General features: G+C 33.5%; 2 protein-coding genes across 2 annotated transcripts; both read left to right on the forward strand.

Annotated features, from left to right (window-relative positions):
* The first annotated feature begins 17331 nt into the window (after positions 1-17331).
* On the forward strand, positions 17332-37450 carry LOC149546220 (TMV resistance protein N-like). The gene is made up of 3 exons (XM_089793909.1): positions 17332-17754; positions 36344-36652; positions 37052-37450. The coding sequence occupies exons 1-3, from the start codon at positions 17332-17334 to the stop codon at positions 37448-37450; spliced, it is 1131 nt and encodes a 376-aa protein (XP_089650035.1).
* On the forward strand, positions 37315-40148 carry LOC149546221 (uncharacterized). Its single transcript, XM_089791065.1, has 3 exons — positions 37315-37453; positions 37570-37893; positions 38129-40148. Exons 2-3 carry the CDS (start codon positions 37591-37593, stop codon positions 39926-39928), a joined length of 2103 nt encoding a protein of 700 aa, XP_089647191.1. The 5' UTR covers positions 37315-37453; positions 37570-37590; the 3' UTR covers positions 39929-40148.
* The last annotated feature ends 31941 nt before the right edge of the window (positions 40149-72089 follow it).

Here is a 72089-nt window from a genome sequence, read left to right on the forward strand (position 1 = left end):
GCTTTAGTCCTCTTTCATCCCATTCTGCTAGGGTTTTCTTTTGCAACTCATCCCGACCTAGGGTTTGGTGGTTTTGGCTTTGCTAAGAATAGGCAAACCCGTGATCTTATGAATCATCTTCTTGGTTATCAATACGGGTTGCTCCAACCAAAATTGACCATTGTGTACATGGCTTAGAACATATCTCACCCATTTAACTTGGAAATTCCTTGGTAAGTGCGGAATGTGGGTCAAGCCTTTTTCTTCTAAGTGTTTATGCTCAGGTTGTAGGGCTCTATCAACACATAATTGTCCTAGGGCATTGTCCATATCTAATGTACCAATTTCTTGAACAGTGCATTTGAAATGAGCACAAATATCATTAATAAGAAGTACCTTAGGTGGATTTTGTGATTGAGCTCTATGTGGGTCAAGTGATTCAGCAATTGCAGGCACTAGTTTGAATTTTGGGGCTTTCCATTCGACTCTTTTCATGAGCATTTCAAAACCTCTTTTCACCTTGCTGCTGTTGGTGCTTGCGGATGCCATTGCTGTTTGGTGGATGATAAATTCTTCAAATAAATTCTTCATAGGAAATTCGATTCAAATCGCTTGGAATCATTAGCACGCAACTAGAAATCTTTTAGCTCTAAGTATTCTTAAGTCATGAAAAATGAAATCAAATTCTGCCCTTTTGATGGAAATATTGTCATTAATTCTCGATACGAAGGTAGCTGAGATGACATAGTGCTTGCCAGTCTGTCATTGATTTACTTGGTAAAACCTTGCAACTCGGTGGTTGAACAAAATCTTTGATACTCCTGACCTAGCTCGATAAGGTCTTTAGCCAACCTTTCTTGGTAGATGCAACACGGTGAATGGTAACTTTTTTTTTATCCTTGTATCTGAAATATTGATTTTATCATTTGCATTCTTTCACTCTAGAACTACTTAAGATATGGCTAGAAGATGCAGTTCTTGATTCTTCTTAAATCTAATTGGAAATGGTGGAGTCATCCACTTCTTGAGTGACATGACCATTATTTGAACTATCTTTCTTGGTAGATTTAGGAATCCACTACTGTCTCATTTGTTTCTGAATGTTATCAGCTTTAGCTTTCCTTTCATCTTCAATTCTTCCAATATTCATGCAATTCTTGTCTATATGACCAAGTTCAGTACATGCGTAACATCTTATGGTTGTATCCTTCTTTCTTAGGTGATGTCTTGCACAGTTTATCCTAATGTGTCCATATTCTCCACAATAGTGACACCTACACCAAGTATTGTAGTCCCAACCAAATATTACTTTGATAATTTCTTTTGCTGGATTGAATTTTTTTATTTGCATTCAGATGCCTTGTGACCTTGTTTCTTGCATTTGTGACATTTGCCTTCAAATTTTGGTTTTTCTTTGCACTCATTAGCTTTGTGACCATGCTAATTGTAGTTGAAGCATTTACCATTGAATTTTTCCTTTCCATTACTCCAACATTTCTTTGATGTATGACCTATCTTGCCACAGTGATTGCAAGTGTGTCTTTAATTCCTTTGTGCACCTTGTTTGGAGGTTTCACCTTCTTCCTTATATCCAACACCAGCTCTACCTTTTTGTCTATGAAGATTCTGCTTATTTTGTTGATTCAATTGATTCATGTCTATTTGAGATTTCATCATCCTTTCATTGACTTGCTTTTCAAAATTTAGGTCATTTTCCAAACTTTGATTGATTTGTGTTTCAGATCTTAGATCAATTTGTAAGCTTGCATTGATTTTTCTTTCAGTGATTAAATCATTTCTCAAACTTTCATCCTCAGATCTTAGATTCATAATTTCTTCATTTGCATTAGACAGTTGACCTACAAGATCTTCATGCTAAAGGGATTGATTATTTCTTGCCTCTAAGTCTTTATTTGCCTTTTTTTTTTGTTCCAAAACTTCACATAGCCTGATTGATTGGATTTCTTGTTCTCTTTTAAGCTTTCTTACTTCTTCCTGCATAGAACCATTCTTTGCTAGGAGTTTCTTGATTGCTTCATTAGCTTCATTTGAATTGCTTGATGGTAAAATGTCTTCAATTTTTTCTTCAACATACTGATGATCATTCATTTGTCTTGCAAGTTACTTCCTTCTTTTTAGAGATTGAGAAAGATGCTCCTTTGCTTCTTTGAGTTGAGCCATGGCCATTTCCAGATCTAGCTTTTCATTTTCAATAGATTTGTCAAGTCTGAATATCTCCATAGTCCTTGATCTTTGCTCAAGATGTCAAACTTTATCCTGAGAACCACAAAGCTCTGATACCAATTGTTGGAAATATTCAGGATAAGATAGGTTACTGAGAGGGGAGGGTTGAATTAGGTAACATATAAAACTTTTAAACAATTTAGCATTTTAACCATTCATCATTCATTCATCTAATCTACTGCATAAATGAAAGATTAAACATTCATTGCACATGTACATAGAGATTTGGTGACCCAGAAACCTTCCAAATAGAAAGTAAAATTGGGGTGGGGATGATGCCCACAAAACTTCAATATTGCAGCATAAAGTTGTCATGTTAAGGCTTACAATGATCACTTCTAGTGATCTTCCCTATTAGGAGCAAGTAGGACTGCTAGATCCACCTTGTTAGAGGATTTACAAACATACAGTGAAGTATGCACTCTGTTAGGAGATTTAAAAAAAGACTGTTAAGTCTACCCTGTTAAAGGATTTATAAACTAATTCACCTGTTAGGATGAAGCAGTGGATCTACTTACAACTATTTGCTGATAAGATCCCTTCTGCATTGATCACCTGATGTGATAGATGTAACTTTTCTACTCCTATGTTGACCTTACTATATTCCTTTTACTCTGCTGCTGATTTGCTTTCACTTTTCTCAAAATACCTTCTTCACATGCCAACATCACTCCTTTTTTTTATATATCACTCATCATACTGCAAATGATATCATACATTACATATATACTATTCCAATATTTATAATTGCAACGTCGGCCAAAACACAAGTAAACAAAACATTAATGAGTCAGCCCAATAGTAAATAACTTAGGTTCACTAAACTAACTCGATGACCTTCTGATACTTGACATCCACTACATTACTCAGCATCATCATGCACTCAGTAGGAGTAGAGGCTCGATTCATACTAGCCACACAACATTGCTTGGAACTCGGTAACCATTGGTGACTCGAAAGATATAGCATTACTTGATAGAAACTAACTTCTTCATTTACCTTTCTTTACTCGATAAACATTGAGTCCTTCATTAACCTTTTTCACTCAGTAAACACTGAGTCCTTCATTTACCTTTTTCACTCGGTAAACATTGAGTCCTTTGTTTACCTTTTTCACTTGGTAAACACTGAGTCCTTTGTTTACCTTTTTCACTCGGTAAACACTGCTAAACTTCTCATTCACTTGGTATCATCCTCTGGAATACTTGGTGAGAACTATTTACCTGCTGAACTTATAAGGTAACCACTGAATGCTCAGTATACACTATAGACTAAGTGATAAGCTAGATAAGCATTTAGAATTGAATAAGTGTTTGCACTACTGACAAATATATCATAATTCCAACATGAACAAGCTATCTGAGCTAAAATGTGTGAAAGCCAAGAAGAATGGAGGACTGAAATAGAGATCTGTAATATGCAAATGGAGTTGTAAGTTGTTATCAGATCAAAGTCTTACTGTTGCTCTCTAATAATTGTTTCAGTCTGGGGTAAATCCTTTGGATTAATGTTGACCTAACATTCATTTGTAAATCCTTTAACTAGGTGAAATTCCAAGTGAATGGTCTAAAGTCCTCTAACAAGGCTCACTCCTAACAAGGTGATTGGAATCCTTTAACAGAGTCACATTTAATAGTGTGCATTATAACTTTTAACAAGGTTGGTCTTTGATAGGGCATCACTTTATAAGAGTGAAAAAGAGTAGGATGTTACTGGAGGTTTTTCCCAAATTCGGTTTCCATGTAAATCATTGTGTAAAATGTGTTGTTGAATCTGTTATGTTTCATGTTTTACATTTTTGCAAATTGATTTGATAGTAATCTACAAGTTTTTAAGTGAACGCACAATCTTATGGATGCATGCATGATGAAAAATGTTTTATGGGTTCACTAACCTATGAAAAGTTTTATTTATACAACTGGACCTTGGATAACTGATTCACCACCCTCCCCCCCTCTGTTATTCTAAAGAATTCCAATAGCTCCACTTGCACAAAGTTGAAATGCATAGTGAGATCTATAGGATTTTGTAGTTTTGTAAATGCGCTATAGAAAAAGGAAAATGTGCGACAAGCAAATTCATTGTAGAAAAGGTCAAATGCACTACAGAAATAGTTAAATGCAATAAATTACTAGGTAAATGTACTAAAAGACTACGTAAATGTGCTAAAAGACTAGGAAAATGCACTAAAACAACTATTAAATGTGCTAAAACAAGGATTTGGCCCTCTAGTGTAGACAAAAAGTTAAAATTGACAAACTCATCTGATGTGCCATAGAATATATCAAATGCGCTACACGATTAAACATATGTGCTCTAAGAATGATCAAATGTGTTATTACAACTTTCAAATACACTATTTAAGATGTTAAATGCATTTTTCTATCTTGTAAATGTGTTATTCTAATAAGTAAATGTGTTATTTAGACTGGTAGATGTGCTATGAAAGTGGTCTCTAAGCACTACAAGAAAGTGTAAATGTGACAAAAAAGTCACAAATGCATTGCAAGAAGTGGTATATGTACTAAAATGACAAAAAAAGGAAATCCACCAAAGCTATTTGAAGGGTTTTGAAGTAGTTTAAATTTTCTTGACATGGGCATCCATCTTCAAAGCATGTCTCCAAGCATGCACAAACAAAAAAAATACTCACAGAGCACTAAAAACCATCAAACATTAGATTGTTAGCTTGCAAGCCAAAAAAAAAATAATTGGATACATGAATGACCCATTTGTAGGGTCCCACTGAGTGTGCCAAAATGTAGAGCTATGGAAGTTAGCATGCAAAGAACATTAAACAAAAGTTGTAATATTCACAACAAAAAAAAACAAAACTCACATATAGAATAGATGAAAGGAAGTGTAAAAGGAAATGGAAACTGAAGGGAGAGCACCCAACAAGCCTCCTTGATTTTGAAGATGTGTCCAATGATGGGATAATTGATAGGAGCCTTCAAAGGGGTAAAACATGGTGTATGGGGTGAGTATGGATTCCTACATGGTAAGGGTGAGTTTTGATGAGTTGTTCTTCAAAGGGACGTTGTAAGCTTGCATGAGAGTTGATTATGAATTGTGAATGGAGAGGGCTTCATTTATAGGCCAAGGATGTGAGGATGGAGGGACAAAATTCAAGGATGGAGGAAGGATGAGGGAGGGCTAGGATGCAAGAAAAGTGGAGCACATTGATTGTGCTTCTTCAAATCCATAGCCTTGTGATAAGTGTCACAAGGGGATTGGATGTGAGGGAATGGTTAAAGTGAAGGGTCAAAGGGAGTTGAGAGAGATAAGGAGTGTGGAAGAGGCATGTAAGATGCCTTAAAGAGCTTTGAATTTTATTTTGTTTAGGACTTCTTAATCCTTGGTTAAGATTGTGCACATGCTAAGGGAAGGGATTAGGCTTATCTTAGGAGGGAATTAGGGTGCAAGCAGCATGTTAGAGGGATGCAAGTTGCTGCAGTAGCAGAGCGGAAAATATGATAAGTAATGTTTTACATTTTGTGTGTATTTTAAATTTAAATGTTTTTAATAATGTCCTACATGTGGTGGCATACCTAGAGTAGCAGTTCGATAAGCTCTCCAGATATAGCCACCTAGGACCAAGTGTGTGGATCTTAAATTAGAATAGTTTTTTTTAGTTCGTAGGTGGAGTGTTTAATGATTTTTAGAATCCAATAATAGGTAGTAGGCAGTTTCGGATTCTTATCCTTTTCTTGGATAGAAGACGAAAAAAATGTGGATATTTAAAATGTGGCCTACTGCATGATTGTCAGATTCCAATAATAAGTAGTAGGCAGTTTCGGATTCTTATCCTTTTCTTGGATAGAAGAAAAAAAACTGTTTCTCATCCTTTTATTAGAAAAGGAGAGTCAGTTTAATAAGTCGGTTGGTATGTAAGGGAGGCATATTCGAATTTGGGTAATAGAAAAAGTTTTAGTTTTTGCCTTAGAAAGGATATAGATAATCGACTATGGAGTTTGGCAGCAATTCGATCTTGGGTGATGTACGTGCCCCTTGAAGTAACTTAGTTGAGTGATTATTCCTCCTAAGCTTTCCAAGGTGTGGCTCTGCATCACAAGTGGGCTAGCACTTATGAGGTAGGTTAATTAGTTAGCTAAGTAGGGTTAGCATGAGTGAATGGGTTGGGTTTAGCTAATGATAGGGGTTTAGAGATAGGGTTGGGAATTTGATTTAAAATTATTTCTTAAATCAAAGAGGATTTTTGGGACTAAATTAAATAGATACTTGCATTTATTTAATTTAATTGATAATTAGGCTTTAGGCTTGTCATTTGATTTTACAAAAAGAGCTATAGTTGATTAAATGAATTAGTTAAGTAGGGAATGATATTGAATTAATTAAATATTAAATACTTAATCAATGATGTCTTAGGAGATAACTAAATAGGATTACTTAAATGATGTAATTAGAATTAGGTGTCTACACATAGAACCTCTTTTATATAGTTGTAATGCATATTATGAAAGGGCTTCATTAATTAATTACTTTATAAAGAGACTATGAGATATTATCTTTAAATGTAGACCTATAATCTTCTCAAAGCCTTGTTTCCCTTCTCTCTAAATATATGACCTTTCTTCATTGAAATTACAATCAATAACAAAAATTTATTTTCTTACTACAGCTTTTGTTTTTTAATTTGTTTCTAAATTTATATTAACTTGAAGAACTATTCTTGAGAAGATATTGTGTTTGATATCTAGAGATAGGTGTGGATTATTATAAAGTTTTCAAGGTAGGGAAAAGTGCTATGGACGATGATCTCAAGAAGGCATATTGTAATGCTCACCCATAGTTTGCTTTATATTATATATGTTGAACTCTTTTAGGCCTATTTCATATAGGTGTTAGTTTTAGAGATATATGATATGATTTTATTTCATTACTTAAAAATATCATTTATGATTACATAGTTGATTGTATTTCATGTGTTGTATAATGATTATGATTACTTACGTGTTAATGTTGCTTTAGTGATTCTTAGTTAGTAAATATGATTGTTTTCATAATGATGTCAGATGATATGTTGTTGATGATGTTTGTTTTACATTCATAGTAATGTATTGTTATATCTGAGGATTTAATGAGTTGACTCATGATTCATTATGGTACTTATTCCATACTTGTATGTGTATGGTGTGTGTGTCTATTTTACTTTTATGTCTGATGTGGTTAAGGGAGTGATTCGTAGTCACCTATTAGTCGAGATCTACATGATATACCACTCCTTGCCATTGTCTGTCTAGTTTAGTTATATATCTGCATATGTATATGCTCATCTTTTATGTAGGTTGTAGGAACAGGACATCGACTTCCTTGAATTGCCAGGATGAGCATGCCCTATCACAATACCTTGATGGTAAGAATGGGAAGGTAATGATTAGGTTTAATCCCAACCATAGTCTAAACACTTGTCCTACAAGGAGCACTCATATTTGACTCTACTCCTTTTTAAACCTCAAGTTTATCTTTGTGTGTGTTGTTTGAGTTTGGATTTTGAAGAGTTTTGCTTATGTGGATTTGACTATGTTATGTATTTGGTAAAAGGTTTTATTGTGATATTCAGATCAATCACATAATATTAGAATTAGAATTATTAAATATTATTTAAATTTAAAAAAGAATTATAATATCATGATATTTAATTAATTGGAAAATTAAATTAATTAAATATTTATTTCTATTTATTTAAATGACTTGATTTAAAAAGTCTAACTATGAAAGTTAGAAAAAAGAAGAAGGATAAATTAAAATATTAAAGACTAAATATTGATTTATCATGAATATTTAATCAATGATAATAAAATTAGAGTTGCACATAATTAATAGACTTTAATTAGTATTAATGATTAAACTAATTATATGCAATTTAAAAGCACATTAATTAATAAAATTAAAATAGGATTTTTGAGTGGGGAATAAATTATTTAATTTAAAATAAAGGATATTTATTTTGTTTACTATAAAAAGATAAATTTATTTTGTGAAAAGAAAGTAAATAAATAAAGAATATGTATATTTTTAATATTAAAAGAAAGGGGGGGAAAGTAGAAGTTATGTATTTATTTTATTAAAAAAAAAGTGATTTTTTTTTATTTTAAAAATATAAGAAAATAAAATAAACTATTATTTTATTTTAGTTGAGTTACTTTCTTTTGTAAGTTTATGTATTTTAGAAACCTTAGTATTATTAGTTTTATTTATTTATTATTTATTAAGAGATCATTCTAGTCTTTTTTGGGGGAGAAGATTTTTGGAGAAAAATAAAATAATTTAGAATAGAGATTTGAGGAGACAAGTTATAGGTTATGCATTTAGATTTTGATGTAAAAGATTTTTTTTTTTAAAGCTTGGGAGTAAAGTCTACAATTGAGTTTTCTTCTTCTTCTTCTTAACAAATCAACTTGTTGTTTGAAGGTAGGGTTTTTCAAATCTCTTTGCAATTTATGTTGTAAAGATTGTGTTCTTTGTGTTTTCTTGATTATGAATAAATTTGTTTGTAGTTACTTGTGTGTCAATTTGAGGGTTTGAAACATGTGATTTTTCTATGACTTTTATTTAATATATTTTATCAAAAATATAAATATACTTTTAGACATCCATTTGCATTTTATTTAACATATATAAAAATCATATATGATTATTTTGTACATAGTCAAAGATTGACTATCATGCTAAAACAAGGCCTATTTGAACTTGATTTTTCAATTAGAGACACACAAACAATTACTTATAAATTTTGCAAAATACATATTTAGAAAAATGTCTTCTTTGTTCTTGTAAATAAGTCTATTATGAATATTTTTCTTGATTTTCACAAAGATCCAACCATTCAAACAAAAGTTATGTTCTTTCTTCTAAACTGGTAACCTTCAAATCTGAATAGTGTTGATAGGAAGATTCATATTTTACATCATTCAAATGAACTTTTCCTTAGGACTAGTAATAACAAAGAATATGTGAAATTAAATTATCTTTCCATTGATATAGGTTGTAGATCTTTACCATCTCATATGAGATTATAACATTTAAAACACCAATGGATTTACATAGATAAAATGCATAAAAACTCAATGTTATGAACTTTGAAAATGTTTTATCTTTATTTTAAATATTATTGAATTATTAGATTATTAACAAACTAAATTTATCTAAACTTTTATAACCTTTATATAATCAAACAAAACTTTTGAATATAGTCTAATCTAAATCATTCAATAAGACCTTGTATTATTTGGTGTGTGTCTAATTGAGGTTTTGTGGTAGTTGTTTTGTGATGGGTTTTAGAAATTTTAATGTGGTGTTTTATTTTGTGATGAATTTCATGTGAACTATATAGCTAGAAAAACTAGGATGGTCACCAAAGGCGTGTTTTAAGAATTTCTTTTATGATGGTTATTTGACTAGATGTCAGGATGCACTTTATGATTCAAAATTGTGAGCTGATGTTTGTGAGATTTATTTGGTGAGCAAATGTGATGACTTGGGTTTTAAGAACCAAAATATATTTTTGAGTTCCCTATTAAGGAACCAAGTTCTATCATTATGTGTGTTATGGTTTGGGACACAATTATAGTTTATGTGGTTAGTAGAGGTTGTCTAGGTATGTGTCTTTGGGAGTGGCTTGTAATAGGGGTCTAGGACCCACCATGGTTAGTACTAGGGTAACCCATTGTAAGTTGTGTAATAAGTGATAACATAGTAATTAAAATATCTTGCCTAACCTTTTTTCCTTGAGATACATTAAGAAGATAAGTTAGAGATGTGCCTTGATCATGCCTTGAGTACTTGTATAAGCTAAGGATGGGAATGAGATGATAACTACTAAGAGGTATGACTAGTTTTCCTCATCTTCATGAGAGGTTATTTTGGTTTTGCATGTGTTGCAGTGAGGGTCTATGGTCCAAAGTGACCAGTCCAAGGTAACTCAACGCTTGAGGGTTCGAGGTCTAGTGATAGACTAGTCTAGGGTACCTCAAGTATTTTAAACATGTGATGACACTCCCTAGTATATAGCCTAAGTCTCCTACATAGATTGTATATTTGTCCCTAGTGGTGTAGTTATTGTGTTCTTATTGTTGGTGTTTACTTTCATTGATGATGATTAGTGATTCATGGTAATTGTGCTTTTGACATGTGTCTTTTGATTTGAGGTGCATATCTTTTGTGGAAATTTTCTCATGATTTTGGTACTCGATATATGCTTTCTATATGTATGTTGACTTGGTATGTGGTGCTAATATTCAATGAATGTTCTTTCAACTTTGATTATCTTCTCTTCTTGAGTAGTTTGTGTTACCATTGAGGTAGATTTGACTATTAGAATTCATTGCCTAGGAATGTTTTATGGTTTGATTAGTTGTGTGTGCATTGTTCATTATCTTCCCTTCACAATGGGAATGGAAGTCTGACTAGGTAACCACACGGTTGAGAGGTAGTGACTTCTTACCTTTTGGGTCCCCTTCATATTTACAGATGTTGGAAGTTCAATAATGTAGTTATACTTTTATCATTCTTATCCCTATCTTGGAGACTTCTATTTAGTTGATATAATTATATGTTATCATGTATCTTGTATTTTGATATACTTGGATCTATTCTTGCATAACCTACGACATGTGTAGTGGATGCTATCCATTGGATGTATTTCATTCTATCAATTGTATTAATGATTTTTCTTATGAGATTAATATGTTATATTTTTATGATAATGGACATTGTTCTTAGGACTTAAACAATTAATAAAAAGTTTTAAATTTGATTCAATGTGAAGGAACCTTTAAGGAATGAAATTTATATTGTAATTGCATGTGTAAATGTTGTGTTTGTGTATATTGCTTTCACATTATTACTTTGATGTTGTATAAAATTTAGAAAGAAAAAAAATAGTCTAGTAAAATTTGTAACATATTAGGATTATTTGTTTTGGGTTCCTGAGTGGGACATTACACGTACATAAAATTGGTAATGAAATGGCATCTTGACAAGAATCCAAATAATAAGAAGGAAGCTTAGGAAAAATTTTAAGAGATTTTTGAGGCTTATGAGGCATGAAACCTAGAACTTTGACATCTAAATTAATCATTATTTTGGGCTATATAAAAGAGGTTCTATGTAGATTCTAGTTTGCCTAGTACAAACCACTATCTACAACATGGATAATCCTGATGTGTTTTTTCCCCATTTCTCCTAAGCATATGTAAACATGATAGGTACAATTGTTATTTAAAGACATAAAATTTTAGAGTATTGGGGATATATATATTGATTGGTTTTAGTGGTTGAATGTTTGATCAAGGTATAAAAAATCAATCAATATATGATTTTTTCTATATGTTTTGTTAGCCCATAGTTCTTTACATGTAACAAGTCAAAAATTAGGTACAATTCATTAAAATGCCCTTTTAACTAACACATTTTGATGCAAGAGCATCCATAGTTGGCTTGCAATCCTGTAGGATGGTGTGGTTTGGCTTTGGAGTTTGGGAACTCAGTCAAAGAAGAAAGTGTGATTCAGTCGATATTGAGTTGATTTTATTGTTGTATTAACTAAGTGACTCAATTAATGATGACATTCGGCAAAGCTTGGGGCACTCAGTAGTTATTGGGAGCTCAATTTTCTCTAGGAGCTTGTAAGTAGTGTTTCCCAAGTCTGTTGGTAATTGAAGGGAGCTTGGAAGATACTTGGAGCTTGACATACACTATGGTACTCGACATGCTCTAGGAGCTTGGCAATGCTTGGAATTTACTAATGCTCGATCAAATATTTGTTCATGTTGGTGCCAAGTTATCTATGAGATGACCTTGGGTATTTAATTTGTGTTGTAGCCAACTTGTGGCTTAACATATATTTAATGTAAGGGATTTAATTTAATTTGTAATGAATTGGACCAACTTGTGGCTTAGTTGGGTATAAGTAGGGGATTTTAATGATCATTCAGCTTGGGGAAGAGGATGTGGAGGAGGGAACTTTGAGAAGGGCTAGTAGCTTAGGCTTAGAAAATAAGGAGATTGGTTGGTGGGCTTGCAAGCACAAGTTTAGATCTTCCTCAGAGGTTTCTATCAGAATGTAGATATGGACTAGTGAGTGTTTGGGTCGGATCTTGAGAGATCTTGCAAAATTATTATTTTAATTGCTATTGTATTTGGTCATAATGGGGAAGGCCTTATAGCCTGACATATTTCATGTAAATAGTTATTTATGAATAAAGAGTTGCATTTGGTATCAGATTGTGTATCTTATGTTGTGTTTCCACTATGTGGTTATTTTTTGTAGGATAGGATATCTCCTTTGGGGATTCTCATGCCTTGCACTACATCAAGTGGTATCATAGTGAGGTTTTCTTGAGTATGTTGACAAATTGCCAAAGTTGAGGCAGTTTGCAGTAGGACTTGGGTGAAGGTTGGAAGAGAATGTTGATTTTGTGGAGTTGATTGATCTTTTGAATTTGTGGATTTGTTGAAGAGGGTTTGTGAGAATTTTGGAAGATGACTTCAAGAATATTAGACCCTAAGGCAATTAATGATCTTAGTGATGCTATGGAAGAAAGGATCTCAGAGAAGATTAAAGCAAAATTTAGATTTGAGATTGCATTGATCAAGAGTGACATGATTGCTGAAATTGTGAGTTCTTTAGGTGTTATATCTAGGCATGTGGGTACTGAAGATGACTATGAGGAAGTTTTTGGAGACTTTGAAGTTATTGGATCTAGTGGTGAGGATAGAACTGATCATGTGGAGAGACCTATTGGAACTAAGGTTGGTCAATTTGTTAGACCTGGATCTCAGTTGAAGCTGAAGCATAAGATGGAGGTTTCTAATTTCTCAGGTACTTTGACTCCTAAAGACTTGGTTGATTTCATTGGTGAATTGGAAGACTACTTTGAGCTTGGGGATATTGAGGATCCACTGAGAGTGAGGTTGGCACAAACTAAGTTGAAAGGACATGCTGCTCTTTGGTGGAAAGAATTACAAAGAGACAGAGAAGAAGAAGGTGACATGAAGATCACTAGATGGAGGTTGATGGTGACTAAGTTGAAGGCTAAGTTCATTCCTGCTTCTTATGAACTTGATTTTTTTTAAAGGTTGCAGAATTTGAAACAAAAAGATATGACTATGAACGATTATACCGAGAAGTTCTACAAGTTGAGTATTTAGTTTGGACATACATAATTGTCAAAGGAGAAGGTAGCTTGATACATTAATGGTTTGAAATTCAATATTCAGGATGAGATTGGTATGCTGAATATTTCTTCAGTTAAGGATGCTTATTATATGCCTTGAAGGCAAAAGATAAATTGAAGAGAAAAAGTCAAAGTAATGCTAGAGGGAAGGAGAAGTAGGATAACTTGGCAAAGGCTAAACTAAGTGTTGAAGGTGAACCAAAACCTATTGATTAGAAGAGAAGGGTAAGTGCAGGTGGGTTTAGTGGTAATTATTTTAGATGTGGTGAAAAAGGGCATAGATCTTTTGAATGTCCTCATGGTAGGAAAGGTGTTGTGAATGAGGTTGCAGTCCAAGATAGTCAACCTGAGTAATGAGAGAGTTTTCTATCTCAACAAGTACTAGTTGGTCAGAAGACATTGGATTCTTGTCAAAGGACTAGTTTGTTCAAGACTTGTTGTAAGTCTAGTAATAAATTTGCAAGGTGATTGTGGATGGTGGGAGTATGAATAACCTTGTTGTTGAGGAGATGGTTTAGAAACTTGGTTTGAATAGAGTGAGACATCATAATCCTTATAGGATTGGCTGATTGCAAGGAGAGCAAGCTTTGGAAGTGAGGGAGCAATGCCTTGTTGATTTATAGACAAATTGGGCAGTACAAGGATCAAGTGTTATGTGATAATGTGGGCATGAATAGTTGTCATGTGTTGCTTGGTAGACCTTGGTAGTATGATTGTAGGGCTATGCATGATTGTGTCAAGAATGTGTTTACTATTGAGAAAGGTGGCAGGAAGTATTCCTTGATTCTTTTGCAAAATGAAGAGCTCTATAGGAAAAACTTGAGTATTGGTAGGTAAGTTGAGTTGAGGGATTCTGAGAAGGTTGGAGATCAGTATGGAAATCAGACTTGTAGCACACCAAGGATGGATATGAAGAAGAAGAAGAATGGAAAGAGTGTAGAAGTTGAAGACTTGGAGGATATGTATGTGAAGAACCAATTTGGGATTTATCTACTGAATTCTAGAAGATGTTATTCTAGCTATTAAGAACATCTTTTCAAACCTGGTGTATTTGATGCAGGAACGTCCTTGGTTGGCTTGCAATCCTACAGGATGGTGTGGTTTGGCTTTTGAGTTTGGGAGCTCAATCAAAGAAGGAAGTGTGACTCGGTCAATACTGAGTTGGTTTTTTGTTGTGTTAATTGAGTGACTTGGTTAATGAAGATGTTTGACAAAGCATGGGGTGCTCAACAGATATTGGGAGCTCGTTAGTAGTGTTGCTTGAGCCTACTTGGTCATTAAAGGGAGCTTGCAAGATACTTGGAGCTCAGCATAAACTATGGTGCTCAACATGCTCTAGGAGCTTGAAAATGCTTGGAATTACTGATGCTCGGTTTGGTCTTGTTGATGCTTAGTCAAGTCTTATTTTATGTTGGTGTTGAGTTTTTTTTGAGCTAACTTTGGTTATTTAATTTGTGTTGTAGCTGACTTATGGCTCAACATTTATTTAATGTAAGGGATTTAATTTAATTTGTAATGAACTAGGCCAACTTGTGGCTTAAGCGGATGTGGAGAATCAAACTTTGAGAAGGGCTAGTACTTGAAGCTTGGAAAATAAAAAAATTGCTTGGTGGGTTTGCGACCACAAGTTTAGATCTTCCTTGGAGATTTCTACCAAAGTGTAATTTGGACTAGCTAGTGTTTGGGTTGGATCTTGAAGGATCTTGTAGAACTTTTATTGTAATTTCTATTGTATTTGGCCATAATCAAGATGGCCTTAGAGCCCAAGACATTGCATGTAAACAATTATTTATGAATAAAGAGTTGCATTTGGTATCAGATTATGTATCTTGTGTAGTGTTTCCAATGTGTGGTTATTTGCTAGGGGCTAGGACATCTCCTTTGGGGATTCTCCTACCTTTCACTACATCAAATTTAAATGTCAAATAAAAAAACCATCAAAATTTCCCTTGATACTTCACACACAAACTCTCAATTCTACCCATATTAGTTCTTCAAGCACAATATTCCTAGTTCCTAAAACAAATTCTTCAATTAGTCCCCTAATTCTTCCCAAATTGAAATAAAACCCCTATAAAAAGGACAGGAAATGGGCCACAACAATCTCTCATCTACGGTAAATTTCTGAATTTTCTGTCACAATCAAGTAATCCATTGCTACAGATCCAAATATATAGAAAAGATCACTAATCCTATCTATATATTTATACCTAGGATTACTCTAGTTAGTATACTAATTGAAAGCAAAAGTAAATGGCCACAAATCCAAGAAATATATTTATTTTGGAAGATTGAGAATTCAAATGCTATCTTAATCATTCCTGTCAGTATCTAAATTAAGAAGAAAGAATCTGAATTTGGAAGAAAGAAGATCTTTTTAAAATTTAAAAAAGAAACATTAACTGAATCTTTTGGATGGAGTGCAAGAGACAATATAAGAGGTTTGCTTAAAAAAATTAATATCATAATTCCGAAAATCCCTTGAAATCTTGAGACATCCAACATGAAACAAAATCTAGAAATCAAAATCCTTCAAAACCTTCTAGACTTGTTCCAAAATGATGAAAATCATGGCAGTAAAGGCCCTTGCCATTTTTTCTTCATGTTAAAAGTTTTACATCATCTATCGAGCATCCATGATCATTAAGATCTTACAATCCACCATATTGGAAAAGATTTACAATCATCATGGCAAAATTTATACAAACAAATTCAAAAAAATGTTTCAAACTTTTTTCATTAACAAAAGTTTCATACTATATAGTTCCAAGGGATATCAAAATACAAGGAGAGTGCAAATGCTGGAGAGAATTGACACAAAGCCATAAAAGTTAATTAGCGAGCATGCTTAGCATTTAGTAATAAGAATGGGAGAATAAATGGAGCATGTTTAGCTATTACCTGGAAAGAACAACTATATTGTTGGCTTGAAGATAGAATGACTAGATGTTAGCTTCCTCTGTTGCTACTCCCACTTTCTATCTACATCAAAATATAATCATACTCAAGCTGAAAAGAAAGACCAAAAAGCCCTAATGATAGATGAACAAAATAAAATCCTTCTCAAGCTCAAACAAAAGATCAAAAAGGCTAATGATAGACCATCAATGAAAGACCAAAATTCTTGAATGACAAACCAAATGAGAGACCAAAAACTACTTGTGCAGAGCAATTAGATGTAGGAAAAATCAGAGGCGGGCAAAAGATCATTGAAAGCGAAATGTGCTACCAAGATTAATAACCAAGAATCGAGCGGGAAACAATATAGGTCATTCGTACCTCAAAAAAAATTGATTTTAGTTGTTGTGTAATGCTCATTTTGGGCAAAATAGAATTAAAATGAGAATTACACCAATTTCATTTATTTAGATGGAAGACGGAATCTAAGTTTTATGGGTTAAATGGGCATACAAGATTCTCATTTTTTTAATTCCAATTCCGATTGTGCACACTGAATTAGAACTTTTTGAGAATTCCAAATGCTAATTTCATTTTAATTCCTGCAACGAAATGGGCCCTGGTCCGTTTGGTTGCAGGCATAGGAATGGAAAATACGAATGCAATATTGGAATAGGAATGACTATTCCAATAACAGTTTTTTTTGGAATGGGTATAAGCTCATTTAAGAAGCAAAATGAGAATATATTCCTATTCCCTATTCCAATTGTTGAACTAAATAGAAAATAAAAAAATATTCCAAGTTTTCTATAGCAACCAAACGGGCCTTAGGGTAAATTCTTTCCGGTTTCCATTCCTACCTGTAATTGTCACCTTGATTACTATTTAATCGCTGGCTTTCTCTGCCCTTGAACCCAGCTCAGCATGTTTCCTTGGCCTGCTTGAACCAAGCCCTAACACATTTTCTTTCAGTGCATCTTTGTCTCTGTGTCTACCCCAGTCGGATTCCATGGCATCTACTTCCTCCCCCGCTAGTCAATCGAAGAATGAGACTACAAATGCTTTTGAGGAAATTGCCCCAGCACTTGCAACATCCTCGTCGTCAACATTGATGAAGAAGCTACCCTGCTCTGTATTTATCAATCATCGCGGACCGGATGTGAAAGAGACGGTGGCCAAATCTATCTATCATGCTCTCCATGTGAGGGGCATCGGAGTCTTTCTTGATTCAGAAGAACCCATGTTGGGAGACAACATCCCTGCATCGTTACAAAAGGAAATGAGCAGTGCTTCCCTTCACATAGCAATCTTCTCTCCCGGCTACGCAGACTCGGTCTGGTGCCTTGCGGAGCTATCCTTCATGTTCCAAACTGGCAAATTCCTGTTTTCTACCATGTTCAGCCCACCGATGGGTAGCTCAAGGAAAAGGAGCGTATGCAGGAGCCTTTGCTAGGCAGGAAGAAAAGGGTAGATACACTGAACAGAAGATCCAGGAGTGGAAGACTGCGCTGCACAACATTTCACTACACATGGGTGAAATCTTCATCGACAGCAACAAGCAAGCAACACCTACTTTCCTTGGTCCTTAATTTATTTTTAAAATTCTCCATTGTTACGCTGAAGGCTTATTAGATGAAAAGGATGAGTTGCTTTAAGGATCTGTTGATTTTGAATGAAAATTGGAAATTGGGGGAAAAAAAGTTAGACTAGCAAAAACAAAACAGAGAGGGAGACAGAGAAAGACAAGTGATTTAGAGTGGATCACTTTTTCAGGCTACATCTACTTTTTCAGTGGGATTCTCAGTTTTTATTAGTTTCTGTATTTTACATACAATCGGTCCTCTGTATTAACAGCAGCAATATGCAAGACATAAAAGCCCCAATATATAACTCCTCCCACTATCGAATAATAGCTAAAGAAGTCCAACCATCCGCAGTTTTCAAGAACCAGCAGTTACAAAGTGAAGAAGCCATATATTTGTGACAACGGTTACCAGAGTGCTTGGGCTGCACAACCCAACAGAATCAACAACCTAACGGAATCAAGGACGAGAACATTGCACCATCTACAACCATCCATTACTTCCCATCAGTCTTCTATAAGTAATAATGATATCCTGGTGTGCAATGGATATGCAGAATCATAATGAATGGTAAATAAGGAAACGTCTTTTATTTTTAATGAGTTATGGGTTGGACTAATAATAAGGACAATCGAAAATCTTGTAGCAAATAATGTCAGTCAAAAAAATAGATTGTATAAGAACAGAATATAAAAGTTGCTTTCACTTGCAATATTTAACCCATTTAAACCTTTGTAGAAATATTATTCTGATAAAATAAGACATAAAGTTTCGTTGCCACTATGCACTTAACAGATCAAAGGAACTTGGAAATTTCTGTATACTCTGTTTCTTTCGTTACCATTAGGCACTGAACAGAACAAAGGAACTTGAGATTTTTTAATTTTTGGAATGCTCTTTGTTTCTTTGAAGAGTGAGAACCATTGTAGGTAGATTATGCTTCAGAAACATATGCAGTTAGCAAGATTGTTATAGAGTTCTATTGATTAAACATGGCATAGTAGAGTTTGATTTTCAGATTTGAAGTATTACTTTTTAAGTTTGATTTTTTCGAGATGACTCTAAATGCAACCCTATAAGTATTCATTTGTGCCTGAATTTTGTTTCTACCATATTGCATCTAACTATTAGAATGTACTCATCAGTGCTTCATTAATTCCAAGATTTTTCAAATTTTCTTATTAAAACTAATATCACGCACATCTTGCAAATGGTATTTGTTTTGGAGTTTTCAAAAGCATCATAACTTTTTCCGTTTTAGAAACAACATGTTTTCGGGCATCCTGTCAAACTATTAACGTGCATACTTTACGATTCCACATTTGATTATTAAAATCATTACGTTCCATTCTTTCAAATTTCCTTTGAGTCAATCTGTTAAACAATTTGAATGCCTTGTCTTTTATATCCACAGTCTGCATACATTTCTTCCACCAGATCCGTTTTCATGCGTCTAAAGCATTCTCAACAAAACCCTTCTGTGCGAATTTGCAATCATGAGATCCCATGAAATGAAATTTCGTGGTAAAAGGTTAATATACTTTTTTCGATGTTTCCATATTTCGCATACATTCATTAACCTGAAAGTTCTTATATTCATTTTACCAAAATTATCTTCTACAAATCTTCTTTATCTGCTACAATTAGCAAGCAACCTGTCGGTTATCAAAATCGATGGTTAGAAACCTACGAGCCTTGCCTGCTCGATGCTCGGTATCTAACTGATTTTGGCCAATGTAACAGGATTAAAACCTCTGCGCTTTAGGCTCCGCTGAACCAAGGCCTGTTTACCCAAATCCCAAAACTTGGATGCAAAATGTATTATAGCGGATTGCAAAACAAATTCCTTCAACTGGCAAGCGTTAAGGAAAACTTATAGATATAACTTCAAACATGGATTGTTTATTAGGATTGTATTATGCTGAAAAAAAAATGTTAAAGTGATTGCTTAATAAAAAGTTTTTAAAGAAAGAAGATGAAAAATTGCCAGCACTCGATTTATGCAATTTTGAACAAATTTATGACCAGTGTCAAAAATTTCAATTGGGTAATAGAGTCAAATATATATATTTTTTACATACAACTTTATGATATTGATAATGTAAACTTTGCTTAAAAACTTACTAATTATGATGCCACAAATTGCTATATTTTAACGCATTTCAGACCTGTCTATTATGCTTTAACCTTTAATGGACACAATAAATACAAATAACAGGAAAGAAGTCAAATTCTGTGCAATTTGTATTTGTCAAATCTGAATAACAATAAACAATTTAGTGTACCTATCAAATTAGTAAATTATAAGCAAACAAACGATCAACACCATAAAGGATGAATTATATGTATTCCAACTCTAAAAACAATTAAAATCCTTACTGATTTTATTGCTGGACAAAATGTACTAAAGACACTCAACTTCCTGATGCTCTATTCAGCACAATTCGATCCATACAATGCCTGAATTGGTGCTCAAATAATTACAATCTTCTTGCTTAGTTCACAGATCCAACTTCTCCTTTAAAGAATAAATTTCAAATATGTATACTCAGCAATGAAAAAAGTCGCTTTCTCAAAAGGATAATAACTTCAGTGATATGTCTCTCAAATAGTGACAAGATTTTTCTTATTTTATATATCTCTCTCCCTACTTGACTTATACTTTACATATATATAGAATATGAGGAGTTATGATTCGAAGAGTTGTATCCTTCTGAAAAGTCGTAATTAAATGGCACAACTCTTCTTAACTAATATCTTCTTTAAAATATTCGAAACATGAACTTCCTCTAATAACCGGCTGCTATTTGGGATAGGCAAATCAGGCAAGAGTATTTCGAAGATGTTAACAAAACTCCAGAATTTGCTTGGGATCCTTAAAATTGATCGCAAGTCTCTGCCCCCGCGTGTAATATTGCATTCTTCTTTTGAATGTCATTTTCTCTGCTCGACTTAGACTCGTGGTTTATAATCCGCGTGGAATCCTCCTCCGATTTCATAACCTGTGCCTACAAAATGAAGACAGGAAGAAAATAAATGCTCATGCTAGTTCAAAATGTAATACATATGTTCTACTTATTTATGCAAATGCTTGGGGCAAAAGATTCTCAGCCCGTGAATAACGGCTTTCGCAACTGGAACTTTTTTATCATGCTTGAAACTGGAGCATGTATCTACAACTGACGCCAAGAGATTCCCATGCCCTACTCCCTAAAAAATATTTGTGCCTTTACCCATTGGGCCCAAAAAAAAAACCGCAGTTCCCAGAGACATTGATCCCCTGCCACTAATTTAAACATTCATTCTGTATTTGATTGATTCTTTAACACAGAGAGGGAAGACTTTGGCAACTTTGGCATTAGTATGACGACTGCATAATGTTTTATGCATGGCAAAGGTAATATTCTTTGCAATCTTTCTTGTGCCGCTGACTGTACTAAAGATGACCTGACTGTGTTGCACCATACATCCTGGGCCTACAACTACTGATAGATTCTGATTGCAACCGTCCCACCTTCATCGTGGAGGATAAACTTTCCAAGATTGGACACACTAATTGAAACATTATCCTCCACCATGTAAATGCAATACAGTCTTATAATCGGCAATAAATATCATCTTATGTTCCAGTGTGAACCTTTAGACACGCCTCAGAATAGGGTCTTGACACTGTTCGCTGATCATTACAACATCTCTTGATACTACACAATACTAACCTTTTGCTTTTTGAATCAATTGACAATCTGTGCATAAAATCTATTACCAATAGAATCCAATACTTCCCAAGATAAATTTGTTATCGAGATTTTGACTTCATGCACTATTTTGGCTATGACTGCAACTATGCAATATTTGTTGTATTCATGTATTCATCAATTCATCTGTTGTATATTACACTTTCACTTGTTATCCAATAAGGCCCCTTTCATATGTATTTCTGGATACAAATTCTCATTTATCGGCCTCATAGAGAATCACTGGTGTACCTGTATAGTTTGATGAACATTCTGATTATAGTATTGCTTAATCCACAGCCAGATGTGGTTATATGTATTTTCTGACTCCAAAGATTAGAAGTCTTGCCTTCATTACTTATAGTACATCATTAGCAATACAAAGAAGTGTACAGGCTACATCAGACCTGATCCTCTATCTATCCTTCAGTTGTTGACAAATGGTGATGATAATTTCTTGTGATAACTGTAGGATCCATATCTTCACTATTAAAGGCATGCTGAGCACCATGACATCTTCTAGAAAACAGTGTAGAAGCCTGGGTCCCTGATGGCAGCCCATTCAATACCTTTTATCAAGCTCTAATCGTTGGTGTATATAGCCTCATTTATCATTTCCTCCGTTCTATAAAACACTCTCTTCAAGACTATTATTGCTTAAATTGAATTTTTTTTTTTTTGGTTCCATCACAACCATCGACTATATTGTGCAAAATTCTATTGCAGTCTTTGATTATTAATTTCCTATCTAAAAAATAAATTCACAGCCAATATAAAAAAAATAACACAACTGCAACTTCACATCATCCTTGGAAAAATCAGTTCTACAGGTGAGAAAATTATATTAACTTAAGCAAATCCCACTGATATTCCTTTGTTGCTATCCCCAATGCAATCACTGCACCCTTGCTAATACTGCAAGACTATTTGCTATGACTGCAAATTTATTTGCTAAATCTCCAAATGCTTCTACAACTTGTTCACTCCAAATGTCCCCTGGCCCCCTTTTATACTACTGTTGGAAAACCAACGGGCGAGATTGATTCTCAATCGACTGTCGAGATTAAAACAACTTAACAACTCTAATAAGTCGGTTTCTAGTTGCTTTAAAAGTGGCCAATTAAATAACAAATATTTGTCCCAACTCTAACTATCTAGTTTGTAAAACAATTATTTGCTAAATAATAGCTTATAGATGAATAGCGCTACCAAAACTAACATGTATTTGATTGAGACATTTGAAAAAATCATGTTCTGCAAATCTTGCATTCAAAGCATTGCATGCATTCCATGCAGTATTTTGTTAAATACAACTAATGGAATTTGCCTTCACCCCTGTTAGTTGCATTTGCTTAAAAAGTATATAAAACGCTTGTAACAAAATCATTCTCTGCAACATTTATAATCGTTGCATTTAATGAGATTATGAGGCTCTATTGTGTGCAGGCAGGTATGATATGAGAAAAGTACCCATCTTTCAAACAACCATTTTGGCATATCCCATGATTATTGCAAGCCATAACAACCGCGTCTCATTGTTTATAATCTAAGTTATCATAGTCGCTCAAGGCTAGTGGAATTCGCTAGTGGATTCGTTGCAGAGTAATAGCTGATGTGAATTCTCTTCTTGAAATTCGAATTTGGACTACGACATTCAGTCTTAGGTCGCGAAAACAGACCCTCGTCGACAATGCATCAAAGTTTGTCAACATTCGCTGACGACAGACAAGCTGGAGCGACTTCAGGCGAATGTGGTATGAATTTTTCTATTCAAGCCCACGATATTCCCTGCTTTGTTTTCGTCAGCATTTTCCTCCTCATGGTCGAGTGATTGGTTTTGAAGGCAAAACAACTCATGAGAATGGTTTTGAAGGCGAAATTACAGCTTGTGAAGGCTTTCACTTTCTATTTCTGAATACCCCTGCATCTTACAAAGGGGTAAATGATTGTGGCTTTCGGCTTCTGAAATCCAAATATTTTGGTCTTCTTATAGTAAGATAATCTTAATTCTGAGTATAGTTAAATTTGAACTTTGAATTCTAAGACTCATAAAAGTGTGGATTATATATGTGTCTCTATGTAAAGATCATCTTCTCAGCGAACAGTTGGTGGCAGTTCATTCATTGTATATTGTAAACTGCAGCGTTCAATATAAATGTTAAAAAAATAACAAGACTGTCAGCATCTATCCATATATAGACAAAGACTCGACCAATTAGATGCCTCCTACGCAAAGCCTCCATTTAGATGCCATCACCATGGACCACTGTTATAAATATTTTATTTGTATGTTGCATGCCTTGCATATTAAAAAATCTAATCTAGCAATTGAATCTGTAATTATTTTTAGTTTTCATTCTTTTTAAAAATCTTTATATTGTGTTTGTTTGTAGATTCAAAGAATGGTTGCAAGTGTTTCTAGTAATAGAAACTCCTACTACAAAACAGACAAATGCTTTCTAATATGGAAAACACGTGGAAATAGTTTAAATAATGCTAGGTGGACAAGGTTATATGTGGATTGCAATCTTTGTAAAGAGAAAATTAATATTTCTTATAGTAGAGTGAAAGCCCATTTGTGCTTTATTCTAGAAAAAAAACATTAAATTTTGTAGGGAAGCCCAGAGTTGATAGTGTGCCACCTAAAATTTTTCTTCCAAACTACATTGAGAACAAATATATTCAAGAATAAAAACAAGAAGGTGAAGTAGTTGGGAGGGGAACTTCTCATCTATTCCAAAATGTTAGCAAACAAAAACAAAAACATTGTTAGTGACTTTTGATTCCACTCCCAAAGAACCACCTGTAGAAGGCCATACATTCTTGTGCGCTCCTCAAAAAATGATTGCAAAAATGAGAGTAAAGGGGACCTTGGAAAAATCATTTCAGAATGAAGATAGGGACATTGTCGAGAAATCCATAGCGAGATGCATCTAAGCAAATAGATCGATATGTAATGCCATTTGCTCACCATATTGGTAGAAAGTGATGAGATTAATTAATGAGGCTCCAAAGGGGTTCAAGGGCCCGAGTTGTGAGAAGCTGCACACAACTTTATTGGATAGAGAAGTGTTCAACGTGTAGAGGTTGGCATGCAAAGCCCATCAAGGGTTCATGGATCAAAACAAGTGTAACCACAATATTCAATAGGTGGAAAGATGTCAGAAATCATCCTTTTATCATGTTATTACAATGTCCACAAGAGCTGCAATTTTTTTGTTCAACCCGTGGATTATGAAGGGGAGGTGAAGGATGATCCTTTCATTGTAAACAAATACATCCAAGTCACTAATAAAGTTGGCCCTCAAAATGTTTTTCAACTCTTATACACCTTGTATTATGCACTCACTCAACTTAATGCAATAAAAAATTGGCACTAAGATTAAGTGGATTAAAAAATGTACAAAGATGTAAAAACCATCCAAATTTTAGTTACAAATCATCATATGACACAAGCTTTATTTAGATAGCTCTACAAATTGGAGCTCTTGAAGGTAAGTTAAAATGTTCAAATTTAAATATGTTTTAGAAATGTAGTCACATTAGTTTAGTAAGCTATGGTAAATTATATTTAAATTTTAATCTTGATTCTAATTTATTATTTATTTATTATTATTTTGATTTAAAATAGGTTGTTGAGACTCACTTTGCCTCGAACACTATTTATTTGCACATCTTGTCAAGGTTAAGAGGAATTGTCTAGAATAGTTATAAGTGCTAAGTTTAGCATATAGAGAATATATAATAGTGCTAGGGAAGCTTCCATTAAGGCATTGATACTAGATGACTCTTGGTGGGATCAGGATGAGTACCTTTTGAAGTTCATTGAGCCTATATCAAGCATGATTTGATACACATACATGAATCCTCCTTGCTTCAATGAGGTATATGATGGCATTGACTCCATGAGGACCTTAAAAATATCAGAAATGAGAGAGAGAAAGATCTTGATGAAAAGTTCTTCAAGGAACTACGAGTAATCATGGTAGAGAGGTGGCACAAAATGTCCACCATGCTGCATTGAGCATTGGGTTTTATAGTAAATTGATCCTTTGGGGGAGTACCACTAGTGTTGACCCATAAAAAGATCTTGAAATTTATCAAAGGTACAAGACAACCCTTAAAAGACTCTTTCCCGACCACCTATGACTTGCGGTGAGGTCTAAATTAATGATTTTTGCAAGCTCTAATGCTTGTGGTCCTTACGTTCTTGAAGACAAGAGCCATGTTGATGCTCATAAACATTGGAAATCTAATAAGGAAAGTGAAATATTGAAAGGGGGCGTGGCAAGGGGGGTGAATCATAATCTTTAAAAATTTAACCACTTCAAACATTAACCATTGAAACCATGTTCAACATATAGTTCATTAACCTTAACCTTGATATAAATTCACAATATCATGAAATATCTTATCTAAGATCTACCAACATGAATAAATATTTAAACATGCAAATAACACATGACACAATATTTGGTTACGTAGAAACCTTCCAATGAGAAGGTAAAATTGTGGTGGGGTTGACATCCACAAAAACTCCACTATGATAGTGAATGAATTGCCTATTAGGGGTACAATTTTGATTACTTCTGGCGATCTACCTTGTGAGGGGTCTCCTTTGTTAAAAGATACTAGAATTGTTAAGTGCACCTTGATTAAAGGATTTAAACATCACAACTAAGTGAGCACTCTCTTAGGATATTTACATAGGCCTATTAGGACCACACTATTAAGAGATTTACACTAATACATTAGTTAGAATGTAGCAGTACCTTGATGCTTCAATTTATACTGATATGTTGATGACAAGTCTTCTCTTTCCAATCTATAATCACCTCTCTGTGACTGATCTTCAATATCTCCTCACTGCACTACTCGGTCGCCTTAGTCCTTTTACTTTTGATTCACCTTCTACTTCACACACACATTCCTCTAGCATAACCATACAAAATCTAACCTAAAACCCTTCGTTTATAGTCATCTAAGAAACTTCTAGATCTTGATCAACAATTTGGATTCATCCCTTTTTTTCACTTATACATTCCTATTTTTTGATTGGTCTTCCTCCTTGCATAGAGATTAGTGATCCACAATCATAGGCATAATCACTCCCTTGATTCTCTCCTACATCTTTAAAACATGTTTCAAGCTCAACAAAAATGGTTTAAATAAAAGTTTGTGCCATATAAAAATCATATATCAAAACTTTGTAACTTGGCATATAATTCTTCCTATGTTCAACTAAGATTAGTTATTCATGTTATCCCTCAACATCAAATATTCTCAGATTTAAACTATATTATTGACTTGTTTGGCACATGTTGCATCCAAAATTACTTGGCAACTAGCTTGTCTTTCTTCACTAAATTGCTCATCTGGAATGATAACTCAACATTATCTTAACTATTCAGAGGCTATTGTGTGCTCGATAGTGACTACTTCCCAACACCACATGCATATATACACTTCTTTATAATAGTTTGGCATATATGGTGACTCAGTCATGGTGTTGACTGACCAACTCTATCTAGTAAATGACTAAGTATTTTGCACTAATAGACAATACTAAGATTTCTTTTAGGGTCAGCAAGCTCCCCCTTACGCATTAGTGGCAAAAACACTTATAATGATCATTAATGGATGCACAAAAAAATTTCAAAACTCCCCCTTAGGGTATACCCCATACCTAAACTTGACTCAGTAACTATATAGATATGCTCTATCCCCTCAGTTTATACAATATGTTTGCATTTCACCCTTGTTTTTGTCACAATTGCCTTCTTACTTTGAGCTAGGGAGTGGGGGTTAAACCAAATGAGTCCAAAAATTGTTTATGTACTTTCAAAACAATATCCAATGTATTTTCCTAGTTAGTCTTGAGTGACTCAAGAACTTGACTCTCAATCTCCAATTTTTCTTCTGAGTCAATCATATTGTCTGCAATATATTCTTATCTTTTGATGATTCTTATTTCTTGCACTTGGTTACTCTTCATTGTAGCTTATGCCATAAAAAAATATTTAGCACATGTTTTATCCTGTGTTACTAGGATTCTTGGGTGGGGAATTATAATTTTACATGTATATGTCAAGTAGTGTGCCTCCATTCTACGTAGACAAGGAGAGTGTTGACAATGACTATGGCTTATAGTTGTACATGTTGATTGTGCATGCTCAAATGTTCTAGTCAAGCATCCTTTCCATGTGTCCTCTCATATTCTTGCACACTTACAAGGAAATATTAGTTTTGTGAAATGATTGTGAACACACGAGTGCAAGTGAAAATCAATAGAAAATACTTGTGAGAGTATTGTGGTAAATAATAAATATATTAATCCCTTCAATTTCCATCTTTTTACCTCTATTTGTTTATCTATATCTATCTTTCCTTATTTCAGTATCCTTCCTCATATCTATCTTCATCTCCATTATGTATTTTAATCTCTCTCTCTCTCTCTCTCTCTCTCTCTCTCTCTCTCTCTCTCTCTCTCTCTCTCTCACACACACACACACACACACACACACACACACACACACACACACACACACAATACCTTTAGTCTTCTATCTTGTTCCTATCTCTAAAACACTTGATCTCTTTATTTTTCTTCTCTTCCCCTCTCCTATTCTTCCAATTTTTATAATTCGTTATCTTGCTCTTTCAAAAGTCTTAATTAAATTGTGTTTTTGGTACCTAAATTAGATGCATCTTTCATTTGATGCAATAACTTCTGATTGAAACTCCTTATTTCATAATGTCATCATCTTATAAATGCTCTATTAGTCCATCTCATGTATTAAACAAATGTATGCTTATTGATTGCACTTGGTTACTCTGTATTGTGGCTTATGTTATAAAAAAAATTTATTTAGTGCGTGTTTTATCCTAGTGTTCATAGGATTCCTAGGCACAGCATTACAATTTTACATGTATGTCAAGAATTGTGCCTCCAATCTATGTAGACAAGGAGGGCATTGGAAATGGCTATGGCTTATAGCTGCACATGTTGATTGTACATGCTCAAATGTTCCAATCAAGCATCCTTGCTATGTCTCCTCTCATATGCTTGCACACCTACAAGGAGATCTTAGTTTCATAAAATAATTCTACTAATCATGATAATGATGGTGAACATGTGAGTGCAAGTGAAAATCAATAGAAAAATACTTGTGAGAGTACTATGTTAAATAATCAATCTATCCATCACTTCAATTTCCATCTTTTCACCTCTCTCTCTCTCTCTCTCTCTCTCTCTCTCTCTCTCTCTCTCTAAAACACTTGATCTTTTTTTTGTTCTTCTCTCTCCCTCTCCTATTCTTCCTATTTGTATAATGGGTTATCTTGCTCATTCAAATTTTTTATTTAAATTGTGTTTTTTATCCCTATAATTAGATGCATGGTTGATTTGATGCTATAACTTCTCATTGAAAATTTTATTTCATAATATCATCTTTTGCTAAATACTCTATTAATCCATCTTATGTATTAAACAAACGTATGAAAAATGGAATCAACTTTTCCTAATCAACCATTCACACCTCTTCGATGTACCCATTGCACACCAAAATAAAAATACTAGTTTAATTTTGACATGATCAATATTACTTATATAATTATAAAAGATGGTGAATTTTATTAGGTCTATACTATATATTAGTTTATTGTACTTTACCAAATAAAAATAAATTTATATAGTAAAATAATTTATTTAAAAAACATATTTATATTCTATATATTTTAAGAAATTATTGTAATTGGTATACATATTCATAAAAATTATAAACTTTTGAAAAAAATAGAAAGTTTTAAATTATTATTTTAATTGTACTCATTTGTAATTGATATTTATATCATATTTATAATATATATTCATAAACAGTTTGATGAAAAAAATTAATTATTTCTTAATCTATTTGTTTAAAAAATAAAATAAAAAATATTCATGTAGATACAATGAGGACAGGAAACAACAGAAGTTGAATATTATGAATAGTGTGCTACAAGAAATTGAAGTACCATCAAATATACTGAAATATCGTGTGGGTGTTTAAGATGATGTGGAGAATTTTGAAAAAATTGTATGAGTCAGAACATGTGGAGCATCTCAAAGTGGAATTGTTGAAATTTAGGGTGTGGGTTATGTTGGGAAAACCATTTTTGCAAAATAATTATATATTAGAAATGTTAGATACTGACAACAAATGAAGAAAAGTGAAAAAAAATAATCTTTCTCTATTTTAGAAAAAAGAACAATTTTTATCTTCAAAAGGAAACTTTAAGTTTTTGAAGGAATTAATTGAGAATTATTCTATGTTGAGAATTTTTTCTCTTATCTTCAAGAGGTTATATCTTTCTTCTCTATGAAGGTAGATTACAATAGTTTTCAAGAGTATTATTACAACAACAACTATGAAGTTGGAGATGTAATGAGTTTCTTCTTAGTAATAAGATTATCAATACTTGCCCTGTGGATGTTTCCTTGACATATTGTGAAGGTTTTACCACATGTATCTGTGTATTCTAACCTGTGTTTTTATTGTTCCTTATTTCTCTAATTATTTCTTTGCATCTAATTTGTGTTGTAAGTTTATTGTTTCTAGTTAATGCTTCTGCTTTCATAACAAGTGGTATCAGAGCAATTTATTTTGTCAGTAGCTATGTTAGAATTTGGTGTTTTGAGTTTTTTGCAGCATTAAATGGAAAAAGTTTCAAATCTAAGATTCGAGGTGGAGAAATTTAATGGCAAAAATAACTTTGAGATATGGAAGCTCAAGACATGTGATTTGTTAGTGCAACAAGGATTGCATAAGGCATTAGCTCAAAAGTCAAAGAAATTGATAAATATGATAGACGATGGTTGGGAAGATTTGGATATGAGAGCTCTAAGCACAATACGGTTGTATTTGGCGGATGAGGTTCGCTTTAATATTGTTGAAGAAGATACAAATGAAGGTTTATGGGGTAGAATGGAGAGACTTTATATGACAAAATCCTTGACAAACTTAATCTACTTGAAGAGGAAATTGTATAGCCTATGAATGAAGGAAGGTATAAAAATTGATGATCATTTAAATGTTTTGAATACTCTAATTTTTCAATTGGGTAGTATGGATGTAAAAATTGAAGATGAAGATAAAGCACTTACATTGTTATGTTCTTTGCTTGAATCTTGGAATCACTTAGTTACTTCTAATGGTTTTAGTAAAATTGACTCCCTTGAATTTGATCTTGTTGTGGGAGCTTTGTTGTTTGAAGAGGTATGAAGGAATTCTAAAATAGCAACCTCCAAAACATAAGCAATGGTGGATAGATGTTGTTCCACACAAAAAGGGGAAGGTTCAAGAGATAAATCCAGATCCAAGTCAAGAGGTGAAAAGAGTAAGGGAAAATGTTGGTATTGCAATAAAGAAGAGCATCTCAAGAAAGATTGTTGGAAAAGAAAAGAAGAGAATGATGAATCCAAAAAGGAAGCGAGTCTAGCTGAGGCAACTTTAGGAATGATTGGTGAAGTGTAATCTATTTGTAATATCTTACCAAGTCAGGACTAATGGATTTTAGATTCGAGTGCTTTTGGTCACATGTATCCACATAAGACTTAGTTTTCTTCTTACCAACCTATTGATGAAGGTTCTATTTTTATGGGAAATAATTCTTCTTGTAATATTGTTGGGATTAGGGATATTATAATCAAGATGTTTGATGGTTTTGTAAAGACACTAGTAGGGGTAGGACATGTACTTGAATTGAAAAATAATTTAATGTCCTTGGGTGTTTTGGATTCTAGTGGCTATGCATTCTCTTGTCAAGGTCATGAAGCTACAAAAGTTGAGAACCTTTATAGGCTAGAAGGAAGTACAGATGTAAGTCATGCTTCATTGGTATCTAAGGAAAATGATGAATCTACTCATTTTTGTCATCAACAATTGGGTCATATGAGAAATAATTTTATTGGTGATGAAGCTACAAAAGTCGAGAACCTTTATAGGCTAGAAGGAAGTACATATGTAAGTCATGCAACATTGGTATCTAAGGAAAATGACGAATCTACTCATTTTTGTCATCAACAATTGGGTCATATGAGAAAGAAATGAGTAAAGGTATTGGTAAATCAATAGGTGCTTCCAAACTTGAAATCTTTGAATTTGAATTTTTACAAGCATTGTGTCTTTGGAAAGCAATGTAGATAGAAGTTTAAATATGGTAGTCATACGAGCAAAGGTATTCTAGACTATATCCATTTAGATGTTTGGGATCCATCGCCTGTAATTTCTTTTGGAGGAGCATCATATTTTGTGACATTTATAGATGACCACTCAAAAAAAGTATGTCTTTTTTATTAAAAGTAAAGCTAATGTGTTTGGCGTATTCAAACAATTTAGAATATTTGTTGAAAAGAGTATAGATAGATCAACCGAATATTTTAGAAAAAGCAGGTGAGTTCACATGTTTAGAGTTTAAGAATTATTGCAAAGAATCTGGAATCGTAAGATATAAAACCATAGTTTACACTCCTTAGAAAAATGGTATTGTAGAATGCATGAATAGGACTTTTCTAGAGAGAGCAAGAATTATGCTTAGTAATGCCAAATTGTAGAAAAAGTTGTGGGCAGAAGCAATTAGTGCAACATGCTATTTGGTAAATTAGTCACCCTCAATTGTAATAGATTGCAAGATTCTTGAAGAGTTATGGATAGGTCATTCATGCCAATTTTTTAAATCTGAAAATATTTGGTTGTGATGCGTAGGCTCTCATTTCTAAAAATTAGTGTTCTAAGTTATATCCCAAAGCCAAGAAATACACCTTTGTTGGCTATGGTGATAGAGTTAAGGGATATAGATTGTGGGATTGTATTACCCACAAAATCATCATTAATAGAGATGTCATATTTGATGAATCCTCTCTAACAATATCAGATTTTGTAGGATATATTTTAGAGTAGGAAAAGATAATTTAGATTAGGAACAAGTACCACAATATCAATAAGTTCAATTTGAAACTTATCCTTCTACAAAAGAAAATGAGCAAGAAGATCTCTCAGAAGAAGAAGGTGGAGATTTAGAAAATACATAGGAAACTATAGAAATACCACAACAATCTCTTAGGAGATCTACATGAGTCAAGAATTCTCTTAAAAGGTATGATGATTTTGTTTCATAATTTTCTTTGATTTCTAACGATGGGGAACCAACTTGTTATGGGGAAGTAATGTGTGATGCTAAATGGAAAATAAAAATGAAAGAAGAAATGAATGCCTTAGAGAAGAATAAGACATGGGCCTTAGTAGAACTTCCAAAGGATAGAAAGGTTGTTGGCCACAAGTGGGTCTACAAAGTGAAAATGGGCGTTGATGATAGAATTGAAAGGTACAAGGCATGGCTGGTAGCAAAAGGATATTCCCAAAAAGAAGGTATTCCTTTTTATGAGTTTTTTTAACCAGTTGCTAAGCTTATTTCTATTCGGATTGTATTAGGATTAGTTACATTACTTAATCTTGAGTTAGAGAAACTAGATGTTAAAATGACATTGCTACACATTTCTACATGGAGAATTGGACAAGGACATATATATATATATATATATATATATATATATGGAACAACTAGAAGGGTTTGTTCAAGATTGAATAGGAAATTTGTTTGCAAACTCAAAAAATCATTGTATGGGTTGAAGCAATTGCCCAGGCAATGGTGCAAGAAATTTGATTCCTTCACGGTGAGCCAAAACTTTGTAACAAGTGAGTATGACCATTATTTTTACTTTAAAACTTTAGAAAATGGCTTATTCATTATCTTGGTATCATATGTTGATGATTTGCTTGTAGCAAGTAAGAGCATTTCTGAAATTAATAAGTGGAAGGCTTAGTTGGCTAGTACATTTAATATGAAGTATCTAAGAGTGCAAAAAAATTTTTTTGGGTATAGAGATACATAGAGACATAGAACATGATAAGCTTTGGTTATCACAAAATAAATATGGTAGAGAAAATTTGCATCAGATTCAGTATGCAAAATGATAAACCTATTAATATCCCTTTGGTTTCCCATTTTAAGCTTTCTTAAAGTTTATGTGCTAGTACCAAGGAAAAAAAGGATTATATGTCTTGTCTACCATATGCAAATGCACTAGGAAGTTTAATGTATGCGATGGTATGTACAAGATTAGATATTTCACATGCAGTGGGTGTTGTTAGTAGATACATGACAAATCTAGGTGAAGAGCATTGGGTAGAAGTGAAATGGGTGCTTCAATATCTTAGAGGCACAGGTAATTATTGTATTACCTATAACTACTATAGCATTTAGTGTGTAGTTATGTTGATTATGGTTTTCTAGGTGATTTGGACAAAAGGAGATCTACATTAGGTTATGTCTTTACTATTGTAGGTGGAGTAATTAGTTGGATGTCAAAACTCCAAGCGATAGTTTCTCAATCTACAACTGAGGCATAATATATGGTTGTCTCACACACATGTAAAGAGACAATTTGGTTAAAGGGTTTTTTGGGTGAGTTTGGAAAAGTGCACAATAATGTGATTATATTCTATGATAGTCAAAGTGCTATCCATTTGGGTAAAAATCCATCTTATCATAGTAAAACTAAGTATATTGAGATTAAGAACCATTTTCTATGATAGGTTATTGAAGAAGGTGGAGTATCTCTTGAAAACGTCCATAGATTTTTTATTACATTTTGTTTATGTAAAAGTCTATACACCTAAAAATTGTGCACATATGTTTACTAAACCAATGCTGGTAGAGAAGCTAAAGTGGAGTGTGGCTTCTCTTGGGTTGCAAAATGGGTGATACATGGTCTTGGGCAAGTATTAGGTAAATTCTTGTCAAGGTAGAGATTGTTAGATAATGACAATAAATGAAGAAAAGTAGAAAAAAAAAAATCTTCAGAAGGAAACTTTAATTTTTTTTAGGAATAAATTGAGTTTTATTCTATATTGAGAAGTTTTTCTCTTATCTTCAAGAGGTTATATCTTTCTCCTATGTGATGGAATATTACAATTTTTTTCAAGAGTATTATTACAATACCATAGATTTCTTTTGAGTATTAGTGAAGCTGCAACAAAAAATAAATTGAATGAAAGTTAACAAAGACTATTGGAAGAACTTGAAACTCTCAATATGCCACATTTTGACAACATAGAAGGAAAGAAGATTCTCTCAAGCCCTTTGAAATCTGTTTGTGTGCTTATTGTCTTGGATGACATAGATTGTGCATCTCAATTAGGTGCTTTTCTGTCCATGGAAGATAGTCTTGTGTGGGTTAAGTTTCGTTGTTGAGTATTGGTAAAATATTAGTGGTAATAGTTGTATATTTTTGGTGAGTTGTATTAGGATATTAATTTCATATTTAATAGGTTTTAAAATAGTATAATCATAGTTGTGATTTAGTGTATATGATGGCTTGTATTTCTTAGACTTTAAAAGTAGGAATATCATGTCATCTTATTAGTTCACCAATACAATATAACTTACTTCAATGTTCTCATGCTATTACTTAAGTATATTTATTTCTCTTAAATTTAAATATTTAGAATATTCCCATACACATTTTTAATCAAAGAAAAAATCCTAGTTTAGTGAAGCTGCAACCCAAATAATGTAGAAAGTTAGAAATAAGTAGCCACCCTTTATTAGAAAAATGCTATGCAGGTTTTTCCCTCCTTTTCTATTAACTTGTCAAAATATTTTTTAGCCACCCTTTATTAAAAAAATGCTATGCAAGTTTTCCCCTCCTTTTCTATTACCTTGCCAAATGTTTTTAACTAATTTTATATAGTGCACTTACATTGTCTATTTTAAAGCAGAAAACACTCTTATGGAGGCATGGGGTTAGTGCATCGTATCAGTCTCACATGACTTTAAAGTTATTCTGGATGATGATTACTCATAATTGAATAAAATGGATATCATAAAATTTTTTAAATGACAAATCATATGATCTTACATAAGCATATAAATAGAATATGCCTTATTATTGTCCTTTTGAAAGGTTTTGAATACCTTGACAGAAATACATATCGATGTGAACTTTATCATCAGTGGCTACTCAATATATATTATCAGGTACCGGAACTAAATGATATATGAAATTATTGTTATCTCCAATTACAATTGTCTCTGCGAGAGAAACTGTAACAAATAAAATGAATGCTAAAATTAGTACCATTTTAATTAAAGTCGTAAAGTTGACTGTAGAATTCATGTATCTTAGTGAGCACAATATTAAATTTTCTAAGAATAGTACAATATCCTCGTAGCGAGTAGTTCAGGAACACGCAGACAGGAATAAGTGATGATTGACAGCAATAAGGCACTGTAGATGACAGTTCAATTGTTATTTTGCTGTATGATAATAATTTCTATCCCCGTCGTGTCTGCTGAGAATAGGCAGCAGTTGCAGAACATTATACAATGCATTGTACAGTGCAAATGTTGTCAAGTCTGTCTAAAGATACCTATAGTTGTGATTGAAAACATGAGCTGTCCTGGTGTGACATAAATAGAATTTGATATTGCTTATTAAATTGAGAAAGGATAAACATGTTTAAAAATGTACATTCAATCGTCGTTTTGTAATTGATATTTATATCACATTTATAATACATTCAAAAACTGTTTGATACAAAAATTAATTATTGCTTAATAATGTTTCACTAAAAGTTTCAAAAGTTATTCCATATGGATGCAGAGAGGATGGCGAACCCAAGGAATTGAATATTATTGTTATGAACATTGTGAATCGTGTACTGGAAATAGTGGGAGTAGCAGTACAAATGCCAAAATATGTTGTGGGTCTTCAAGATGCTTGGCGAATTTTGAAATATTTGTACAAGAATCTGAAAATATGGAGCATAAGGTTCAAATTGTTGGAATTTGGGGCATGGGTGGTGTTGGAAAAACCACTCTTGCAAAACAATTATATGATAAAAAGCGATCAGATGCAAAATATTCTAGTATCATTTTTGATATAAAAGAAGCTGCAAAAGAAAAAAAAGTTGTATGAAATACAACGAAGATTATAGAAGGAGCTTGGTATTCCTAATATACCATATTTTTCTAATATAGAAGAAGGCAAAAAGTTGCTCTTAAACCATTTGAAATCTGTTCGTGTGCTTATTGTCTTAGATGACGTGGATTGTCCAACTCAATTAGATGCTTTGCTGCCTATGAAATATAATCTGGCACAGGGGAGTTTGATTCTTGTTACAACACGGGATAGAGAAGTCCTGCAATGCTGGAGCATCACTTCCATTTACAAACTGGAACCCATGAATTCTTTATATGCTGAACAACTTTTTTGTTGGCATGCATTTAAGAACCCTCTCCAAGGGCAGGATTTGAAGGACTTGTTTCCAAGTTTACACATGCTTGCAATGGGCTACATTTGTCCTTAAAGGTAGTTGGAAGTATGCTTTTCTGCTGCTCTGAAAAAAAGGATTTGTGGGAAAATGTATTGCAGAAGATCTCTAAAATATTGCCTGCTGATATCAAAGATTGTTTGAGAGTGAGTTATGATGCATTGGATGCGGAAGAGAGACAAATATTTTTGGATGCAGCTTGCCTTTTTGTCGGAGAGAACAACATGAAAGCTATTGCAGTGTGGGAGGGATCAGACTGGAGTGGTTTGTATGGATTGGAAAGGCTTATTAGTAAGTGTCTTCTTGATCTCAATGACAGAAATTGTATAAGAATGCATGACCACCTCAGAGATTTAGGTAGAGAAATTGAGACCATTCAATTACCATACCGGCTATGGTCTCCAAATCAGATTGCAGCAGCCATTCAGAAGCAATAACAGGTGAGGTCAATACTTTCTATTAAAACAACATGGCATATAAACTTGTTTTTGTTTATCCACTTATATGTTTAGCGTCTTCCTTTTTAATTCTGTTGATTTTCCTTATCTCTAATCAGGAGAAAATCCCGATTCGAGGAATGATATTGAATACCGCAGATAAGGGTGGGAATAAGTTACCTGATTTGCTCCTAAATAAAAGAAGGCCTTTGCTTGGTTTTGTCTCAAGTGCAAGAAGATCTCTCTCGTTTGCAGCACAAGTTTTTGTGTTTGAAGGGAACCATAAGCACCAATTACCCATTGTCGGGTCTTCAACAGAGCTGGCGTGGCTTAGCTGTACAGGAATTGCTGATAGAAATATGACACTAACAATGGAAAATCTAAGAGTATTAGATTTAAATCATTGCGTGAAGTTAGTACGTTTGTGGAGGGACGGTCCGGGAGTAAGTAACTTTGCTCTGCCTTTTATATTCCAATCTATACTTTCCAAATAAAAATGATTGTTCTAGAATTTTTGCTCTGACCAATTGAAAAGAAAAACAAGAATGCTCTTTGGAAAAGAGTTACTTAGCTATAAACTATATGTCTTATTTACGCTGTTGCTTTAATCACGCTAGCATCTTTGACAAGAAAATCCGTATAATATGAATTTTGAATCGGATTAAAAATTTGGTGCAGGCTCCGGAGCAACTAAGGATGTTGACTATTAATGGATGCCCTAAATTACAAAGAATTCCAAAATCCATAGGGCTTCTCAAGAATTTAAAACAGATTTCCATGAGATACAGCAGAAAGTTGAAGGGTCTTCCAGAGGAATTTGGCTGTCTTCTGTCGTTGGAGCATCTGCAGTTAAACGAGTGTTATAATCTAAAATCACTGCCTAGCAGTTTTGGTGAATTGGTAAAACTTCGTCATCTGGATCTGAGCAGTTTGATAAATTTGATGATGTTGCCTGATTCATTTAAGCAGCTGAAGTGGCTGCAACATCTTAATTTAGCTGTGTGCTCTAGGCTCGGCTTGCAGCCAGACGTCATGGAGAACATACCAAGGTTGGAGTATTTGAATTTGAATGGTTGCTACGAATTGAAAGATCTTCCTACTCACATCATAAATCAGATTGGCTTGACAGAGCTATATGCAGAGGACATCTGTTTAAGGAGACTGCCAATGGACATTGGTAAACTCAGCAACTTGAAAGTGATGAAGGTTGCTTCGCAAGCATTAGCAGAGTCTTTCGGGGGTCTCAAGCATGTAGAGCATCTGGACTTAACAAGTTTAAAAGTGGAGTCATTGCCACAGTCATTTAAGCAGCTGAGTAATCTTCAGACCCTAGCAATAAGAAAATCCCGAATCAGGGAATTGGATTTTGGGAGGGGAGAATATACTTCATTGTGCAACCTCCAGGAGATAAGACTGAGTCGAACAGAACTGTACAAGATTTCAATCTCCGAAGATTGCTGTCCACGCCTTAAAATTGTCGAAGTCCTGTGGTGTGGCTGCTTAAGGGAGGTTGAGATTCTTCCGAAAACAGTGGAGAAAATACAGATGGAGATATGCCCAGAATTGATTGCGTTTCTAATTTCCCCAAATCAAGCTTCTCTGAAAACAATTTATCTGCACAATCTTCAGAAAATTAAGAAGACAGACAATTTACAAGACTGCACATCATTGGAGCAGATGACAATAAAGGACTGTCCACAGCTGAATGCACTTCCAAATCTTGGAAGGTTAGTTTCTCTGAAAGAAATTGCGCTGGAAGGTCTTCACAAAATTGAGAGCATAGATGGTCTCCAACAGTGCACATCATTGGATTATATATCATTAAAGGACTGCAAACAGTTGAGTGAACTTTCATGTTCTGAAAAACTAGCTTCTTTATATAGTGTTTCACTGTATGGTCTTCCCAAAATTGAGAAGATAGAAGGTTTACAGAACTGCACTTCATTGGAGCAGATGACAATAAAGGGCTGTCCACAGCTGAATGTACTTCCAAATCTTGGAAGGTTAGTTTCTCTGAAAATAATTGCGCTGGAAGGTCTTCACAAAATTGAGAGCATAGATGGTCTCCAACAGTGCACATCATTGAATTATATATCATTAAAGGACTGCAAACAGTTGAGTGAACTTTTATGTTCTGAAAAACTAGCTTCTTTATATAGTGTTTCACTGTATGGTCTTCCCAAAATTGAGAAGATAGAAGGTTTACAGAACTGCACATCATTGAGGTGTACAAGTATAGTGGACTGCCCACAGTTGAGCGTGCTTGTATGTTTTGAAAACTCAGATTTTCTCAGTGAATTTAGCGTGAAAAACTGCAAGAAAGTGGTGAAGTTAGAAGGTTTACGGCATTGCTCAGGATTGCCGTGGCTGAAGGTAGAAAATACATGTCTGGGGGTGCAGGCCATAGAGAATTCGGGACAGATGCAATTCCTTGAGCCTTGCATTCCAAAGATAGAGGTAATATCTAACTGTTTTTAGAAGTTAAGAATTCTAAATATTTTCATCACTTACCTATGACGTTGTATTTATCTGCACTTTTCCTTTTTAGGCAGAAACACAAGTTGCCATCAGGAGGAGGAGTGAAAATGCTAATTCGTACAAGAGCAATGCCTGACACGGGATCAGTTATAAACCCTTCAGACTTTCCCAGTCTCTCTGTCCTTCACTCATTTAAGAAGAAGAAAATCCCTCCCGTTGGCTGCTTAACATTAAAAGGGCGAGGAGTGTGCTGCACCAATTGGAATAACGCAATACTATATCTGGTTATCAATTGTGTCTCTCAGAATGCGAGATTGGGTATAATGGAAGAATGGAATTGGTGGTGTCGAGTTGAGATGGAAGATGGTAGATGGATATTGATATGTCTCGTCTCGCTCGTGATGTCCAAAGATGTCTCAATGCTGAACCACTCCACGAGTTCGATTAAAGTGGATGAGGGATTGCTTCTGATGGGGGACCCAAACGATATTAGGGAGGCTTTCTGGCGCACGATAGCACGCCTCGGAAATTGAAATCATTGTCAAATAAATCTACACTCCCAAAGAATCAATATCATTTTAAATGATAAAGCATATAATTAAATTTGCTATGTACATGCATATTTTCCAAAACAAAATAAAATGATGTCATTTAGAAATCGGTTATGATTTGTTTAAATTTTAATAATTTAATATGTTTTTTCACTAATTTTTATTTAATATTTGTATAATTTTAGCATATAATATTAATTTTATCAAAATTAATTTTATATATATATATATATATATATATATATATATATATATATTGATTATTTTATGCTTATTTAATATTTGTACAATTTTAGTATATAGTATTAATCTAATCAAAGCAATTTAGGTATATCATGACCGATTTTAGTTTAGAATATAATATAGTTGGTTTAGTTCACAAATTGATTGTTGTTTTTTGATTTAATAATTAATATAATAATATGTTAATACTAATTTATTTAAAATGTATAAAATATATCTTATTATTATTATTATTTAAAAAACTAATTATTTAACATTAAAAAATTTAACAAAATTATTCTATGAAATTAAATAAAATATTTAAAAGTTTTGATATTTTTGTTAATTGTATAGTAAGAAAACATAGGCATGTTAATATTGACGTTCCTAGTCTATGAGACAAACCTATAGTATAAGTAGTTACACCTAAGATTAATGAAGAATATATCTATTGGAAGATTAAAATGCATTAATTCACTTGTTACCATTTTTTTTATCACTATGCAAAAAATGGGTAGAAATGTTGACCGGTCTTTTCTTTAGGGTGGTGGCCATATTTCACATTCTTCTATTGGTTCATTAAATACCATGCATGCATGAAGGGGATATGTAAAATGTTTGACCATATTTTATCTTTTATATCCCTAGGTTTTCTAACCCTTTGAATCCACATGTGTTATGCTTATGAATATGCTTTATTAAAACCTTTTAAGCTTTTGTGGGTTGTATTTTATGTCACAGAGTTAGAAGTCACCAAAGCCCTCTATCTTTTAGCAGATCAAGGGTCATCGTTACGTCACTTTGTGGAGTTGCAAGGTCATTACTTATAGTGACATAACAACAAGTAGACACCTATCTTGTGGGCCCTATTTTGACTTTTGAGAGATAGTATCATGCATCTTCCGAATCGTCTGATCAAAGATAGATCAATGGTTGTCATTATGTTGCTAACCAAAGAAGCAAGGATGTTATCCATAGCGACAAAGCAATGATGCAACATGTGGATAGGGTATGACTAGCTCATGAGAGAAGTTGCAAAAGGGTGCTATCAGTATAAGGCTTTAGATGTCAAGTTTTTATTCATTGCATATATGAAGCAAAAGGAAGAGATCACTCAACCATAAGTTGTTAGATCATAAGGAGATCTATGGTTGTCACTATATCGTCAATGGAAGTTGCACAATCAATAGTTATAGCGATAAAGCAATAGACGAACAAGTGGACAAGTGGGCTAGCTTGTTTGAAGAGCTTGAAGTAGTAATTTGTAGAACATGGAGGATTGTAGATCTTAGAGTAGATGTGCAACCATCATCTTGTCGCTATAAAAAGATGAAGGTTTTTTTAATCTATAGCAAGATAGTGACAACAAGATGCATGTCTAGGTGGGCTAGATTAAAGCTTAAGCAATGTAGTAAGAAAGGAGTCAAAGCAAACTTGATGATGTGGCAGTACTTGATTGGTTGAGAATTTTGACTATGCCAAACAAAATTCAATTCCTTGTGACTATCAGATCTCACCAGATCAAGGGCTTTCATTAACATCATGTAGAACTGCATGATTTCTACCTATAGCAACATAACGACAATGTGACATGTGGAAAGTGGTAGGAATCACCTTCACAAGGACTTATTGTAGGTTGCTATTAGTATGAAGTTCCAACTGCCAATTTTTTATTTTCCATGAGTATAAACATAGTGTGGATAAGACATTGTATTAGGACCATTAGATCAAAGGGCGATCTACAGTTATTGTTGTGTCACTAACAAAAGATGCACGTCGAATACTCATAGTGAGATAGCGATAATAGGACATGTGTCCTACTAGGCCCAACACAACTATGATGTAGTTATTGGTTTCCATTGTCAGATTGAAGGTTGACTGAAGGCTATCGTTATGTCACTAACCAAAGAAGCAAAAAGGTTACCCAAAGTGACACAACGAGAGGGGGACACGTGGTGTAGATGGCCCACTTTCAAGCAAGTTTGAGATTGAACCAATCAAGTTTTGATATGTGGCATGGATTGTAAGATTGTAACATTGTTTCATCATGAGTCAACTTGGTCATAATGTAAATATAGCTAAATGGATGCAAAATGGTGGTGAGCCCAGCTTATCAAATAATGACATGTGGCTAGCACTAGGTAGTTAGTTAAGAGTTTGACCAAAGGTGGTGGAAAATAATAGTTTCAAGTTACAGAGTTAGAATAAGGTAATACAAAGATTTGATCAATCAAGTGTTGACATGTGGCATGGATTGTAAGACTGTAACATTGTTTCATCATGAGTCAACTTGGTCATAATGGAAATGGTGAGCCCAACTTATTAAATAATGACATGTGGCTGTCATTAGGTAGTCAGTTAAGAGTTTGACCAAAGGTGGTGGAAAATAATAGGTTCAAGTTATAGAGTTAGTATAAGTTAATACAAAGATTTGATCTCGGATAAAGTAGAGTAGGAAGTTTGAAAGAAAGGATCAAATATTTCGAACAGCCCCAGAGAAGAAATAGACGTGGTAAGACCAGTTGAAGATATCATGACTCTACCAGCTTATGCAGATGAGGAATTTTATGGTGAAAGGAAATAAAGGCAAACAAAATTAGTTAAAGAACTCCTACAACAAGTACCACCTGGAGAATTTCACGACCATCTTCCTAGTCTTACTCGAAAATAGGAAATGTAAAATTTAATTTTCAGAAAATGTCTCTGTATTTTGTATTTTTCCAATAGTATTTTGACATGTGCCCATACATTTGAAGGTGGTTGCAATCCTTCTCTTTGTAAGGATTTCCAAAATGTGAAAAAAGGGCTGGAATTTTGGAAGTTTTTATGCAAAATAATGCTGTCGAGATTTCTTAAGAATCCTTCATGCTTTCTCTATAGATTACTTTACTTTATAGTCAGTCTGTATGAATGTTGTGGAATGACCTTTGAAATCTAAATGAACAAACAATTCAAGAGCCCTTCTTGTGTCTTTTGTTGCTCAAATTATTGATTTGATAGGAATTCTTGTGATTTACTTTGAATCCTTGGGTTTTTTTTCTTAGTTCTAGCTGCAAGAAAAGTTCTAGAATGTTTATATAGGTTGCAAGTTGTGAAATTGCACTTTATCTCAAAAAGTTAACTTTGAATGTTAGTATTCACCTTAGCATCTTGTCTGAAGTGCCTCCTTCTTGTAAATTATTTATGTATGAGCTTTCCTAAGGGAAATATTGTTCTCATCTCAACCATTAAGAATTGTTTCATCATGTCAGGCCAACAATATTTTCATCTTAATTTTTGGTGTCTCACCCATTTTACTTTTTAGCATTTACATTCAAGTTATCCTTCTATCATGTTCCCTCTTAGGTTTAATTTTCTATTTGAAGAAGTAAATAGGTGAAATATCATAAGGAACCAAACTATAACCTAAAGATTCACTCCTAACCCTGGTACTTCCCACTATCTACGAGTGTTTCCATGTTACTTGAAGTGATAGAATCCTAGAATTGTAGTTTTCAGTCAAGACACAACTTCTAGAGATAACATCACTCAAATACTAATTCCATGTAGATAATGTTTTAATTGACACATAGGGTACTTGGATTAAGTCAATTGATTTGGATAACAATGTCACATGTATTATTGATAATGCCACATATGGTGTTGCTACTAATCCCATGAATGATAATGGAAAAGTTACATGAAAAAGATAAAATAAATGAGAAATCAAATTTATGATGTGATCACACATTTAAAAATTTCTTTTTGTCCTTGCATTGATTGAACAAAAATGGAGCTTTTGAATGATGGTACAAAATTATCCATTCTTACCCTCCATTCACCTATACTACATGTCACAATAATTTTTTGACTTCTACTCACAATTTAACATGTGTTTACATCCTAGAAACTAATATTGATTTCTGGTTAGTTTGAACCAATTTAAACTAGAATGGGTGAAGCCATAGTAATGGTTCTAACTTTTCATCATGAATAAATCAGATGAAAAGTGGGAAATTTGATTCATATGGTCTTCACACAAAGCCTCCACATGGATTTGAATGAAGCCATGTGGCTGAGGCTTTGTACAAAGCCCTTGTGGATGACGAGCCCCATATGGCTTAGTACGAAGCCACAAGCTTCATTTGAAGCCTTAGTAAAACCATTTTTATTGTTGAAAATGTCCTTTTAAATGCCGAGATAGCATTTTTATTTCATTTTTATGGCTACAATTTTGTTGAAGGGATTAGAGTGAACTTTGTGATGTATTTGGTTGCATCATCATCCCGGTGTACCATTTTTGACCTCCTTTGAGCATTCAACGTACCAGGTATGTACGTTATCTTCATTTTTGTGTTTTCAATGAATATTTAGTTATTTTTTATTAATGTTTAGTATTTTTAAAATAAATTTTAGTTATTTTAATGAATATTTAGTTATTTTTAAGGGTATTTAGTTATTTTTAGTATATGTTAATTAGCTTTATATTTATGTGTTGCATTTTAGTTTACATGTTAGAAAATGTTGAGAGAACATAGTTAAAATTGTAGTTGGAAGAAATAATATGTTTATAAATATAAAATGCTAGGTAGATAGATAACAAAAACCAAAATTGGTCTAGGTAGATGTAGAAACCAAAAAAATTGATTTAAAACTTTAGATGAATAACATATTTAAAACCTAGGATATCTAGAAAACTCTCTCTCTCTGTCTCCACCCCCCTCAAATGATTTAAAACTCTCAAACTCTCACTTTTTCTCTCTTCAATCTCTCTCTTCTCACTTTCTCTTTCTTCAATCTCGCTATTCTTGCTTTCTCTCTCATCTCAATCTCTCTCCACTCTCTCTATCTCTCTCACTTCTCACTTCTCTCTCTTCACTCTCTCTCTCCTCACTTTCTCATTCCTCTCTCACACTTTCTCTCTTCAATTTCTCTATTTTCTTGAACTCTTAGATCTCTTCTCACTTTCTATCTCCTGTCTCTCTCTCTCCTCATTTTCTCTCTCCTCTTACTTTCTCTCTCCTTGAACACTCTCTCTTCTCACTTTCTCTCTCCTTACTCTCTCCCTCTTCTCACTTTCCCTCTCCTCTCTCTCTCTCTCTTCTCACTCTTTCTCTCCCCCCACTCTCTCTTCTCACTATCTCTCTCCTCACTCTCTCTTTTCAATTTCTGTCCCCTTACTTTCTCCCTCCTCTCCCTCTTTCACTTTCTCTCCCTCCTTGAACTCTTAGATCTCTTCTCACTTTCTCTCTCCTCTCACTCTCTTTCTCCCTCCTCTCTCTCTCCCCCCCTCTCCCTCTCCTCTCTCTTATCACTTTCTCTCTCCTCTCACTTTCACTCCTCATACATTGACTTGGTGTAATCCTATAGCTAGGTTATGCCTAAAGATGGCCTTTTACATTGAGCACTTTTTGGTCATCAGAGACGGTATTATTGTGCCCCCTAGCTACTTGTTTCGGCATTGGTGTCATGCCTTACACATCTCTCTAGGCTCCTTCAGGGTTGGCTCCCATTGGCTTTGGATTCAAACAAATCACCACATGGACAAAGGACTAGATTTGTCACTTGTGTACCATGGGCATGACTGAGACAGAGATCCATTTCATTTCTCATTGTTGCACCTACTATGAGATTTGTGGGAGATTATATTGCATATTTAGGGAGTGCAACTCCCTCGTGACCTTTTTTAAGCTACACAAACTAGAGATGCATTACACTATACCTCAGAGAGATTATGTAGCTTTGCAACCACACCTTGCAACACTTATTCCCCCAGAGAGTGACACCAGTTTAGCTTATCACTTCTTTCTTCTGTCTCTCATCTCCTGCTTGTGGGAAAAAGTGACCTTCTAATGCCACCATCACCATTTCTTTGTTGGATCTAGGTCCACTTGCCATTTGATGTCATCTCTTTAATCTTTCAGGGGTAAACTCTTCTTAATGCTTTTCTTCTTTCTCTTTTATAACTGTTGCAACTATCACTGATGTTGTATTTGTTGTGCATCTTGTTGACATTTCTAGTGAACTCATCTCACTAATCATTGCTACATCCTTCTCTTTTTATTATAGAAGTTTCACTTCTATCTGCACTTTAGCTACTGGATAACATTCATAGGTGATGCTAGTTTAGTGTTGCTAATAGTGGACTGTCTAGTGTAATTGACAAAGGTTGTACAAGTAATATGTTTCTTTTACCAATTTCCCTCATCTCTGCTACAATCTAAATTTTCTCTATGTACTCCTCATGATTCATACACATTTCCTTGAGCATATTCTTCACAACTCTTTCAACTAACTTCTTTGATGCCTTGGATGACAATAAATCTTGTGCTTCATCCATTCTTTCTTCATTTGTGCCCCATTAATCACTTTCATCGTCAATCTCATCTTTTAACAATTTAGTTGCACACTAAATAATTTTGACCTCTGTTACTTCATCTCCCTAATGATCAACAAACATAACTCTAGGTAGAACTTCCTACAAACATGTATTATCAGTCTCAACCATGAAACATATTTGCTCCTTAAATTTTTGCACAACTAACTTGGGAATACTAATTTTTCTCTTAATTTTAGTTTGAATTTTTTTCATAAAGTCATGATCATATAATCTTCATTTTTCTTTCTGTAGAAGTAACTCACTAAATCCAGTGTACACTTATTAGATTTCCACTTAGATTTTGGCATATTTGGGAACCTTTTCATAACATGGAAGAATAGGGTTGTGATTAATGATCCAAATATGAAGGTTGCATATTTGTTTTTCTTAATCCTCTCCAAATTATCAAATAGTTGTTGCTTTAAGATTTCACATAGATTTCCTTCAATTCTGTCAATACATATCTTGTATGATGCACTAAGGAATCCTATAGAGACTTCTTCCTCTCTAGAACTATAAATTATTTTGTGTGCTAAGATTTTTCTTACAAATCTTAAATCATTCTGTTCAATCAAGCTTAATGTCACACCTCTACCATTCCTTTTGTTTTGGTGTTGCTTTGCACAATTTTCTTTATATTTTTCTCATTAATTGGAATTAAATACCTTTGTTACCATGTCCTATTACTTCATGGATTAGGTCACTTGTGATATCAACAACTTTTTCTCCCAACCAAAACTTGTTATCACCTATTCTAGTCAATATGGTTTTGCCCCATTCCTCATTGTCAAATTCATTATAGAAAATAAGTTGTCCAATTTTTAGTTGACTTAAGTGCTTCAATTCAGCTTTGAAACTTATGTCTTGCTTGTAAATTATCTCAAATTTCTTTCCAATATCATTATCACCTAGGGTTTCAAATTTATTTCTAATGTAAGATTGTACATTTTTTACAATTATTACTCTAGCTATAATTTGTGAGAATGCCCTAGTAGGGTCATCTCCCAATTGTGCAATTGAACCCTTTTCAAACTTATATCTAGGTCATTCTTCTCCATAATATCTTGAAATGGAGATTGATACATTAAAAATTTTAAATGACTTCACAATTCTTATAGATAAATACCTTTGAATTGTTGGTTTTAGAGCTTTTAGTGTAAAACATCTCAATTGCCTTCTTGAACAGTTTAATTCACCTTCAACTTTCTCTTTAATATCTTCCACAAATTTCTCATGTCATAATGCTCAAATGATGGCTCTGTGCACCAATTTAAGTACTTTATTCATTGCAAGTTCATTCAAGATTAATTATGATAGTACACAAACTCAAAAAGATGATATAATAACTAGTACATTAGATTTCTTTCTCAAGCTCACATATAATCTCAAATATTTATGCACTCTTAACTATAGATTAAAGACACTATTTTCATGTTCCATCTAAGTGTGCAAAACTTTATGTCATCATTTAAGGGTCTAATTATTTACTATCCCTTGCTTCTTCTAATAATTTTGTTTTCTTAGATTGATAAAGGTTGATTTTCAACTATTACTAACTTCAACTTGTTTTTAGGTGTTTCACTTGACTTCTTTACTATCGAAATTTGTGAACTTGTTGGTGTCTTTTTCTTGACAAATATTTCATTGAAGTTTTCTACATGCTTTTTCACATTCTCCTTTTAATAGTCATTTCTTTTCTCAACCCTTCTGACATTGTTCATATTCCTTCTCAAGTTTGATGTTTTCATGTTGCTCCTCATGTTGTTTGTGATTCACATCCTATTCATTCTAAAAAGTCTTGCTATGTGTCGTAAATTGTTACAAATTTGATATGCTATCTCAATGTTTCCATATCTACATCTTGGCTAACTAATCTTTAATTTGCAATCTCTAGCAATATGTCCAAAGTTTTTGTACTTATATTACATAATTCCATTTCTCATGAAATTATTTACTCCAATAGGTCTACTAGATGTAGGTTCAATACTTTGATACATATTATTATTATTAAATCTAGGTTTCCTATATTCACTAGCTCTATGACCATAAGGATAACAATTATAACAATAACAAAAAATAGGGTTAGCACAACCTGTATATTCCTTCTTCATGTGACCAAATTATTAAATAACAAATATCTTCCAATAAATTGTCTCCTTACTTCTTGAGTTGTTTTTGATTGTTTAGGTACATCTTCAAATTAATTAGACTCAATATTGTTCAAATCTTCTTGCTAATGTTTAGGTTGATGGATCACAATATCATATTCTTTATATCTCTTTGATCATTCATGTTTAAGGTTAACTAATACTAGTCTTATCATAATTAGGTCTTTGTGCCATGATCTATTCATAAAGGTTTTCACTGCTTGAATACAACTTCTCAAGATGTTGTTTGGTTTGTGTAAGCTCCCCTTTCACAATAGTATTGTATTTCTCAAGTTGTATATATTGTGGATTTGTAGGTTCAAGTTCAGATGTCACCTTGCTAAGTTTGAATTTAAGATCTACATTCTTAAACCTTAATTTTGATTTAATCTTCTTGTCATCATCCTTTATACTCAACTTTAGATTTTCAATTTCAAGCCCATTCTTTATGATCTCATTTTCCCTTTTAAGCCTTGAAATTGCATCACTATCCTTGCTCTGTTCATTTGACACATTCTTCTTGAAATTAGTACATTCAACCTTTTCTTGTAGCTTTTGACCAGTAGCTTTTGCCTCTTTTTGTTTGTTCTTCAAAGCATTTTTTTCTTTGGTGATTACATCAAGTTCTTCAAAAGCTTCATCTAGGTTCTTCTATAACTATTCTATATCCATAGATTAAATTGAAAAGAAAAAATAATAGTAAATCAATACAACTTCTAACACAATTATTTGTTAACTAGGGAAACATTGGCTAGGGGGAAAACTTGGTGGGGATTGTACTCATAAAATGTGTTGGATATAATTGTTCAAATGTGTGTTGTCTTTGATGTTACACAAATGTCATATCAATTATTAGATAGAGTCTACTAAGCTTATTTGGTTAGCAAAGTGTTTTACAGAGTCTATCGAGCATTTTTCAAAGTTACACTATGAAGATAGTTTCTACCAAGCTCACTCAAGCATTGAAGGCTTCTATGACAGAACTCAATTTCTATCGAGCTTACAAGGCCAGTGAAGGAAAATCAATTTCTATCAAGCTTACAAGGTTAGCGAAGGAAAATTAGTTTCTACAAAGCTCACAAAGTCAGCAAAGGAAAGTTACTGTCTACCGGGTTCACTTGGTCTCCAAAGGATTTTGTAGAGTTTGCAGTGTTTACCGAGCTTCACTTGGTTAACACTAGAAATCATTTTTGGAGTAGTGTTTACCGAGTAGGGTCAGCCAATGAAGGATTTCATTGTTCTGGGAAATAAAGTTTAAGTGTTTCATGTAATGTTTGTAGCCAACTGATGTAATATTTATAGGTAAATGTAACTTGTAATTGAGCCAACTTGACAATTTGTATGGTATAAATAAAAGGTCAAGTTGTGAATTCTAAGTATGGATGAATGAGCAAGCATACAAGTAAGTTGATTGTGTGAAGAGGAAAGAGTGAGAAAATTTTGAAAAAAGGATCACATATCCTTGAGGAGCAGCAAAGTTGTATTCGATCAGTGAAGCAGAATAGAGATTTGTATAAAAAAACTTTAGTTGCATCTCATTCAGGTCACTCATTGTTACCTTCTCACAATTGTAGCAGTGATTGCTAAATCTCCTGACAGTGTTGGTTTAACTGCCATTTTGTAAATCCTCTAACAAGGTGGAAAATTCTATTGAATTGTTTTAAAGTCCTCTAGCAAGGCCACTGCTAGTAGGGTGAATAAATCCTCTAACAAGGTCACACCTAACAGTGTGTTTTGTAACCTTTAATAGGGTTGGCTCCTAACAGGTCTCACTTCAAAAGAGTGAAAATTGGTAGCTAGTTACTAGGTGATTTTATCCATATCGGGTTTTCATGTTAAATCTGGTGTCTCTTGTGTTGATGTTATTTCTTTTGCATGCATGTTAATAATTCTGAATGCTTAAAGATCAGTAATAAGTTGATACACAGTACATCTACTGAGTTACAACATTTTTCTTTGTGTGGCTAAAGAGTGACAATAGTAACTAGTTTTATAAGACATCTAAGGGATCTGTGGATTTTTTTATTTTTTTAATAACTGATTCAGCCCCCCTCTCAGTTACTTCTTCTATATTTCCAACAATTGGTATCAGACCTTTTGATGCTTGTAGGAAGGATTTCAAGGATCTAAGTTAAAGATTAGGATGTCTTACAAGAGATAAATTCCAAGGTTTAATAAGGATAACTTTTTAGCATGGCAAGGTCTCATGCGACTACATCTGGCTTCCATTGGAGACATAGGATTGAAATATGTTGATGAAGCATATGTAACTCTTTTTGGTACACTATCAGTCAATGACATCGTCGAGAAGAAGACTCATAATACCATGGTGATAGACATTGCATCTACCCTAAGCTATGGAAAATTTGATGATGTCAAGGACTGTAAAACTACCTTTGAAATGTGGAACAAGTTGAAGGATATCTATGGTGGTGATGATAATGTGAGAAGAGCCAAATAAGAAAGTCTAAGGGGACAATTTCATCAGATGAGGATGAGAGAGGACGAAAACATTGCCAAATATGTTGAAAGAGTCAAAGTAGTGGTTAGTGCAATCAAGGCTTTTGGAGGAGACATTGAGGAGGAAACAATTGTAAGTAAAGTTCTTAGAACATCACTTCCCATTTATGCAATTCAAGGAAGAAGATGTGAAGCAAATCATAAGATAAATTTAAAGGCCATAGTAGGAAGATTGACTAAATTTGAGCTAGATAACTATGACAACTATGTTCCAGCTTCTAAGAACATTGAATCTTCATTTGAAGCCAAGCTTTCACTCAGGGAAGAAGGCAGGAAGACAAAGGATTCTTAGATAGAAAGTGAAGAAGAATCAGAACAGAGTATTGACAGTGATCTTGAGGTGGTTGAAGCTTTTCTCGCAAGGAAATATTCTAGTGGCAAAGGAAAATACAAAAGTAAGGTTCCTTTAGTCTATTTTTCATGAGAGGAAATTGGACATATTATTGTTAGGTGTCCTAAAAAGAAAAACAAGGATGAGAAGAAAGGTCACAAGTGCAATGGCAAGAAAGATTTCAAATCATTCAAGGGCAAAGGTAAGAGAACATGTTTCATGGCTAAGGATTCTAATGATTCTAATGATAGTGAAGATGAAATTGTTTACATTGCTGTGAAAGATGAATCTGATTATGATGAGGAAATGGCACTTTTCTCTCATGTGAGCAAAAATGATACATGGATTATAGATAGTGGTTGTTCTCATCATATGACTGGTGACAAAACTAAGTTTGAACATTTTGAAGACTATGATGATGGTAGTGTGAGGTTTGGTAATAATGAACCTTGTTGCATAAAAGGAAGAGGAAGAATCTCACTAACCAAAGAGCTTGTATGTGATAATGCCTATTGGGTTGAAGGACTAAAATGCAATCTATTGAGTGTGGCATAGCTAATCAATATTGGATTCAAAGAGGAATTCATGCATGGAAAAATAAGACTGTTGGATGACAAAGGAAAGTTGATTGGATCTGGCATACAAACAAAAGGTAACTTGTTCTATCTTGAACTTGGTGAATGTTCATGCTTTATTACTCAAATTGAAGAAAGTTGGTTATAGCATAGAAGGTTGTGTCATGTGAACTTTGATAATCTAGTGAAGATAAGTAAATTTAGAAAAGTAAGAGGCATTCCTAGTATAAAGAAACTTGATGTTGGTCTATGCAAGAATTGTCAGATTGGTAAGATGGGAAAAACTAGCTTTAAAAGTAAGAATTATCAGTGTGAAAAAGTATTGGAAATTGTGTATACTAATTTGTGTGGACCTATTGGAATTGAGAGCTATACTGGAGAAAAATTCTTCATTCTTTTTGTTGATGATTACTCAAGAATGATGACTATCATGTATCTAAGAGAGAAATCATAAGTATTTGAAAAGTTCAAATGGTATTTGGCCAGAGTAGAAAAGGAAATAGGAAAAAGACTAAAATGCTTGAGGTCAGATAGAGGTGATGAATTCATCTCCCATGAGTTCAATAACTTTTGCATTGAAAGAGGAATCAAAAGATAGGGATCAACACGTGGAACTCGCGAGCAAAATGGAATAGCTAAAAGGAGGAACAAATCTATCATGGACTATGCAAGAACTTTAATGATTGAAAAGAACATTGCTATCAAATACTAGAAGGAAGCTATTAGCACTATAGTTCATACCCTGAACCAAGTACAGCTAAAAATGACTCATTCAAAACCCCCTATGAGTTATTGTATGGCTATAAACCTACTATAAGTTACCTAAAAGTATTTGGAAGCAAATGTTATATTTTGAAAGAATCTAGAAAAGGTAAATATGATGTGAAGAGTGATGAAAGAATATTTTTGGGATATTCTTACAAGCGTAAGGCATATATATGTTTGAATTTGTCTACTCATAAAGTCATAGAAAGTGCACATGTGAAAGTTGATGAATTTGTAGAAAGGACTGAAGAAGAATGCAAAGAAGAACTAGAAGTTTATAATCCAGATTTGTTTTCATTGAACCTGATACAGTGCTAGATACATCTATCAATCAAGAATCTTCTACTCCCAAGTCTTCAATAACTGAGTTGCACGAAGTTCAAACCGAGCTATAGGAACTTGAGTCGCAATTAGATGCTATTGAGTTTGAAGGACCTGAGTAATAGATATAATAGCTAGAACTTGAAGTTGAAACACAAGAGGATGACAATGTAATTCATTCAAAAGGAAAGGAACCTATATTAGCCAAGTATGTCAGGAGACATTCGGCACCAGATCAGATTATTGGAGACAAATATGAAGGTACTATGACAAGAAGTAAGCTAAACGGTACTTGTTTACTTGTTGATTTTGAACTTAGAAATTTCAAAGATGCATTAGAAAATGAAAGTTGGATTGAGGCTATGAATGAAGAGATAGAGAAGAACAAAATATGGACTCTTGTACCGAGGCCTAAAGATAAAAATGTGATTTGAACTAAGTGGGTATTCAGAAATAAGTTGAACAAAGATGGTAAGGTATCAAGGAACAAAGCTAGACTAGTATGCAAAGGATACTCTCAAGAACAAGGAATAGATTATGGAAAGATTTTTGCTCCTGTTGCACGATTGGAAGGTGTCAGTACCCTACTAGCATATGCTGCATACAAAGAATTTAATTTATATTAGATGGATGTCAAGTTAACATTTCTTAATGGTATACTAGATGAAGAAGTCTACATTGAGCAACTTGAATGTTTTGTTGATCTAGACAAGAAGGATATGGTCTGCAAATTACACAAAGCATTGTATGGTCTGAAACAAGCCCTTAGAGCATGGTATGAAAGATTGCATAACTATCTTATTTAGATTGGTTTTCAAAGAACTAATAATAATAGCATCTTGTATATCAAGTAAGGACTAAACAACAAGATTGTTTTGGCAGAAATATTTGTGGATGACATTTTGTTCATAGGAAATGATGATCTATGCAAAGAGTTTTCAGAGAAAATGAATAAGGAATTTGAGATGTCAATGTTTGCCAAGATTAAATTCTTTGTTGGTCTTCAAATTCAGCAAATTAAGAATGGTATCTACATCATTCAGTCTAATACATCAATGAGATATTAAAAAAGTTTGGCATGGAAAATTGTAAACTAGTTGGGACTCCTATGTGTACTAGACTAAAGCTTACCAAGGATGATGAATCGAAGGAGGTGGATCAAATGCTATATAGATCAATTATTGGAAAGTTGTAGTATATAGTTCATACAAGGTCAGATATTGCTCTTGCAGTTGATATTGTAGCAATATTTTTAGCAAAACCAAGAGAAAATAACATGATGCCAATGAAAAGGATCATGAGATATTTGAAAGGCACTAAAGATTATGGATTATGGTACAAATTTGGAGGTAATCTAGATTTGAAAGTGTTTACTAATGCAGATTGGCCAAGAAAAATTGATTACAGAAAGAGTACAAGTAGAGGAGCATTCTTTCTTGAAAAGAGGTTTGTTTCTTAAACAAGTAAAAAGAAAAATTGTACATCCTCGTCTACAGCTGAAGTAGAGTATGTTGCAACAGTAGTAAATTGTTCTAATATTGTTTGGTTCAAACAATTATTGGAAGGCATGAAGGAGGAAATCAAAGAACCTATAGTTACGCATTGTGACAATACAAGTGCAATCAACATATGTAAAAATCCAGTGATGCATTCAAAAACCAAGCACATTGCAATAAAGTATCACTTTGTTAGAGAATTGGTCTAGGATAAGGAGATCAGATTGGAATATGTCCCTACAAAATAAAAAATTGGTGATATATTCACCAAGCCTTTACCTGAGGATGTATTCTTGTATCAAAGAGGTAAGTTAGGGGTCATTCACCTATCTGAGGCTCACTGAAATGAAGTTTTTTTGATGCATCAATGAGTATCAAGTTGAAGATCTATCAGTTGATGCAACATAATCATGGAAACATTGCATTATGAATCAATACTTAAGGTACATTGCTACTCATTTGGTTTGTGTTGTCTTTGGCATATGTTGTCAAAGAGGGAGAGAGTATATTGTCATATCTTTCTAAAATTTGATATTGATTATGGAGTGTTTGCTAAAGAAGCTATGTAATTCCTTCATAGAGGGAGATTGTTGTATTAGAGAAGGTTGTAGAATAAAATCTCAGAGGGAGAAATAGACTTGTTCTAAAATTTTATTATGCTATGACATGTTGTGTTGCCATCAATGCTAAAGAGGAAGATTGTTGGATACAATTTTTCAAATATGTGTTGTCTTTAATGTTACACAAATGTCATATCAATTATCACACAAAGTCTACTGAGCTCAGTTGGTTAGCAAAGAAATTTAAAATGTCTACCAAGCATTTTTGGAAGTTACACTATGAAGATAGTTGCTACTAAGCACACTCAGGCATTGAAGGTTTCTTTGACAGAAATCAATTTCTATCGAGCTTACAAGGTCAGCAAAGGAAAATTAGTTTCTACTGAGCTTACAAGGTCAGCAAAGGAAAATTAGTTTCTACTAAGCTCACAAGGGCCATGAAGGAAAGTTAGTGTGTACCGAGTTCACTTAGTCTCCAAAGGATTTTGCAGAGTTCGTAGTGCTTATCAAGCTTGACTTTGTTAAAACTAGAAATCATTTCTGGAGTAGTGTTTACCAAGTAGGGTTAGCCAATGAAGTATTTCATTGTTTTGAAAAATAAAGTTTAATTATTTCATGTATTGTTTGTAGCCGACTAATGTAATTTTTATAGGTAAATATAACTTGTAATTGAGCCGACTTGACAATTGTATGGTATAAATAAAAGGTCAAGTTGTGAATTCTAATTATGGATGAATGAGCGAGCATGCAAGTGAGTTGATTGTGTGAAGAGGAAATGGTGAGAAAATTTTGAAGAACGGATCACATAACGTTGAGTAGTAGCAAAGTTGTATTTGATCAGTGAGGATCTAGTGAAGTAGAACAAAGATTTGTATCAGAAAAGTTCAATTGCATCTCATTAAGGTCTTTCATTGTTGCTTTCTCACAATTGTATGAGTGATTTCTAAATCTCCTAACAGAGTTGGTTTAATAGCCATTTTTAAAACCCTCTAACAAGGTGGATAGTTCTATTGAATTGTTCTAAAGTCCTCTAGCAAGGCCACTCATAGTAGGGTGAATAAATCCTCTAACAAGGTCACACCTAATAGTATGTTTTGTAACCTTTAACAGGGTTGACTCCTAATAGGGCTCACTTCAGAAGAATGAAAATTGGTAGCTAGTTACTTGATGGTTTTTCACATATTGGGTTTCCATGTTAAATCTAGTGTTTCTTGTGTTGATGTTATTTCTTTTGCATGCATGTTAATAATTATGAATGCTTAAAGATCAGTAATAGGTTAATACATATTACATCTACCAAGTTACAACATTTTTCTTTGTGTGGCTACCGAGTGACAACAGTAATTAGTTTTATAAGACATCTAAGGGATCTGTAGATTTTTTTTGGTGGTAACTAATACACCCCCCCTCTTAGTTACTCCATCTATATTTCCAACAATGGGTATCAAAGTTTTTGGTGCTTGTAGGAAAGATTTCAAGGATCTAAGCCAAAGATCAGGATGTCTTACAAGAGGGAAATTCCAAGGCTTAATAGGGATAAATTTTTAGCATGCCAAGCTCTCATGCGACTCCATCTAGCTTCCATTGGAGACATAGGATTGAAATATCTTAATGAAGCATATGTAACTCCTTTTGGTACATTATCAGTCAATGACATTTTTGAGAAGAAGACTCATAACACCATGATGATAGATATTACATCTTCCCTAAGCTTTGAAGAATTTGATGATGTGAAAAATTGCAAAACTGCCTTTGAAATGTGGAACAAGCTAAAAGATATCTATGAAGGTGATGATAATGTGAGAATTACCAAAGGAGAAAGTCTAAGAGGATAGTTTGATCAAATGAGGATGAGAGAGGATGAAAACATTGCCAAATATGTTGAAAGAGTCAAAGTAGTAGTCAATGCAATCAAGAATTCTGGAGGAGACATTGAAGAAGAAACAATTGTAAGTAAAGCTCTTAGAACATTACTTCCCATTTATGCAGTTAGAGTTTCTGCAATTCAAGAAAGAAGATGTGAAGCAAATCATAAGATAAATTTAGAAGCCATAGTAGGAAGATTGACTGTATTTGAGTTAGATAACTATGAAAACTATGTTCTAGCTTCCAAAAACATTGAAATTGCATTTGAAATGAAGCTTTCACTCAAGGAAAAAGGTAAGAAGATAAAGGATTCTTAGTCAAAAGGTGAAGAAGAATCAAAATAGAGTTCTGATAGTGATTTTGAGGTGGTTGAAGCTCTACTTGCAAGGAAATATTCTAGAGGTAAAGGAAAATACAAAGGTAAGGTTCCTCTAATTTATTTTTCATGTGAGGAAATCAAACATATTGTTGCTAAGTGCCCAAATAAGAAAAACAAGGATAAGAAGAAAGGTCACAAGTGCAATGGCATGAAAGATTTCAAATCATTCAAGGACAAAGGTAAGAAAACATGTTTCATGGCTAAGAATTGTAATGATTCTGACAATGGTGAAGATGAAATTATTTACATTGTTGTGAAAGATGAATGTAATAATGATGAGGACATGACACCTATCTCTCATGTGACCAAAAATAATACATGGATTATAGATAGTGGTTGTTCTCATCATATGATTGGTGACGAAACTAGGTTTGAACATTTTGAAGACTATGATGGTGGTAGTGTGAGGTTTGGTAATAATGAAGCTTATTGCATAAAAGGAAGAGGAACAATCTCACTAACCAAAGAGATTGTATGCGATAATGCCTATTAGGTTGAATGACTAAAACACAATCTATTGAGTTTGGCAAAGTTAATCAATATTGGAGTCAAAGTGGAATACATGCATAGAAAATAATGATTGCTAGATGACAAAGGAAAGCTGATTGGATTTGGCATACAAACAAAAGGTAACTTGTTCTATCTTGAACTTGGTGAATGTCCATGCTTTATTACTCAAGTTGAAGAAAGTTGGTTATGGCATAGAAGGTCGTATCATGTGAATTTTGATAACTTGGTGAAGATAAGTAAAATTAGAAAAGTAACGAGCCATTCCTAGTATAAAGAAACCTGATGTTGTTCTATGCAAGAATTGTCAAATTGGTAAGATGGAAAAAAATAGTGTTAAAAGTAAGAACTATTAGCGTGAAGAAGTATTGGAAATTGTGCATATTGATTTGTGTGGAATTATTGGACTTGAGAGCTATACTAGAGAAAATTCCTTCATTCTTTTTGTTGATGATTAATCAAGAATGATGACTGTCAAGTATCTAAGAGAGAAATTAGAAGCATTTGAAAAGTTGAAATGGTATTTGGCCATAGCAGAAAAGAAAACGGGAAAAAGACTAAAATGCTCAAGGTTAGACAGAGGTGATGAATTCATCTCCCATGAGTTCAATAACTTTTGCATTGAAGAGGAATCAAAAGATATGTATTGACACCTGGAACTCGTGAGAAAAATGGAATAGCTAAAAGGAGGAATAGATCTATCATGGACTGTGCAAGAACTTTAATGATTGAAAAGAACATTGCTATCAAATACTAGAAGGAAGCTATCAGCAATTTAGTTCATGCCTTAAACTGAGTACAACTAAAGAAGGACTCATTCAAAACCCCCTATGAGTTATGGTATGGCTATAAACCTAATGTAAGTTACCTAAAAGTATTTGGAAGCAAATATTATATTTTGAAAGAATCTAGAAAAGGTAAATTTGATGTGAAGGGTGATGAAATAATATTTTTGGGATATTCTTGCAAGCATAAGGCATATAGATGTTTGAATTTGTCTACTCACAAAGTCATAGAAAGTGCACATGTGAAAGTTGATGAATTTGTAGAAAGGACTGAAGAAGAAAGCAAAAAGGAACCAGAAGATTATAGTCCAGATTTGTTTTCATTGAACTTGATATAGTGCCAGATACATCTATCAATCAGGAATCTTCTATTCCCAAGTTTTCAAGAACCAATTTGTATGAAGTTCAAACCGAGCCACAGGAACCCGAGTCACAGTCAGATGCTGCTGAGCTAATGCCTACTGAGTCTGAAGGATCTAAGCGACAGATAGAATAGCTAGAAGCTGAAGTTGAAATACAAGAGGATGACAATGTAATTCGTTCAAAAGGAAAGGAACCTATATTAGCTAAGTATGTCAAGAGACATCATGCACCAGATCAGATTATTGAAGACAAATCTAAATGTATTATGACAAGAAGTAAGCTAAAAGGTACATGTTTACTTTCTGATTTCGAACTTAGAAATGTCAAAGATGTATTAAAAAATGAAAATTGGATTGAGGCTATGAATGAACAGATAGAGTAGATTGAGAAGAACAAAATATGGACTCTTCTACCTAGGCCTAAAGATAAAAATGTGATTTGAGCTAACTGGGTATTTAGAAATAAGTTGAATGAAGATGGTAAGGTATCAATGAACAAAGCTAGACTAGTATGCAAAGGATACTCTCAAGAACAAGGAATAGATTATGGAGAGACTTTTGGTCCTGTTGGAAGATTGGAAGGTGTCAGTAACCTACTAGCATATGCTGCATACAAATGATTTAAGGTATATTAGATGGATTTTAAGTCAACATTTCTCAATGGTATACTGGATGAAGAAGTCTACATTGAGCAGCCTAAAGGTTTTGTTGATCCAGACAAGAAGGACATGGTCTAAAAATTACATAAAGCATTGTATGGTCAAAAACAAGCCCCTAGAGCATGGTATGAAAGATTGCATAACTATCTCATTTAGATTAGTTCTCAAAGAACTAATGATAATAGTAGCTTGTATATCAAGGAAGGACAAGACAACAAGATTGTTTTGACAGAAATATTTGTGGATGACACTTTGTTCACGGGAAATGATGATCTATGCAAAGAGTTTTTAGAGAAAATGAAAAAGGAATTTGAGATGTCAATGTTTGGTGAGATTAAATTCTTTGTTAGTCATCAAATTTAGCAAAGTAAGAATGGTATCTACATCACTCAGTCTAAATACATCAAGGAGATACTCAAAAAGTTTGGCATGGAAAATTGTAATCTAGTTGGGACTCCTATGTGTATTGCACTAAAGCTTACCAAGGATGATGAATCAAAGGAGGTAGATCAAACACTATATAGATCAATGTTTGGAAAGTTGCAGTATGTAGTTCATACAAGGCCAGATATTGCTCTTGCACTTAGTATTGTAGCAAGATTTTTAGCAAAACCAAGAGAAAATCACATGATGCCAACCAAAAAGATCATGAGATATTTGAAAGGCACTAAAGATTATGAATTTTGGTACAAATTTGGAGGTAATCTAGATTTGAAAGTGTTTACTGATGCAAATTGGTCAAGAAACATTGATGACAGAAGGAGTACAAGTGGAGGAGCATTCTTTCTTGGAAAGAGGTTGGTTTCTTGGACAAGTAAAAAGCAAAATTGTACATCCCAATCTACAATTGAAGTAGAGTATGTTGTAGTAGCAGTAAATTATTTTAATATTGTTTAGTTCAAATAATTATTGGAAGGCATGAATGAGGAAATCAAAGAACCTATGGTTATGTTTTTTGACAATACAAGTGCAATCAACATATCTAAAAATCCTTTGATGGATTCAAAAACCAAGCACATGGCAATAAATTATCACTTTGTCAAAGAATTGGTGTAGGATAAGGAGATTAGATTGGAATATGTCCATAAAAAAGAACAAATTGCTAATATATTCACCAAGCCTTTACCTAAGGACACATTCTTGTATCAAAGAGGTATGTTAGGGGTCATTCCCCTAATTGAGGCTCACTAAACTAAAGTGTTAGTGATGCATCAATAGGTATCAAGTTGAAGATCTATCAGTTGATGCAACATAATCATGGAAACATTACATTATGAATCAGTACTTAAGGTACATTGCTACTCATTTGGTTTGTGTTGTCTTTGGCATATGTTGTCAAAGAGGGAGAGGGTATACTATCATATATTTCTAAAATTTGATTTTGATTGTGGAGCGTTTACTAAAGAAGCTGTGTAATTCCTTCACAGAGGGAGATTTTTGTATTAGAGAAGTTTTTAGAATAAAATCTAAGAGGGAGAAATATTTTGTAAGAAATAGACTTGTTCTCAAATTTCATTCTGCTATGACATGCTATGTTGCCATCAATGCCAAAGAGGGAGATTTTTGGATACAATTGTTCAAATATGTGTTGTCTTTGATGTTACACAAATGTCATATCAATTATCAGATAGAGTCTATCGAGCTTGGTTAGCAAACTTATTTACCAAGTGTACCAAGCCTTTCTAGAAGTTACACTGTGAAGATAGTTTCTACTAAGCTCACTTGAGCATTGAAGGCTTCTGTGATAGAAATCAGTTTCTACGGAGCTTACAAGGTTAGTGAAGGAAAATTAATTTCTACCAAACTTACAAGGTCAGCAAAGGAAAATTAGTATCTTCTGAGCTGACAAGGTCTGTAAAAAAGTTAGTGTGTACCGAGTTCACTTAGTTTGCAAATGATTTCGTAGAGTTTGCAATGTTTATCAAGCTTCACTTGGTTAACACTAGAAATCATTTTTGGAGTAGTGTTTACCGAGTAGAGTCGGCCAATGAAGGATATTATTTTTTTTGAAAATAAAGTTTAATTGTTTCATGTAATGTTTGTAGCCAACTGACGTAATATTTATAGGTAAATGTAACTTGTAATTGAGTTGACTTGACAATTTGTATGGTATAAATAAAAGGTGAAGTTGTGAATTCTAAGTATTGATGAATGAGCGAGCATGCAAGTGAGTTGATTGTGTGAAGAGGAAAGTGTGAGCAAATTTTGAAGAAAGGATCACATATTGTTGAGTAGTAGCAAAGTTGTATTTGATTAGTGAGGATCTAGTGAAGTAGAACAAAGAACTATATCAACAAAGTTCAATTGCATCCCGTTCAGGTCATTCATTGTTACTTTCTCACAATTGTAACAATGATTTCTAAATCTCCTAACTGAGTTGGTTTAATAGCTATTTTTTAAGCCCTCTAAAAAGGTGGATTGTTCTATTGAATTTTTCTAAAGTCCTCTAGCAAGGCCACTCCTAGTAGGGTGGATAAATCCTCTAACAAGGTCACCCCTAATAGTGTGTTTTGTAACCTTTAACAAGGTTGGCTCCTAACAAGGCTCACTTTAGAAGAGTGAAAATTGGTAGCTAGTTACTTGATTGTTTTTCCCATATTGGGTTTTGACATTAAATCTAGTGTTTCAAGTGTTTCTTGTGTTGATGTTATTTCTTTTGCATGCATGTTAATAATTATGAATGCTTAAATATCAGTAATAAGTTAATACATAGTACATCTACTAAGTTACAATATTTTTCTTTGTATGGCTATCAAGTGATAGCAGTAACTAGTTTTATAAAACATCTAAGGGACCTATGGATTTATTTTCCTGGTAACTGATTCACCCTTCTTCAAAGTTACTCCATCTATATTTCCAACAATTGGTATCAAAGATTTTTGTGCTTGTAAGCTGAGGGTCTAAGCTAAAGATCAGGATGTCTTACAAGAGCAAAATTCCAAGGCTTAACAAGGATAACATTTCAGCATATCAAGGTCTCATGCAACTCCATCTAGCTTCCATTGGAGACATAGGATTGAAATATCTTGATGAAGCATATGTAACTCCTTTTGGTACACTATTAGTCAATGACACTACTAAGAAGAAGACTCATAATGCCATGATGGTAGACATTCCATCTGCCCTAAGCTATAAACAATTTGATGATGTCAAGGACTAAAAAATTACCTTTGAAATGTGGAACAAGATAAAATATATCTATGGAGGTGATGATAATGTGAGAAAATCTGAAGGAAAATGTCTAAGAGTACAATTTGATCAGATGAGGATAAGAGAGGATACAATCATTGCCAAATATGTTGAAAGAGTCAAAGTAATAGTCAGTGCAATCAAGGCTTCTAGAGGAGACATTGAGGAGAAAATAGTTGTATGTAAAGTTCTTAGAACATTACTTCCCATTTATGCAATTAGAGTTTCTGCAATTCAAGAAAGAAGATGTGAAGCAAATCATAAGATAAATTTAGAGGCCATAGTAGGAAGATTGACTGCATTTGAGCTAGATATATATGACAACTATGTTCCAGCTTCCAAGATTATTGAATTTTCATTTGAAGCCAAGCTTTCAGTCAAGGAAAAAGGCAAGAAGATAAAGGATTCTCCATCAAAAATTGAAGAAGAATCAAAATAGGGTTTTGATAGTGATCTTGAGGTGGTTGTAGCTCTGCTTGCAAGGAAATATTCTAGAGGCAAAGGAAAATAGAAAGATAAGGTTCTTCTAATCTATTTTTCATGTGAGGAAATTGGACATATTACTGCTAGGTGCCCAAACAAGCAAAATAAAGGTGATAAGAAAGGTCACAAGTGTAATGGCAAGAAATATTTCAAATCATTCAAGGACAAAGGTAAAAAAACATGTTTCATGGCTAAAGATTCTAATGATTCTGATAATGGTGAAGATGAAATTGTTTACATTATTGCGAAAGATGAATCTGATAATGATGAGGAAATGACACTTATCTCTCATGTGAGCAAAAATGATACATGGATCATAGATAGTGGTTTTTCTCATCATATGACTAGTGATGAAACTAGGTTTGAACATGTTGAAGACTATGATGGTGGTAGTGTGAGGTTTGGTAATAATGAACCTTGTTGTATAAAAGGAAGAGGAAAAATCTCATTAACCAAAGAGCTTATATGTAATAATGCTTATTGGGTTGAAGGACTAATGCACGATCTATTGAGTGTGGCATAGCTAGTCAATATTGGATTCAAAGTGGAATTCATGCATGGAAAAGAAAGACTTTTGGATGACAAAGGAAAGCTGATTGAATTTGGCATACAAACAAAAGGTAACTTGTTCTATCTTGAACTTGGTGAATGTTCATGATTTAATACTCAAGTTGAAGAAAGTTGTTTATGGCATAGAAGGTTGTGTCATGTGAACTTTGATAACTTTGGAAGTCTTATAATTTCTACCAAAAAGCTATTGTTCCATCTAAAATATTTATTGCACAAAATATAGCTCAATAATGTATAGCCAAACAATAGAACCAAACTAGATACTATTTTTTGGACTAGATAATGAAGAATCACGGTTAACCAAAATCTAATATCGATCTCGATGCTATAAAAGGGGATCATAAGTTTAGTGAATTGTAGATAAAGGAGCATCCCAATAAAGCATATTGAAAAATTTATGAGGGTAATAGGGATAAGATTAAGAAGAATCCCATATCAACTCTAACAAATATTATAGCTTCTAAAAAAATGAGTGATCTCATGAAAAAAACATTTTACCAAAGGGACAACCACTATGGAAAATTATACTTCAAAGGTCATGGTGGTTTGCATCCCTAACAAGAAGGATGGTGAGGAAATTTGGAGAGTTCACTAAGATTTCTTCCTTCCATTCATTTCTTTCTATGGAGGACCTCGAAAGTTAGTGTGGGAATTCATAGTATGATTGATCCAACTATTTTCCCCCACTTAATCTAAAAAGTTGTCTTCCTCGAGGATCACATTTTTCCAGCTCCACAAAACCAACCAAGACTGCAATCTTGAGTAGATCTCTAGTCAGGATGAAGGTTTCCTTAGTCAAATGACTCATGATTATAATGTAAATCAGTCAAGAAAAAGTTAAGATCCATCCTTTTGAGGCCATGTCTATGCACCATATATTTCTAGTGGCCTACTTAATTTTGCATTCTTTCCTAGAAAGAAATGAGGTAAAGGAAGATTACAATCTGACATGTGTCATCTTTCTTGTGTAATTGGTCATTGCAAAGGTAATGTGCCATCTATATCCATAAATTTCATGTAATGCATATGAAGAAAGCTCAAAAAAATAAATTGTGTACCCCTTGGTAAAATATGTGTTTTAGTTTAATGTTTAGATGGCTATCAATTTTGAAAACAAGAGAATGATAAAAGTAAGGAAGGGACTATTCATCAAAAAAAGAAGAAGAAGAGAATGAGTTTAAAGTTTTGTTAGAATAAAAGTGACTTGGCTTCAACTTAGTTAAGATGAATGTAAGATAAAAATAGATACTAGTAATTGCATTCCAACAAGGTGTAGTGGTTATGTCGAGGAAGATATACTTAAGTAGTATATTAAAGGACAAGCATTTGATGGGAGAAAAAGTGAAATAATAATATTCCAACACAATTTTCAATCATAATATACAACAACAAACAATAAATACAATTTATGAGGATGATGAAATGAGCTTTGTAACCCTCACATGATAAAAAAACATGACAAATTGTAAGCAAATTCAAAATTTTCTTCTCATAAAAAAACCTAAATGATAGATATTGTAGGTAACCCAAACATGAAATTGGATGGAAGTGTGATAATTTTGAACAAAAATTTTTTTTTTAATAAATACTACATAATAATAAGAATTTCCATTGTGAAGACTACGAAGAACAAGAAAATGTTAGAATGGTAGTAGGGCTTCATTTTATTTTAGTGCCATAATGAGATAGGGCATTGTATCAACTAAAAGAGAAAGTTGAGTGTAAAAATGTAGAGTGTAAAAATGGAAAAAATATTTTTTTGTACAACTCATGCAAATTAGAGAAGAGGTGTCTCGATAAATTGGAAATGATAGGTAAGGATTAGTTTTTTCTTTTAACTACCTTACCAATTATAGTGACAATTATTAGTAGTAGGAAGTCTAGAATGGTTGTATGCAAATAAAATGTCTCTTCATTTTAAAAGGAAATGGTCATTTAGATAATCTCTCCAAGGCTAATAATGAAAAGTATCCAAAAATACCTGACGTTTCAAAGAAAAATCCTGGTAACCAAACAAGTGGATAAGATCTTTGAATGACTCCTGAGAAGCTAACATTATCTTACTATGTCTATAATTAGGGATCAATATATTTTATTTTTTTCATTTTATAGATTACAAGAGTTTGTTAGCTTGTTTGTAAGATACTTAATGCATTAATGTTAATGTTTCATCACATTGACATGTATGTTAATGACCTCAATAGATGCATTTTCTAGTTTTTATACAATCAAAATATTCTCTATAGCATATAACTCCTAAATATTTAGTTATAATAAAAAATGTTTTTTGTCAAGCCTTGATTGTTTTTGACAATAATTTCAAACACATGAAATAAATAAAATCAAAGAATAATGAAAATAAAGTCTAGGCTCATGCCAATGATCCAATTTATTCTATACCATTGTATGAAACTCTTGAGTTAATTTTAGTCAAGAATATGAAAAATGTGTTAACTGTGGTTTTGGAGAGTGTGAATTTTCTTTTCAATTTAATTCTTTCTTCCTCCAAAAGAAAGAGAGATTCATATTTTTTTTATCACTTTGACATGGACTAAAACATCATTTACGATCTGACCATATAGACACATTTATGGTTTGACCATATAGACATATTTATGATTTTTGACCTCATTATATACATATGACATGAGTACTATACATTTGTGTTGATTATTATACATTGATATTTATATTGTTTAAAATCATAAAATTAGTTATTTTACTAATCAAGTAATTGTAAGTCATTTTTTTTATCATGACTTATGATGGTATTTCTATGGGGGAGTAACATAGAAATGTTGGAGACATGATTAAATAGTTTTTTTTTTCATTTATGATAGTATTTCTCATTCATGTAAATATACTTGTTATTTTGTGAAGACTGATAGAGTTACCAAGGAAGAAGTTTTTAGTGTAGTTTGAGGATTTAAGATAAAATTATGTGCACTTGAGGATATGATCAATTGTATTTTGAGATGTTATAGCTATGAGCATATATAGAAATATGAAGATCGGTTTGAGTTATGGGACTTTAGTCAATGTAGCTTTCAAACAATGTTTTTGTAAAGTATGTTTTGTTGTTTTGATTCTATCTCCTCACAAGGATTGAAATGTCTTAAGAAGACTAAGACAAAGGTTGAACACATGACATAGATGCCTTAGTTAAGAGGGCATAATCATAAGATCATCATGTGAAAAGTTATGAATAATGTGAGCTGACAATTTAATTATAATCTTGAAAAAGTGTAAAGTTGTAATGTAATATATATTGTAATATCCTATGATTGTCCTATATTATTATTATTATAAATTGGGGAAGCCTAATGATTGATTCAATAACTTGGTTAAGTAACTTTTATAAAGGAAAGGTTGTTTCATTGGTTGTAATCATTAGAGAGATTATTTTTTATGTCAACTTGAAAGTGAGATCCAATACAGATAGTTATTGTATGAGCAAACTTGAATGAAAATATCTTTTGGTCAGAGTAGATGGGTATGATTAGGACCATGGCATGCCAAAAGGTGGTGATGTGAAAAATGTGGAGTTTGAAAATGTCTAAAAGTGTTTCAAAATCTGCTCTGATTTTTTTGCACCCATCTTGATACCAAGGCTAAAAGGTTAGAACCAAGCCTTTTTAGGTATCCATTTGTTTATTAGGTATCCGATTTCATCGGATATGAAATTGGATACCCAAAACCTATAACATAGATTAAAAAATAAAAATGCGAGAGCTCTTTTTACATTGCATTTTTTTAGTTTGAGTGTTGACCTCCATTCGGGTATTGGATTTTGGAACAGATATCAGATAAGGGTAAGTTTTTTTTGTTTTGTTATGTTTTGAATGAATATTATTATAAATTAGTTTTTTAAAATTGAATTTGTTAAAAATTAGGTTTTTTAAATAGAAATTATTGAAAGTTAGGTTTTTTTTCTAATGGAAATTATGTTTTGTAAATTAATAGGTATGGCTGACCCAAATGATGATATCAAGGCAAGAAATAATGTTCCTCATAACCATCCACCAAACAATCTAGTACTGCCTTAAAACTGTCCACCAAATGATCCCCTACCCCCTCAAAACCCTCCTCAAATTGAAGATTTGATATTTGAAAATCTTGCCGAGTTGAGGGTTTTGTGAACCATATATAACACTATACCTTTATTGGCTCCCATATTATCCATGTTAAACACCACAGTGGATAATATTAAAACACTTACAAATGAACAAAATGTTGCTCTTCGCTATCATGACCAAATGCATGCCATGTTTGATGATGGGTTGGACTATGATGATGTTGTGGCCCTAAATATAACTAAAGATGATATAGTTAGCCTTTTGTGGACCCAAAATTTGATAAAAAAGTAGAAAGAACAAAGCCCAAACTATCAATTAAATGCTGCACAAATGAGGCTATGCGTGCAAACTTTTGGGATCGTTGGTGGATGGTTTTTGACATCCCTCCAAACAAAAATTTAGCGGTGCCATTTTATTTCATTAGAAAATTGTATGTTGAATTGGTGTTGCACCTCAAGGTGAACTATTGGAGCATGAGGCCCAACATGGGTGTAGGAGGAGGAGCTCCTTAAGATAGACATGCTTTGCCCAACAAAATAAAGATGACACTTTTGTCCTGCCTAATGATGTCTCTCCCCCTCCTCTAGTGGAACATCCTAATATAATTGTAGAGGCTAGCTCTCAAACTATTAGAGCCATCCACAGATTGAGTAGCCTATTGATATCCTAGGCTAGGTCAATGTTGCCTTCCCATGTTGATGATGTTGGTGCATGAGTTCGTCATCGGTAAGCTCATCACATGTTTGTGTGCCCCATACTTGCATAACATGCAAGAATATTTATCTGGGTCCCATAGGTGATCTTTCTGAGTATCAATTTGTATTTGAAGAGGATACACTGATGTGAATGCAAAGGTTACGCACACTGATGTGAGAGACTAGGTGCATGTAGAGTCATGGAATCCTTCTATGTCAGTACTTGTATACATTTTTTTTTTACAACATATGTGATTTAAAGTTAATCTTTGTAATAGAGTAATCTTCATTTTTAACCCATATTGACTTCTACATGTAGGTGATCTTCATTCATGTTTAGTTGATGACTGAGAAGGAGCTCAGACAGGTTGATAATGTCACACTCTCAACTATTTCATTTAGCCTTGAGGAATCTATGGTATATTATGTTGTGTTCTCCTTGTTTTTTCTATTTGATATTGGAGCATTTATAGTTTCTAATCTTTCTTTTCTCTTGTAAGTACCACCTATTAGTGGGGGGTAGAGTGCGAGGAATGAGGCACAAACTATTGACAAAGAAAGTAATTAGGTACTTTTAAAGTGATTAAATATAAATGCATTCTTGTAAAATGTTTATGGGAATGAAATTTAATTACATTCTTAATTGTATAGGGTGTGGCTACTGGTCATGAGTCTAGGTAGATTCCACATCATGGACGCTTTGTTGCTTCTATTCGTAGTGAGAGCTCCATCATATTTATAAGTAGTATTTATTTTTTATTTTCATTATATTCATAAATAAATTCAAAACTAACTTCCATGGTATTAATAACTAGTGTTTTGTATCTCATAGGAAATACCTAGTGCACAAGAGGTTGGATGCCAGAGTTTTGTATCTTTGCTAACACAACCATTATATCCAGAGGAGTCAACATAGGTAAGTTGTAGTTTGAATTCTTGATTATATGTTATAAATTTAACATTCTATGAATTATAATGTTATCTTTTAAGTTCTAGATTCATCTGGCAAACATACTTGAACATACACAAGACACAATCAACAAGATTCAAGCATTTTCAAGGACATATGAGAGGACTCCTCACCCACGGAGGAGGTCAACAAGAGAGGTATTTATGATGAAAATTTAATACAATAAATCTTTATTAAAAAGGGATCATTATGAATTTGAGTAATTCAATGTTAGATACATAGAATCATATAAATTTAGTAGTATAACTTTTGGTTTTCTTTTTTTGTTTATGTAGGATGCATCTGATCCACCTAGTACAACAAAGAGGCTACATTTTGATCATCCACTAGTAGCATAGGATAGTATGGTTGTCAAAGGATGCATCATGAGACATTTTGAGATGGCATATGCCACATTGTATACATAAACATTGATATTATACACATTTCAATGGCATGATCAGCCACATTTTGTGTGCGGATCTATGTATTTTGATATATATGTCTGTAATTTGTTTATGGGTACATGAACTTTGATATGTGTGTGCATGTGCATGTGCATGTGTGTGCGTGCGCACGCGAGCATAATTTGTCTATGGATACATGTATTTTGATATATATTTTTGTCATTTTTGTGCAAAATGATATACATATTAATTTAGTATAGTATTTGTTCAATTTATTGTGGATCATGTCTATTTTTCATGTTTATGGAATATCATTCATTTTGATCATGTTAGTTATATTTGATTCAAATGAAATAATTTGTGAATAACATTTTAACAACCTGTATTATCAAAATTTGATGCAATGTTTGATTTGAAATGCTATCATATATATATGTTTAATTTGAAATAATCTCTGCAATCCCTTAAGCTATCACTATGGTTCACTTGCCCAAACAGAGTTAGAGCACCTTGGAAATGAGATAGGTTATTGTAGGCCGCAGCATGACCATCTTGTAGTATTCAATGTTTCATTGATATCGCCCACAAGCTTGAAGTTATGAACCTTGGAAGATCGACCTTGAAATGTACTTAGAGCACCTTTGAGACTCTTCGGTATGGGGTGTCTGCGAATGATGAGGGCTCTCCATAGTTAGAACAAGGGTGTCACTTGGGTTTTTTTGCCCATCTAGAACTAATGTTGTTGATGATTCAATGAAAAGATTGGTAGTTTCAAAGTTACACTATGAGGCACCTAGGAATTGAGGCACACTGTGAGTTTTGGCATCAAGCAAGATCACTGTGCTGAATCCAAACAAAATTTGATCTCTCAAGAATGAGATAGGTTATTTTATGCCTCAACATGAATTTCTTGTAGCATTTTACATTTCATTGATATCCCTCATAAGGACCAAGTTATGACCCTTAGAAGATCGACCTCAAAACACGCTTAGAGCACCTTAGAGACTCTTCAGTATAGGGTGGCCATGAATGATGGAGGCTCTCTACGGCCAAAACAAGGGTGTCCCTAGGGTTTACTTCCCCACTTGGAGCTAATGGCACTGATGATTTGATACCACGATTAGTGGTTTAAAAGTTACGTTGTGATGCACCTATGAACCAAGACACACTTTGAGTTTTGGCATTGAGCGAGATCACTGTGATGAATCCAAATGGAATGTGATTTCTCAAAAATGAGATAGATTATTTTAGGCCTTAACATGACCAACCTGTATCATTCAACATTTCATCAATAGCCCTTACGAGCTCTGAGTTACGACCCTCAGAATATTGACCTTAAAATGCACTTAGAGCACCTTGGAGACTCTTCACTACAAGGTGGTTGCAAA

Source organism: Cupressus sempervirens, chromosome 7, assembly GCF_028749045.1.
Source record: "Cupressus sempervirens isolate cs-2001-9-10 chromosome 7, ASM2874904v1, whole genome shotgun sequence".
Lineage (NCBI taxonomy): Eukaryota > Viridiplantae > Streptophyta > Pinopsida > Cupressales > Cupressaceae > Cupressus > Cupressus sempervirens.

What these genes read in the sequence shown, in the direction of transcription:
- LOC149546220 (XM_089793909.1), top strand. Translation starts at nt 17,332, where the DNA reads ATGGCATCTACTTCCTCCCCCGCTAGTCAATCGAAGAATGAGACTACA. An exon ending in GTAGCTCAAGGAAAAGGAGC is followed by an intron (nt 17,755 to 36,343) that starts GTATGCAGGAGC and finishes ATATGGATGCAG; the next exon opens with AGAGGATGGCGAACCCAAGG. An exon ending in CTGCAAAAGAAAAAAAAGTT is followed by an intron (nt 36,653 to 37,051) that starts GTATGAAATACA and finishes TTGTCCTTAAAG; the next exon opens with GTAGTTGGAAGTATGCTTTT.
- LOC149546221 (XM_089791065.1), top strand. Translation starts at nt 37,591, where the DNA reads ATGATATTGAATACCGCAGATAAGGGTGGGAATAAGTTACCTGATTTG. An exon ending in TGTGGAGGGACGGTCCGGGA is followed by an intron (nt 37,894 to 38,128) that starts GTAAGTAACTTT and finishes AATTTGGTGCAG; the next exon opens with GCTCCGGAGCAACTAAGGAT.